This window comes from Vicia villosa, unplaced genomic scaffold (assembly GCF_029867415.1).
Source record: "Vicia villosa cultivar HV-30 ecotype Madison, WI unplaced genomic scaffold, Vvil1.0 ctg.002353F_1_1, whole genome shotgun sequence".
In the NCBI taxonomy this organism is placed as follows: Eukaryota; Viridiplantae; Streptophyta; class Magnoliopsida; order Fabales; family Fabaceae; genus Vicia; species Vicia villosa.
In genome coordinates this window covers 222,212-294,300 of record NW_026705904.1, presented here as the reverse complement: position 1 = coordinate 294,300, position 72,089 = coordinate 222,212, and the positions used below count along the sequence as shown (strand labels likewise).

The 72,089-nt window shown below is 35.8% G+C and overlaps 4 protein-coding genes and 1 non-coding gene across 7 annotated transcripts; 2 read left to right on the top strand and 3 right to left on the bottom strand.

The window, feature by feature from the left end:
- Positions 1-41,699: 41,699 nt before the first annotated feature.
- LOC131638620 (uncharacterized) lies at positions 41,700-50,958 on the bottom strand (the record flags this gene model as incomplete). The annotated part of the gene is made up of 8 exons (XM_058909191.1): positions 50,739-50,958; positions 50,442-50,646; positions 50,100-50,190; positions 49,459-49,848; positions 49,259-49,363; positions 48,765-48,947; positions 48,007-48,682; positions 41,700-41,740 (listed from the first exon to the last, which is right to left on the bottom strand). Coding segments are annotated over exons 1-8 (1,911 nt in total), but the record flags the coding sequence as incomplete, so codon positions are not given.
- A 3,536-nt stretch (positions 50,959-54,494) lies between these two features.
- Positions 54,495-55,692, bottom strand: LOC131638623 (uncharacterized). Its single transcript, XM_058909192.1, has 3 exons — positions 55,663-55,692; positions 55,270-55,353; positions 54,495-55,187 (listed from the first exon to the last, which is right to left on the bottom strand). Exons 1-3 carry the CDS (start codon positions 55,690-55,692, stop codon positions 54,495-54,497), a joined length of 807 nt encoding a protein of 268 aa, XP_058765175.1.
- Positions 55,693-56,308: 616 nt separating this feature from the next.
- Positions 56,309-62,562, bottom strand: LOC131638628 (3-hydroxyisobutyryl-CoA hydrolase 1-like). The gene is made up of 14 exons (XM_058909196.1): positions 62,502-62,562; positions 62,149-62,229; positions 60,452-60,520; positions 60,168-60,231; positions 59,491-59,570; positions 59,307-59,390; positions 58,607-58,691; positions 58,314-58,399; positions 57,601-57,722; positions 57,447-57,507; positions 57,230-57,328; positions 57,016-57,117; positions 56,897-56,938; positions 56,309-56,801 (listed from the first exon to the last, which is right to left on the bottom strand). Exons 1-14 carry the CDS (start codon positions 62,532-62,534, stop codon positions 56,661-56,663), a joined length of 1,149 nt encoding a protein of 382 aa, XP_058765179.1. The 5' UTR covers positions 62,535-62,562; the 3' UTR covers positions 56,309-56,660.
- A 132-nt stretch (positions 62,563-62,694) lies between these two features.
- Positions 62,695-67,249, top strand: LOC131638629 (uncharacterized protein At5g43822-like). 3 transcript variants are annotated; one of them, XM_058909200.1, is made up of 8 exons: positions 62,695-62,835; positions 63,085-63,211; positions 63,592-63,771; positions 63,897-64,015; positions 64,911-65,090; positions 65,378-65,434; positions 66,124-66,188; positions 66,367-67,249. In XM_058909200.1, exons 3-8 carry the CDS (start codon positions 63,640-63,642, stop codon positions 66,408-66,410), a joined length of 597 nt encoding a protein of 198 aa, XP_058765183.1. In that variant the 5' UTR covers positions 62,695-62,835; positions 63,085-63,211; positions 63,592-63,639; the 3' UTR covers positions 66,411-67,249. The 3 variants fall into 3 exon arrangements, with proteins under 3 accessions (XP_058765183.1, XP_058765180.1, XP_058765181.1); XM_058909197.1 differs by having other exon boundaries at positions 66,121-66,188; positions 66,367-67,236; XM_058909198.1 differs by lacking the exon at positions 63,085-63,211 and having other exon boundaries at positions 62,704-62,835; positions 66,121-66,188; positions 66,367-67,237.
- A 4,476-nt stretch (positions 67,250-71,725) lies between these two features.
- LOC131638630 (small nucleolar RNA Z122) lies at positions 71,726-71,807 on the top strand. Its single transcript, XR_009294720.1, has one exon. It is a non-coding gene; the product is annotated as a small nucleolar RNA Z122 (small nucleolar RNA).
- The last annotated feature ends 282 nt before the right edge of the window (positions 71,808-72,089 follow it).

The window sequence follows — 72,089 nt, the reverse complement described above, 5'->3', positions numbered from 1 at the left end:
TGAATTCATTCTTACGCAAACGCCAAATGCTGTTTATTACTTCACACATGCTATTTATTTATTTACAGATAAATAATACTGACACAATTGGTACAGAGTTAAATCTTTTTGCAGGCGCAGAATCAGGAAACTCAGACTGTACTGGTAACAGTAAATATTAGTTATTTATTATGTCTGTGTTTTTTAACAAGTCATGTAAATAAACTTTCATTTTTCACATAAAACATAAAACAAAAACAACAAAAAAGAAAATTAACTTTGACTGTTGATTTTTCACTCTAACTGCTGCTTCAATACCTGAACAGTCAGTTGACAGCCAAACTGCTGGCAGCACGATTCTCAGTGTTTTGTACCATCAATCAAATCAATCTTTCACAATTCAAATTCCAAGATTTTTGTTCTAGAAGTCTTCTGAATATCACGCGATTAGCAGAAACTCAACTTTGCACAAAAATCAGGTACGCTTAACTGTCTCCTACACAAACAGTCCCTGACTAGGGTTTTCTTGTTTTTACAGGAGAAACAAGTTTTTGAGAGCTCAAATGGATTTCATACACATCCATATATCTCAAAGTACCATCATACAAATTTTCAAACTTCAATTCACTCAGACGCACCGTCAGCAGCTCAAACAGTCAATAGACGACCCGTTTGACCAAAAAAGTCAACAGACAGTCAAAAATGAATTTTTTTTTCAAAGTCCATATTTTGTCAAAGGATTCATCATTTGATCATTGGATGATCATAATTCATCAAGGAAAGATCAAAAATCAACAAAACCCTAAGATTCAAAATTAGGGTTTTTGCCTGAAAAGTCAACTCAACTTTGACTGGTCATAACTCTCTCATCCTTCATCCAAAAAATTCAAACCAAAGCTAATTTTGAAGGAAATTCAATTATCTTTCAAATTCAATTGATCCCATGGTCATTGCATTCACCATTTGAAAAATATGACCAAAGACATTACAGGTCATTTTCAAAGTCAACAAAAAGACACTTTTTTCAAAAGGACACACAAGGAGCATCAAAAATCATTTTGACATGAGACCAAAGGCATTGGTTAGAGGACTCTTGAGGTTTCCAAAAAGTGCAAGATCTCCTTCATATGACAAAAATTGAAGGATTTACACCTTGTTAAAGTTGGCTAAATTTTGGGAAAATGCATGAAACCAACATTGTTCAAAATTGCATTTTTTCCAAAAGGGGCCAAGTTTTTATGGTTCAAACATCTTTGCCATGTTACTATGGGCCTCCCACGACCAAGACTAAGCCCACACCATTTTTATTCATTTTTGCTTGATTTTATCTTACTTTAAGATTAAAATTAAAAGGAAAATGCATGGATAATGGTTAGCTTACAAATCAAGCATGACTCACCCCAAAGAATCTTCATCTTTCTGCAGAGAATTGAAGGGCAAGGCAGGTGCATTGAAGGCAAGGTGACTTGGTCAAGAATTCAAGCTTTTTTAATATTAAAAAACCAAAGTTTCAACAAAGGCAACTAAAGACACTTCTTAGCTTCAATTGTAAGCACTCAATGCTTATAAATAAGCTATCATAGTTCAGTAACAAAGAGGAGGCGAGTTCAGAAGCATACATAAGCTCATAACACTTGTAATCACTTGAAAAAGATTCAAAGAAAACTCAAATTCGAATTTGTAATTTCAGTCCATTTCAATACAAACTAAGCATTCATACACCTTCCTTGAACATCACTGAAACTATCTCAATCAATTACAAGCCTTGAAGCTCACTGAATCGAGCTACACAGGTCAAAATTTGTTCAAACTAAAATCAATTCGTATCTGGTTATTTACACATGTTTAACAAGATGTAGACATACTATTGAGTTTGGTTTGAGGTGTAGATCATTTCTGGAAACTTAATTGAAGTTTGGACACATACAAACGAAATCACCATTTTAGGGTTCATAGCTTCAAAATTAGGGCTTTCCAAATTAGGCAAAATTAGAGGTTCTAATTAGCACCATTGAATTCGCATGGACCAAACGAATTGAACTGATAGGTCGCGCCAAATTTATTTGTACGTTTGACCCTATTCGCTATTTTGCAGGTTTAGTAAGTAACCAATTACAGCGCTTTTGGTAAAAAAGCGCTATTAAAAGTCTTGTCTGAAGGTTGAAGACGAAGACGTGTCACCCCCTATTGGTTCTGACGCGCGCGTTTTTTTGGATATAACCCTTGGTTTCAGTGTTTTGCAGGCGCGTCATAAGTGATGTTCCCTCACCATTTGGACCACCTGATCTCATTTAATGGATCATCCAACGCTCCAGATCACGCGTGCACATCATACTCCCTCATAAATTTCCACACAGGATCAGTATCCTTTTATTTTCTATTTTATTTTAATTTCTTTGTTAAATTAATTAAAAATAGTTTTAAAAATCCAAAAAATACACAAAAAATATTTTTAGACTTCTAAAATAATATATTATTTTCTGAAATAAAAATATTTTATTTTTCTTCAAAATTTCAATATTTTGTATAATTAATTAGTATATATTTATATATTTGCTTTTTAATTATTCTAACCAATCAAAAAATCATAAAAAAAATTGTTCTTTGTGTTAAATATTGTTTATATATTATAAACTAATTTTGTACATATTTTGAATAATTTTCTTTTTAAGTTTTAATTATTTGTATAATTATTTGTATAATTATGTATTAATTAACTTAAATCAATTTCAAATCAATTTCAAAAATTCCAAAAAAATTAGTTTTGTTTTAAAATTAATTGACAAATATTTTGTACATATTTTAAACTTAATTTCTAGGTTTAAATCCATTTTCATCTTTTTTCTTCATTTTAATTTAATTAATCATGCATTAATTAATTAAAATCAAATCATAAAAAAATCCAAAAAAAACATGTCCTTTATTTTCTTGCAATTTAAATTCCTAGATAAATGTATAGGATGTCAAATTCATGTAAATAGGCTTAGTTTACATTTCCTGCACAATCGATGTAATAGCGTAGATTTACTTTCCGTACTTTACATTTCCGCATTTTAATTTCCCGCATATATATAAACTGCGTGTATGTCAAATATAAAATTGAACCGTTAGATCACTAACTTCAAAGATAAAATATCTGAATACAATCACAATCACACTTGCACCTCTTCAGGTAATCCTTTTTCATTCTTTCAAAATCAAAGTCAAATTCTACTGTTTTGAGTACAAAATCGAACCTTGCTTTTATATCCAGTGAAAGGATAGATTTTTAAAGGAAATAGGATAAAGACCTTACAACTCAGGGTAGACCTCCTAGTTTGCTTGCTCAAATCAAAACAAACAAAATTCTCATACACTGTTGATTTTTCAAAACTTTCCAAAAAGGCAATACTTTGTATACGTCCAAACACGGATTATTACAAAGTTAACGTTCTTTTCAAAATATCTTTCGAAAGATAAACAAGCATTTTGTATACATCCACACACGGATCATTACAAAAATTCAATTTACAAAAGTATTTGGGAACCACATATGAGCAATTTCAAAGCAATTGAAAAGTGATCGAAAAACAATTGAGCTATGCAAACTTAAGAGCCCATGGATAACCATGGATACAAAGGGTGCTAACACCTTCCCTTTGTATAACCTACCCCCTTACCCAGAATTTCTCAAAGGTCTTTTTTCCGTGTCTTTTATAAACCTTTCCTTAATTGGATAAAATAAAAGGTCGGTGGCGACTCTGTGAATTTTCAAAAATGCGAAAGCATTAAGCGATAAAAAAGAGTCAGTTCACGTATCTCTACAAAACAGAGGTATGGCCCGGATTAAAAAAAACGGAGGTCCACAGTTCTGCTAAACCCTCTCTCTCTTCAAATGAAGAAGATGATCATTCTGGGGACGAACCGGATAATGACAAATACCAACAGCTGGAAGACCGTATGAAAGCTATGGAGATACAAAAAGTACCTGGTTTAGATTTCAATGATCTGGGGCTCATCTCGGATGTTGTTATCCCTCCAAAATTCAAAGTTCCTGTCTTTGCAAAACATGATGGAGTTTCTTGCCCGAAACTACATCTGAGATCCTATGTGAGGAAGATACAACCTCATACAACAGATAACAAATTGTGGATTCACTTCTTCCAAGAAAGTCTGTCGGGTACACAACTCGAGTGGTACTACCAGCTGGAAAATACCAAGGTTCATACTTGGGAAGAATTAGCTGCTGCTTTTTACAAACAGTACCAATACAATGCTGGTCTTGCGCCAACCCGTACTCAACTAAGGGGCATGTCTATGGGACCAAAAGAAAGTTTCAAAGGATATGCACAAAAGTGGAGAGATATGGATGGAAGGGTTCAACCACCTTTATCTGATCGCGAACTAGTCGACATGTTCATGGGCACTTTAATTGGCCCTTTCTATAGCCATTTGTTGGGAAGCTCATCATCAGGTTTCACTGACCTGATACTGACCGGAGAACGTGTCGAAAGTGGCATTCAAAATGGAAAAATTTAAATAGGTTCCTCCTCTGGTACTACAAAAAGGCCCATCAGCGGGAGAAATGAGGTCAATGCAACACAAATTCAGAAAAGTCGCAAAAGTGAGCAGGATCAATCTGTAGGGGCAGTTCTGATCTCCGCATCTGCACCTCAAAAAGATCAACAGCCAAAATATACGCATCGACCAGATGCACCAAGAAGAAATTTCACCAGAATCAACATGCCAATCTCTCAGGCATTGCAGCACTTGCTAAAAGCAGATCTGATCACGTTAAAAGGTCCTCCAAAGAATGTCAACACTTCCTCTCCGAATTATCGCCCTGATGCAACATGTGCCTATCACTCAAATTGTCCAGGACATGACGCAGATCACTGCTGGGCCTTGAAAAATAAAATACAAGATATGATAGATTCTGGGGAAATTGAGTTCGATCCTCCAGAAACTCCAAATGTCATCACTGCACCTATGCCAAAGCATGACAAAACTGTTAACGCTATCCTGGACACTGTTTACATCTATGATGTGAACGAATTATCAACTCCACTCTGCAAAGTCAAAGGAAAGCTAATCCAAGCTGGTTACTTTCCAGGGTGTGACCCCGACTGCTTTTATTGCTCATACCTGCCCAATGGTTGTGAAAATCTGAGGATGGGAATACAAAAGTGGATGGATCGCCGTATCATTATGTTTGAGAGGCTCCCTTCTGTGGACGTGCTGTGCGAAGTCTTTGCAAACGGGGTGAGAATAGAGGATGCCTTAGTGATCTCCAGCTTACCATTCAAAATCTCTGCCAAGGCTCCATTCAAAATTTCTGCTACACACAAAGTGGCATCAGTAGTCATTGCTAGTCCAACTCCATTTCCATACTCCTCAGACAAAGCTGTCCCATGGGGATACGACACTAATGTTTATGTTCATGGAGTTAAGCAGGGTACCTCGACTGAAGAGGCCGCAAAGTTAACTACTCCAACTGTGGGTAATATTGTGGGTACCAGCAAGATCACGAGAAGTGGAAGAATCTTTTCACCAGAAATTTCTCCAAATGTTGCTGCTGGTCCAGTCCGAGTCCCAGTTCCTAATCAAGATGACAGCGCTCGAGGCAAAGAGCCACAAGTTGAACAAGTTCAAACCCCGGTGGAGATCACTGCTGAGGATCCATCAAAGCAAGAAATGGAGGAAATATTGAAAATCATCTGCAAGAGTGATTACAATATTGTTGAGCAACTAGGGCACACCGCTTCAAAAATCTCAATGCTATCTCTGCTAAAATATTCAGAAGCTCATGCCAAAGCTCTGATGAAGTTCCTTAAAGCTGCGCATGTGCCTCAAGAGATCTCAGTCGACCAATTTGAGAATTGTGTTGCCAATCTAACCGTGAACAATGGTCTCGGTTTCTCTGATGTGGATCTAACCCCTGCTGGAAAAAATCACAACAAAGCCCTACATATCTCCATTGAATGTAATGGAACCACTTTATCTCATGTGCTAGTAGAAAAGCTTTACTTTGAAGGAATTGTGTTACAACCAAGTGATGTTGTGGTAAGAGCCTTTGACGGGTCAACAAGAACGGTATACGGAAAAGTGAATCTCCCAATCAGAGTGGGTTCTCAAATCTCCGATTCTATCTTTTATGTAATGGAAATTCACCCAGCCTACTCCTGTTTACTTGGACGCCCTTGGATACATGGGGCAAACGCTGTAACTTCTACCCTGCATCAGAAGTTAAAATATCCAGTAAAAGGAAAGATTGTCACAGTCTATGGCGAAGAGGAATATGTGGTTAGTCACCTAAGCAATTCCAAATATGTTGAGTTGGAGGACGAATTCATCGAAACTCCATGCCAATCATTTGAGGTGGTCTCCCCAGATGTCTCTACCACCAAGCATATTCCTGCTACTCCAACTACAACTATGGCTTCTCTCAAAGATGCCAAAGCCATGATTGAACAGGGTGATTGCACAGTATGGGGACAGCTTCCCGATATACCCTACAAGTCTGACAAGCTAGGCCTGGGCTATGATAGTGAAGATCAAAAGAATGATCAAGGTCCTCGTTCTGGAGGATTAATGTCACACTTCGTCAGCCAAGAAGTAAACGCTATTGAAGATGAAGGAGTGTTCTTGAACCATATCATTCAGCCATATCCAGATGAGATTCCACCCATTTCCATGGGAATATGGGATGCTGTGGGAGATCCAAGTGACGGGTATAATTATCAGTATACCGCACCTCAGAATTCTTATATTGCTATGGAAGACATTACCCCGACTGGATGGGGTGATCAAATTGAAAATGACGAAAGTTTCACAAGTCCCGTCACTGAGCAATATCAAAATCCACCCAAAGAAGTATGGGACACGCTAGGAGAACCCAGCGGCAAATATGACTATATGGTGAAATATTCCGCTCCTCCGAGCTCACAAATTGCTATGAAGGACATTGTCCCAACTGGATGGGATGAACATTACGATGACAATTTCACTTTTGAAGAAGCCAGGGAAATACCAAATAACGAGGGTTGCTTTCTGTCAGCATACACTCCTCATCAGGATGCACAATTCTCTATTCAAAACATCATCCCGACTGCATGGGACGGCCTTATTGAGCATCTTGCTCAGCCAGCAGAGATATCTCAGCCTGGGCTCTCATATCCAGCAGAGTATATCACTTATTCCGAAGGATCACCGACTCATTTTCCCACTAATGAAATCAATGCTGTGGAAGATGAAGAAGACAACTGCAACTGGAACAGCTGGATACTCCCTGCTCACAACAGTGGATTGAACAACTGGAAAGCTGAGGATGTGATCTCCTTTGACCAGGAGTAAATTCCATTTCCTGTTTTCTTTGTGTATATTGTGCAAAGATAAAAATGGTTCCTGAACAATCGAACCATGAGCCTGAAAGCCGTGTGCCTTGCCCAAAGCACACTGGCCCTTCTATAAGGGCTTATCATATCATGATCATGTGCATTCAATAAAATCATGGGACGCTTGCATATTTAAAATTTTGTGATCCTTTTTCTTTCTTTCTTCGCTTTCAAATAGCTATGTTTTTTCTTCACACACACTCACATAACTAACATGCAGATTCACATACACTCTGGATCCAGTCAACAACGATTCTGCTATTGCCCGTCATGACTTCGAAAGTCCGATCTACCAAACTGAGGACGAAAGTGAGGAAGATTGTGAAGTACCAAGAGAAATTGCAAGGCTGCTAGAACAAGAAGACAAGGCCATACAGCCTCACGAGGAGCCAATTGAGGTCATCAACTTGGGCAGCAACGAAGAAAAGAAAGAAGTCAAAATAAGGGCTGATTTAGAACACAGCATCAAGCAAAGACTGATTCAAATGCTGCGAGACTACATCGAGATATTCGCCTGGTCCTATGAAGATATGCCAGGCCTTGACACGGACATTGTAGTTCATCGCCTGCCAATCAAAGAAGGTAGCATTCCAGTCAAACAGAAACTACGAAGGAGTAGGCCTGATATGTCAAAAAAGATCAAAGACGAGGTTGAAAAACAGTTCAATGCCGGATTCCTAAAAGTTGTAAGTTATCCTCCTTGGATAGCTAACATCGTGCCTATACCTAAAAAAGACGGGAAAGTCAGAATGTGCGTGGACTACAGAGATCTGAACCGGGCAAGCCCCAAAGATGATTTCCCTTTACCACACATCGATGTACTGGTTGACAATACCACACAATGCAAGGTATTCTCCTTTATGGACGGATTCTCAGGGTACAATCAAATCAAGATGGCACCCGAAGACATGGAAAAAACAACCTTCACAACACCCTGGGGAACCTTTTGTTACAAAGTAATGCCCTTTGGTCTGAAAAACGCAGGAGCAACCTATCAACGTGCAATGGTAGTGCTATTTCATGATATGATTCATCAAGAAATAGAGGTGTATGTCGATGACATGATTGCAAAATCCAACACCGAGGAAGAACATTTGGGTCATTTACACAAGTTGTTTGACAGACTCAAGAAATACAAGTTGCGACTGAACCCAAATAAGTGTACCTTTGGAGTAAGATCCGGCAAACTCTTAGGTTTCATCGTCAGCAGCAAAGGTATTGAGGTTGATCCCGCCAAGGTTAAAGCCATTCAAGAAATGCCTATACCTCGTACCGAGAAACAAGTCAGAGGATTCTTGGGACGTCTAAATTACATCGCCCGATTTATTGCCCACATGACTACTACTTGTGTGCCGATCTTCAAACTGTTAAAGAAAGATCAAGTGGAAAGGTGGAATGAGAAATGCCAGTTAGCCTTTGACAAAATCAAAGAATATCTCCAAAAACCTCCAATCTTGTTGCCACCTGTGGAAGGCAGACCTCTGATAATGTACCTAACTGTGTTAGAAGACTCAATGGGGTGTGTACTAGGACAACATGACGAATCCGGCCGAAAGGAGCACGCAATCTACTATCTTAGCAAAAAGTTTACCGATTGTGAAACAAGATACTCACTACTCGAAAAAACTTGTTGTGCCTTAGCTTGGGCGGCTCGCCGACTAAGACAGTACATGCTAAATCACACCACTTTCCTAATCTCCAAGATGGATCCCATCAAATACGTGTTCGAAAAACCTGCTCTCTCTGGAAGAATAGCGAGATGGCAAATGATCTTAACAGAATATGACATTCAATACACTTCACAAAAAGCAATTAAAGGAAGTGTGGTAGCTGATCATCTGGCTCATCAAGCAGTGGATGATTATCAAGCATTGAACTTTGACTTCCCAGACGAAGACATTATGCTAGTCAATGACTACAAACAACCAGGACCAGAAGAAGGACCCGAGCCAGGATCCAGGTGGACTATGGTTTTTGACGGAGCTTCTAATGCACTTGGCAATGGCATCAGAGCTGTGATCATTTCCCCCGCAGGAGGTAATACACCATTCACTTCCAGGTTATGCTTCAATTGCACTAACAATATAGCCGAATACGAAGCATGTATTCTGGGTCTTAAAGATGCAATCGATCTAAGAATCAAATTCCTGGAAGTCTACGGAGACTCGGCCTTGGTAATCTACCAAGTCAAAGGGGAATGGGACACGAAGCACCCGAATCTAATTCCTTACAAAGAATATGTGCTGAGTTTGATTCCTTACTTCGAAGAAATCACTTTCGAACACATCCCACGCGAGGAAAATCAACTAGCTGATGCTTTAGCTACCATGTCATCCATGTTCAAAGTCAGGTGGGACAACGAGGCGCCTATGATCACCATTTACAGGCAAGATGAACCATCCTATTGCAATGAGATCAATACCGAGGGAACCGAGGAAAAACCATGGTTCCATGAAGTAAAAAGATATCTCGAAGCTCAGGAGTACCCTGAAGGGGCATCCATTAACGACAGAAAGTTTCTAAGGAGATTTGCTGCCAAATTCTTTCTAAGCAATGGAACCTTATACAAACGCAACCATGACTCGACTTTACTTCGCTGTGTAAACAAGAAGGAAGCAGAACAGATCATGAAAGAAATACACAATGGTGCCTTCGGTACTCATTCCAGTGGACATACAATGGCTAAAAAGATCCTGAGAGCAGGTTATTACTGGTCTACCATGGAAACAGACTGCCATCATCACTCCCGAACATGTCACAAATTCCAGATATACGCTGACAAAGTACATGTACCTCCAGTTACATTAAGCGTCCTGACGGCTCCTTGGCCTTTTGCAATGTGGGGTATTGATATGATTGGAGAAATCAAACCTACTGCTATGGACATCGCTTTATCCTGGTCGCTATTGACTACTTCACAAAGTGGGTAGAAGCAGCTTCATTTGCTTCTGTTACCAAGAATGTGGTGGCCCGGTTCATCAAATACAATCTCATTTGTCGGTACGGCATCCCTGAACGGATTATCACGGACAATGGCACAAATCTAAACAACAGAATGATTACTGAACTTTGCACACAGTTCAAGATCAAACATCATAATTCTTCTCCATATCGACCAAAGATGAACGGCGCGGTGGAAGCTGCCAACAAGAACTTCAAGAAAATCATACAAAAAATGACAGTAACCTACAAAGACTGGCATGAGATGTTACCTTTTGCTCTTCATGGTTATCGCACATCTGCGCGTACTTCAACAAGGGCAACTCCATTCTCCTTAGTCTATGGTATGGAGGCAGTTCTTCCCATTGAAATTCAGATTCCTTCCCTAAGGATTATGAAAGAAGCCAATCTAGACAAAGACGATTGGATTCAAACACGGTTGGATCAGATAAACTTGATTGATGAGAAAAGGCTCGCCGCTATTTGTCATGGTCAGCAATACCAAAAGCGTATGATCAAAGCCTTCAACAAAAAAGTCAAAAGTCAAGCATACCAAACTGGTGGCTTGGTTGTCAAACGCATCATCTTAACACAAGGTGATCCCAGAGGCAAATGGACTCCCACCTACGAGGGACCATTCATAATCAAGAAAATATTCTCCGGCGGCGCCATGTTGCTTACCACCATGGATGGCGAGGATTTCCCACACCCTGTGAATGCTGACATAGTCAAAAAATACTTCGCTTAAAAAGAAAAAAAAACATCTCGCTAAGTTGAAAACCTGAAAGGGCAACTTAGGCAAAAAAATGAGCGTCTCGGTGGATTGAAAACCCGAAAGGGCGGTCCAGGCAAAAATTAGAGACTAAACAAATACTATCCCGGTAGGCTGAAAACCTGAAAGGGCAGCCTAGGCAAAAGTTAGGGAATGAAGCATACAACTATGTTCCGTTCAGCTGCCTACTCACTGATCGGTAAAATAGCAAGTGTACTATTTTGCCTCTGTAGTAATAATAGGGAAATTCCCCGAATGTCGATCTCAAGGACTGCACGTTAATATCGAGTTTAAATAATGGTTCAATTAAACAAAAAACTATATTTGGAGTTTTGTTTGCAAATTGTGACTAAAAATAATTAAATTAAGCAGAAAAGTAAATTGGCTTTTTGACAAATATGAGTATTATGCTAGGGTAAAGTGTGTGATTGTTCATGTAATAACCTTGGATTTTAGATCTCCTCAACAAGTTCATACTATTCAATTACCAGCCCTTTAGGATATTTTCCCCTAATTCCTTAGCGGGAAAACCTTTGAACATTCAACCTAAATCCTAATTCCTTAGAGATTTATTATGAAATCAAGCAATTGTTTTATCAAGAGTTAACCGGTAACTATAGGGTATCCCTATTCCTAGGTGATATCTACTATAATTTGATCGTACAAAAACCTTAACAACCGCGGTCCAGCAAATTGTTAACCGTAAATCAATCCTTGTTTGTCCGACAAAGAAAGCATAAAAACATTGTATAATCAAATTGAATAATAAAACATGCAATTGAGGAAATCAAGAATTCAAAGTCATTACATGATCAAATCAGGGACACCCCCTAGCATTGGGGATTAGCTACTCATATCGTTCAAAGTAAACAAAATATAAAATAAAGACGTTACAAGAATTGAGATGATAGTTGATCTTCAATCGCTTCCGTTCATGAAAACCTTCTTCTCTCCCAAACCCTTGTTTTCTCCAATCTTCAATCGTGTTTCTTCTCTCGGCCCAAAAAGTCCCTTCTTTCTTGCCCTAAAGTTGTTTTTATAATCAATCTTTCATTCCGGTTGAAACCAAATGCCAAGAATACCCTTAATGAACCCATTTGAGTAAGGAAGCTTATAAACACATATTCAGCCCGCGCTCATCAACACGGGCCGTGTTCCTGCACACGGGCGCCCGTGTTGATCCTCTGACTTTGGTTCAAACTCGCATTTCCAGCCACATTTCAACACGGGTGGCCGTGTTGATTAACACGGTCCGTGTGTCATACGGTGAACTGACTTTTTATAATTGAAAAATGTCGCGGTTAAGCATGAGTCGCCACCGACTTTTATTTTATCCAAACAGATTCGGAAAGGCAAAAAGAAACAGAAAAAAACCTTTTTAAGAAATCTAAGTTCGGGGGGTAATTTATGCAAAGGGAAGGTGTAAGGCACCCTTTGCATCCATGGTTTTCCATGGGCTCTTAATTGCTTTGCTTGCTCGTTTGTTTTTTAGAAAATGTAGATGAAAGAGATAGGGACTTTAGCTTGTGAATAAGCGTTGCCCTTTTGAAAAATTATGAGAAAGAATATAATAAAAGTTTGAGCATTGCAAGGCAATTAGGGGCAATTACCTTAAACTCAGATGGTAGGTCTCTTTTAGCTTTTCAGAATGAAAGGGTCTATCCTTGCCATAAGAGGGCAGGAAGCCTTTCGTTTGGAGGTTGAAGGGTCATCGAAGCGTCCTTTGCCATAAGACTGTCCCATGCCATAGAGGGGCAGGTAGTCTAAGGCAAGGATCAGAATAAGCCATTTTCGTAGGCAGCCAGAAGATACCTCAGCCTTTTTCCGTAGGCAACTTTCGAGGGTCGAGGTCATTTGTGTATCGAAGGCAACATCATTAGGGTCGTGACCTTTTTATCGAGGAAACATGGCTGAGGTATCCTCGAATTCGAGGGACGTGGCTTATTCTGCAAAAACACAAAGGCAACAGGCAACAAGGCAACAGGCAACAGGCAACAGAGAGGGTTACCCAAAAAGCGTGCGTGTGTGCATCAATCACGTGATTCAATTCGGATATTTATCTTTTAATTAATTATTCTAAGTCAGTTTAAGGTTGCCACTCCCTATTTTACTAACCACGCAGTACATAATAATATAAAGCAATAAAGGGGGCGGGAAATTGTAACCAGTGGATCCCTTATCAGGGTTTGATACAAGTAATAATAATAAAAAAAAATAGGGTTCAGGGTTACCAATAACGTAGCTTTGGCAATCGACAACCCTGAAACAGATGATAAATAAAAGTTGGGTGAGTGTATGGCTAATTCGGAGGTTGGCAGAGTTAACCAGAAAATAAAGAATAAATGAATAAATAACAATTAATAATTAAATAAGCGAGGCTACTTAGCTTTGGTTTGGATTTGATCTGATATGGTTAATAGTCTGGGACACCTTCAGTTTAACCCTGAAAAGAGGCAAGGCAAAAGAAAAAGTTCTCAGTGTATGTCTGATCAAACGACAAACCTTGACGCGGGCACAAATTAGTTATGGTTAATAGAATAAACAAAGTCAATTTAATTAATTATTGGTTTTTCAACCTAATTAATTAAATCGGACCAAGAAAATAAAATCAGGCACAAAAACATTTTTTATGGATTTTTTTGGAATTTAAGATAAAATTATTATGATTTTTAAAGATTTAAATGTAAATTAAAAGAAGTAAATAAAATGATTAAATAAATATTAAATAACTAAATAAATTAAATAGTAAAATAAACATATAAGAGTTTTTTGTAACATTTTTATATACTTTTTATATAGTTTTTATATATAAAAATAAATTTAATTAAAAACAAAGTATGTATATTAAAAAAGCTATATAATTAAAAATAAAATAAAACTTTATGAACCACTTAGCTTAGGATCAGGTGCTCCATGCTTCTGAAGGTTTATAGTGGACCTCCAATTCAGTGATCGTTAGATCTGGAGTGGGAGAGATCCAAAGGCCAGAATGTGAGCGTGCATCACGAGCTTTATAGTCTATGGTGCATGGGATCTGCAGTACATTACTCAAACAGAAAAAAATAATGTTGGCACGAGAGGACTCGAACCCCCAACCTTATATTACCAACTCAGCCAAACAAATCAAGTGTTTAAGAAACGCGCTGGGAATATAATAAGTACAGTTGCTGGATTGTTTTGGAAAACGCGCGCGGGATTTGAATCATCCAACCACACGAAGACACAATATCGTCTTCTTTAAAGAACCTGCAACTAAAAGTCTTTTACAGCGCTCTTAATTGGGTAGCTGTAAAAAACCATATCTATAACACCTGTGAATCAGTGAAAGCACTCATATGCACATGAAAATCAAAACCAAAACCATATTCATGACCGTCATCCTCGCGCGAACCTACCTACACCATTATCGCACCTTCATTTGCACCGAATTAAGGAACCCTAATTTGAAGCTTATAAACCCTAACATGGGGGATCCACATATATGCACACAATAATCAAATTAAATATCCAGAATCGTTCAGAACATCATAAGAGACATAAATATGCAATTAAATCGGGCAAACGATGCATGAATTTTTGTACTCGAAGCAAAATAGAAAGCGCAAACCGTGAGGGAATTGAGGGCAATTCTGGGTGCTCCACACCTTGAAGATGATTGGGAAAGCTTCAGAGATTGATGAGGAACACGACTGAAATCTCACCACGCCTTGAATTGGCTTGAATTGTCGAAATCAAAATTGAAATATTCTTGAGTTTTTTGAGTTCTCCGTGAGGACCCTAGCAGCTGCAATCCTTCTTTTTTTGGTCTGAACGTGATGAGGGTATATATTGGGATGTTGTAGGTCGAAATTTGGGCTTGGGTATTTGCTTGTTTACCCCCTTGAAAATTTGAAGAAAATATACTATACACCTTCCTATTTTTGGGAGATTTTCTTCAAGAACAAGTTTGTCACGTTTTGGACTTTTATGAGATGTTATTTGGGCCTTCCAATACTTGAAACCAAAGCCATATGAATTGATTCAATTATTTTGCATTTTATTTAATTTATTCCTTTTTATTTGAAATAAAATTCAAACAAATGTCAAATAAAATAATTAAAATGTTGGAGTTGTTTTAAAGGTCCTATTTTAGGTCATGGGCTTGTTTAAAGTCCAGCACATAGGCCCATTAGCAAGAAAATCAAACTTCTTCACATTTTTCCCTCCAAAATAGCCTAACTTTGACAAGGCCCATCTCCCTCAATTTTTGAGGTGTGGAAGTGTTCTAAGACATTTTGGAAACCTTAGAGAGTCCTCTAACCAATGTCTTTGGTCCTATATCAAAATCTCTTTCCATTCTTATTTTATGACCTTTTGAAAAACATGTCTTTTTGTTGACTTTTGAAAAGGACCTATAATGTATGAAGCCATATCTCCTAAACCATTGACCTATGGGCTTTGATTCTTGGACCATTAGATAGAGGAATTAATTCCCTTCAAAATGAGCTTTAGTGGGAATTTTTCTGATCAAGTATGAATATTTGGTGATTTTTCAAAGTTTGGTTGACTTTTTCAGTTCATGCCCAAAATAGTAACTTTTGACTTTTGACTTCTCTGATCTTTTCTTGCATCATCATGATCAACCCTTGATCAAATGATGATTTTAGGGTTATGAGGATGTTGTTGACCAAATATCTGGAACTTTGACTGTATTTTGACTTAAAATGACTGTTTTGCCCTTGATAGTCGACTGTTGACCTAATCAGGATTTGAGGTACTAAATTTGCTCTGTTTGACTTGAAACTTTATATGGGGATACTTTGGGATGTTAGTGCCCCTATGGAACCACCTTGAGCCATTGATTCAATGGTTTTCTTCTGAATTATTCAAACCCTAGTTTAGAACTTCTGTGTGGGAGACTGTGTTTTGGAGCTTTGTCTTTTGATTTGGTTTTGTGTATGAAAAATAGCATGGGCAAATTTTGGGGTATGACAGCTGCCCCTGTTCAATTATCTTAAACCTGAAGATGTAGAGTGGTCTGCGCGCCAGTCGGTATCTGAAGGTGGAAGATGATTGAACATAAGAATACCAAGAAATTTGCCCCATTTGAAGTAGGGACTTTTATCGGAGATGGGCTTGCGGATGCCATCTGGTAGTTGAAGTCTGAGAAGATGTTGTTTGCGCGTTGATCGTGTCATTACCGTTCGTAGTAAATGAATTAGATCTTTTGGAGAGATAATCGTGTCTACATCGTTCGTGATGATAGGATTAGACTCTCTTGTCGTGTCAGCACCGTTCGTAGTAACTGAATTAGACCGTGGACGTCAGTGATCGTGTCTACACCGTTCGTGATGATAGAATTAGACCTCTGATAGCTTGATCGTGTCAGTACCGTTCGTGGTAACCGAATTAGATCTTCGAGCATTGACCGTGTCAGTACCGTTCGTAGTAGCTGAATTAGATCTTGGAAATGATCGTGTCATTACCGTTCGTGGTAGATGAATTAGACCTTTGATAGCTTGATCGTGTCAGTACCGTTCGTGGTAACCGAATTAGATCTTCGAGCATTGACCGTGTCAGTACCGTTCGTAGTAGCTGAATTAGATCTTGGAAATGATCGTGTCATTACCGTTCGTGGTAGATGAATTAGACCTTTGATAGCTTGATCGTGTAAGTACCGTTCATGGTAACCGAATTAGATCTTCGAGCATTGACCGTGTCAGTACCGTTCGTAGTAGCTGAATTAGATCTTGAAAATGATCGTGTCATTACCGTTCGTGGTAGATGAATTTGAAAATGATCGTGTCATTACCGTTCGTGGTAGATGAATTAGATCTTGGAAAGTTGGATTTTTCGTTCGTTTGTCTGTACCTGTATTCTGTAAAAGGTAAGGTTAAATTTATGCAATGTCATGATGAATGTATTATGTAATGAGTCTCTCAAAATAAATGAGAGACTTTGTATGTTATGGATGAATTCATTGCGAGGTAATGCATGCAATGTATGAATATGTTTATGATATATGATATGTGAATATGATTTATGTTGTCTTGATTGAGCAAATAAATCTCTGTGTCCATGTGATTGTATTGTCCGATCTTGTCTTGAAGATGCCCAGCTGGTGATTTATGATTTCTGCTTGGAGATGATTAGTGACTTGATGTTCTTTGATTGGTGATAAAGACATTAATAAACTATGTTGGAGGAGAGCAAAGTGGTTGAGAAACGTCAATGTTGAAGATGTAAACTCTATTGGGGAGCCATGTCTTTGTCGGGACGAGAGCATTTGAAGGTATCTTCTTAGTGATTATTCTGTGGGGATATGATCTTGCGAAATCAGCTTTGTGGGAAGACGCGGATGTCTTGAATGTTGCCCCCAGTATTATAGTACCTACCATTCCTGGATTTGATTAGGACACGTCACTGAGTATTGGTCAAGATGTCGAACTGGACTTGCATAGATTTGCCCCCATTAGCAGGAATTTTAGAAGGATTCGCCTCGCGGGGACTTTGTGAGATGTACACTATGGGCGATATGCCCCTAGTACTTATTATGATGCCCCAGAATGATCAGGAATTAGTTTGAAATCTACTTGTGATGTGTGCCTTTGACTTTTTGGCATTTGAGATATTCTCAGAATCTTGACTTGGTTTCCCCTGATTGCTTGGCTTCTTTGAGAGATTCTTGGAATCCTGACTTGACTTCCCTAGATTGATTGGGTGAAGCGTGCCATGCCCCTTGTATACGCAGGAGACATTGCTTCTCGGAGTAACCTTGTATGTCGGGATAACTTTCAGCCATTAGTTGTACCCTGTGCAAGTTCTTTCTGATGCTAACATTTGAAATTATGTAGCAGAATATGTTTAATAATGAATTCATGAGATGCAGTGCCTACGTTTGTCTTGAGTTTTTTTGAAAAAACATTAAATAAGAGATGTGAAAGCGTGATATTTGTAAGAACATGATATTTGTAACAACGTGATATTTGTAAAAACGGAACATCAACTCAGCATTTTTGGTAAACCTTAAGGAGTCAGGATACCTTTGTTGTGACAGTATGCTTTTGAACTAACCATGCTTCAGTTAGGACTTTCGAGGGTTGTAACATGGCTTGGTTCATGGTTTAAGAAACAAAGGATAATGGCTCAAAATTTGATTGTACCCACCCCTCTTCGTGATGTTCTTCAGTCCTAAGCTCAGTTAATTCAACTTATGCATTCAGGTTCCAAGAGACTTTTGGATTTGCACCTTTGATAGTGATGATGGTTCACAAGCAAGGAAAGCTTTTGAGATGGCAGTCACTTCTTCCTTTTGGTAGTCACAACATTGTTTTATTTAGGATTTTATTGACTTCTCTTTTTTCATCTTTTTGATATCCCTAACTTTTGCCTGAACTGTCTATTTTGAGCTTACAGTCAGCGGGATGCCTTGATTTTTGCCTAAGTACTCCTTTGATTTTTGACTTAGCAGGCTTTTCTTTGTATATATGTTTTTTTCATTTTTTCTTTTTGAAAGATATTGACTGCCTCTCTTAAGGATTGATGAACTCTTCATTGGCTTTTGATTGACATCTCCAAAACTTCTTTGATGTGTGCGGATGAATGCTTGTGATTGAAACCTTTGCAGAAAGGTGTGCTGAACGATTCTCTCGAAATAGAATGCACAGCCAAATTAACTGAGAATTACCCTGCCCCAGGTTATGATCAAGGGTTTTAAATTGTGCAAGAAAGAAAACTTCTACTCCTTAGGCTTAAAGGGGTTAACGAGGGATTAACATCTTTATATCTCCACTGTTTAGGAATTGAAACAATGCCTGTACATCGTCAGCATAGTCTGCTCAAAAGCATACTGTATGAGGCTGCGGTATCGCTTTCGTCATCCTCCCTCAAAAAGGCATACAAATTTAGCAGGAGTCGAGTATCACAAAACACATGCAAAGTAAAAACATAATTTAAAATGAGTGATAGCGAAATAATTTATTCAAGACAAACATATGCAATGCACTGATGATGATTATTAAAACAGATAATGTCTATCATAATTTGAATGTTTAAACAAACAGAATAGAAATTGTAAAGTAAATCTAATGATCTAAACAGTTCATCCTTCTGGGTATCAATCAATCTTTTTGTGATTAGGCATAGGAGTAGTGATCACCACAGGAGTCTTGGGACGATAGAATTCAATTTCACCAGCATCGATCATGTCTTGAATCTTGTTCTTCAATGGCCAACAATCATTCGTATCATGCCCAGGGCTATTGGAGTGATATGCGCACCTCGCATTGGGCTTGTAGCTAGGGGCGGAAGTGTTGGGCTTTACAGGAGGATCCCTTAAAGTAATCAAGTTCTTTCTCAGCAAATATTGTAATGCCTGAGCCAGTGACATGTTGATCTTTGTAAACTGACGTTTCGATGTATCTGACCTGCGTCTTTGTTGCGGAGCTAATGTAGAGGTCAGAATTGTCCCCACAGGTTGGTTGGGTTCATTGTGATCTTTCTGGTCGTACACAACGTGAGGTTCCTCAGGAGAGTGGCAGTCAATGATCTTGTCATCAATTAAGTCTTGGATCTTATTCTTCAATGTCCAACAGTTATTAGTGTCATGTCCAGGACTATCAGAGTGATACGCACACCTTGCATTAGGATTATAACGAGAAGAGGAAGTACCAGGATTCCTCGGAGGGTCCTTCAAAGTGATTAGCCCTTTTTTCAGCAATTGTTGCAACGCTTCGGCCAGAGTCATATTGATCTTTGCGAATTGGCGCTTAGGTGTATCTGACTTGTGTTTTTGTTGTGGAACTGGTGTAAAGGTCAGAATTGTCCCCACAGATTGGTTGGGTTCATTGCGACTTTTCCGATTGTACCCAGTATTGGCCATATGAGGTTTCTCCGGTGAATTGACGTCAATGATCTTGCAATCAATGAGGTCTTGGATCATGTGCTTCAATGGTCCACAATCCTCTGTATCGTGACCAGGACTGTCTGAATGATAAGCACATCTTGCATGGTACTTGTACCCAGGAGTGGGATTAGTAGGAAGTGAATATGGAGGCAATAGAGTTATCAAGTTCTGATTGAGCAGTTGTTGTAGAGCTTGAGACAGCGGCATATGTAACGGAGTAAATGACCGCTTAGGCTTGGATCTCTGATTATCTTGACCGCCTTGGTGCTTATGTTGATTCTTCTCCTTCTCGATTAGAAGTGCCTTCAATTCTTCTTGCCCCTTGGCCAAGTTAAGGATCATTTCTTGGAATTGGTTGTTCTGAGTTTGGAGATTCTTCATAGATTGTTCAAGATTCATCTTTGTTACTGAAATAAACAGCACAAAGATGAGGCATTTGATTTTATGAAACCTGTGATGCGATGTTTATGAATGATATGATTATGCATATGCAATGTTTCGAGGACCTTAGAATTCAAATTTGTTTAAAACAAAACAAAAAGAAACTTTATTAATAATAATTAAGAGAAAGTAATTGTAAATTGTTTTATTGTTGTCTTTTACAATAAGGAAAGTATAAAACTAGAAAATAAAATAAAACTTAGAAAAGATAAATTCTTCAAGTCTCCCATGGACGCTTCCTTTTTGAACCAATGAAGTTGTTGATGCCTTGCTCTGCTTGAAGTAATCTTGTGAGTTCTAACACTTTCTTTTCTTTGTCACGAAACTGAGCTTCGAAAGTGTCTCTTTCTTCCTTTAGTTGAACCCAGGATCTCTTTAATTCTTCGATGTCAGTTGGCATGTCTGGATGAGTAATAACTTGAGGAACTCTTTCCTCGCAATCAGGCTCCACTATCACAGGTAAGACATACGGATAAGGCATGATGAGACGTTGAGCACGAGTGCGTACCCATCTAAGGTAAGGCCCCAAAGGAATGGAGTTTCTTTGTCCCAAGCTTTTGTTATCAATTCTATTTACCATATCCCAAGCTCGTATGAACTTCCGGCGGTGATTCTGAGTGTCATCTTCATAATCAAACACAATCCCTTGTATAAGCATATGGTGAGGACCATCTCTTCGAGCGTAACCACATTGTCGTAAAGCCAAGCAAGGATTATAAGTGATACCCCCTCGTATGCCAAGTAAAGGCACATTAGGATATTGTCCACAACGGTCGATCACGGTGAAACTTTCCTTGGATAAAGACAGCCAACGGGTATCAGAATGTGAAAGTGACATTATTCTCTTGTGCCATTTCAGCCTTTGGTCGTTCCTCATTACTGATCGAGGCAAGTGCGAAATAAACCACTTAGATAACAAAGGTATGCAACACATAAGAGTCCCTCGCTTCTTCATAGTACGAGTGTGAAGAGAGTGTAGGATATCTCCAAGCAAGGTAGGAACTGGATTGCGTGTCAGAAATATCTTTATGGCGTGCACATCAATGAACTGATCAGGATTAGGGAACAACACCAAACCATAGATGAGTAATGCTAATATGTCTTCGAAGGCTTGATAACTCATGGACTTCAGAAACATGCGAGCTTTCCCAAGTAAGAACTTAGCGAGGAATCCCTTGACTCCACTTCTGGTTTCCCAATGACCATCAATATCAGACTTCTTAAGATGTAAAGCGGGAGCGATAACTTCTAATTTTGGAATTTCTTCCAAACCAGTGAACGGAATCTGGTCTCGGATAGTGAGTCCTAGTATGTCAGCAAACTCCTCCATGGTAGGTACCAACTGATAATCTGGGAAAGTAAAGCAATGATGCTCGGGATCGAAGAATTGAAATAGTACACTCATCATTTCTTCGTCAAAACCTGAAGTAATCAAGCTAGGCAAGAGACCATGTCTTTCAGAGAATCGGGAACCTCTAGGAATCTCTAATACCAACTCTTTTAGTTCGGAAGGTATCTTCACAAAGTTAACTCGAATGGTGTTTCTAGTCTCCATAACCTACAAAATAGAACAAAGATGAATTCCTTGGTCCTCGAATGGTTAGTCATGATGTTATGATGCTCATGATGTTTATGATGTCATGAATGCCAAGTAGATAACAAACACAAACAAGTCACACAATTTTGCCTTAAGGTTAGGCTTGCACGTGGTCTGGGGGTGCGTACCCTCCCCACTGAAGTTTAGTCGGTTCAAACCTGTCCTATATACAGATCGGGTTCTAAGGAGCTCATATCATTGACCTTTCTCGAAGGCGCTTATCTCAATTCGGCGATCGAATCACCAACCAAGAAGGTCCTGAAAGTCTAGTTCATATGAGTGTAGCTTCGAGTATCAACCAACTTCGGTCGGAACCAAAGCCAGCCATCTCGCTACTTTCTAATAGGCCAAAGTCAAGTTCGACTAAGGTTCTAAGGGCAAATTAGTGCTTAATGACACCACGCGGCAGCCAAGCATTTCCTCAGGTCGGATCCCAAGGAACACCAGGACAAACCAATGTGTCACACTAACGATGGCCATCAGATCAACCACATCAGTATACGCTGTGCAGTCTCCTTGATCTCATGCCATATACCTAAGGTACTCAGATCCGGGTTAGGATCTTTCACACAACAGAATACCCAAAACAGCCCTGTAAAAATAAAGCAAACAAAACAAACAATAGAAAACATTTAAATGAATCCTAAGCTTTTAAGGTAACCCCTCTTAATCGAAATTTTCCCCAGCAGAGTCGCCAGTTCTGTCATACGGTGAACTGACTTTTTATAATTGAAAAATGTCGCGGTTAAGCATGAGTCGCCACCGACTTTTATTTTATCCAAACAGATTCGGAAAGGCAAAAAGAAACAGAAAAAAAACCTTTTTAAGAAATCTAAGTTCGGGGGGTAATTTATGCAAAGGGAAGGTGTAAGGCACCCTTTGCATCCATGGTTTTCCATGGGCTCTTAATTGCTTTGCTTGCTCGTTTGTTTTTTAGAAAATGTAGATGAAAGAGATAGGGACTTTAGCTTGTGAATAAGCGTTGCCCTTTTGAAAAATTATGAGAAAGAATATAATAAAAGTTTGAGCATTGCAAGGCAATTAGGGGCAATTACCTTAAACTCAGATGGTAGGTCTCTTTTAGCTTTTCAGAATGAAAGGGTCTATCCTTGCCATAAGAAGGCAGGAAGCCTTTCGTTTGGAGGTTGAAGGGTCATCGAAGCGTCCTTTGCCATAAGACTGTCCCATGCCATAGAGGGGCAGGTAGTCTAAGGCAAGGATCAGAATAAGCCATTTTCGTAGGCAGCCAGAAGATACCTCAGCCTTTTTCCGTAGGCAACTTTCGAGGGTCGAGGTCATTTGTGTATCGAAGGCAGCATCATTAGGGTCGTGACCTTTTTATCGAGGCAACATGGCTGAGGTATCCTCGAATTCGAGGGACGTGGCTTATTCTGCAAAAACACAAAGGCAACATGCAACAAGGCAACAGGCAACAGGCAACAGAGAGGGTTACCCAAAAAGCGTGCGTGTGTGCATCAATCACGTGATTCAATTCGGATATTTATCTTTTAATTAATTATTCTAAGTCAGTTTAAGGTTGCCACTCCCTATTTTACTAACCACGCAGTACATAATAATATAAAGCAATAAAGGGGGCGGGAAATTGTAACCAGTGGATCCCTTATCAGGGTTTGATACAAGTAATAATAATTAAAAAAAATAGGGTTCAGGGTTACCAATAACGTAGCTTTGGCAATCGACAACCCTGAAACAGATGATAAATAAAAGTTGGGTGAGTGTATGGCTAATTCGGAGGTTGGCAGAGTTAACCAGAAAATAAAGAATAAATGAATAAATAACAATTAATAATTAAATAAGCGAGGCTACTTAGCTTTGGTTTGGATTTGATCTGATATGGTTAATAGTCTGGGACACCTTCAGTTTAACCCTGAAAAGAGGCAAGGCAAAAGAAAAAGTTCTCAGTGTATGTCTGATCAAACGACAAACCTTGACGCGGGCACAAATTAGTTATGGTTAATAGAATAAACAAAGTCAATTTAATTAATTATTGGTTTTTCAACCTAATTAATTAAATCGGACCAAGAAAATAAAATCAGGCACAAAAACATTTTTTATGGATTTTTTTGGAATTTAAGATAAAATTATTATGATTTTTAAAGATTTAAATGTAAATTAAAAGAAGTAAATAAAATGATTAAATAAATATTAAATAACTAAATAAATTAAATAGTAAAATAAACATATAAGAGTTTTTTGTAACATTTTTATATACTTTTTATATAGTTTTTATATATAAAAATAAATTTAATTAAAAACAAAGTATGTATATTAAAAAAGCTATATAATTAAAAATAAAATAAAACTTTATGAACCACTTAGCTTAGGATCAGGTGCTCCATGCTTCTGAAGGTTTATAGTGGACCTCCAATTCAGTGATCGTTAGATCTGGAGTGGGAGAGATCCAAAGGCCAGAATGTGAGCGTGCATCACGAGCTTTATAGTCTATGGTGCATGGGATCTGCAGTACATTACTCAAACAGAAAAAAATAATGTTGGCACGAGAGGACTCGAACCCCCAACCTTTGAGTCCCACGCTTATATTACCAACTCAGCCAAACAAATCAAGTGTTTAAGAAACGCGCTGGGAATATAATAAGTACAGTTGCTGGATTGTTTTGGAAAACGCGCGCGGGATTTGAATCATCCAACCACACGAAGACACAATATCGTCTTCTTTAAAGAACCTGCAACTAAAAGTCTTTTACAGCGCTCTTAATTGGGTAGCTGTAAAAAACCATATCTATAACACCTGTGAATCAGTGAAAGCACTCATATGCACATGAAAATCAAAACCAAAACCATATTCATGACCGTCATCCTCGCGCGAACCTACCTACACCATTATCGCACCTTCATTTGCACCGAATTAAGGAACCCTAATTTGAAGCTTATAAACCCTAACATGGGGGATCCACATATATGCACACAATAATCAAATTAAATATCCAGAATCGTTCAGAACATCATAAGAGACATAAATATGCAATTAAATCGGGCAAACGATGCATGAATTTTTGTACTCGAAGCAAAATAGAAAGCGCAAACCGTGAGGGAATTGAGGGCAATTCTGGGTGCTCCACACCTTGAAGATGATTGGGAAAGCTTCAGAGATTGATGAGGAACACGACTGAAATCTCACCACGCCTTGAATTGGCTTGAATTGTCGAAATCAAAATTGAAATATTCTTGAGTTTTTTGAGTTCTCCGTGAGGACCCTAGCAGCTGCAATCCTTCTTTTTTTGGTCTGAACGTGATGAGGGTATATATTGGGATGTTGTAGGTCGAAATTTGGGCTTGGGTATTTGCTTGTTTACCCCTTGAAAATTTGAAGAAAATATACTATACACCTTCCTATTTTTGGGAGATTTTCTTCAAGAACAAGTTTGTCACGTTTTGGACTTTTATGAGATGTTATTTGGGCCTTCCAATACTTGAAACCAAAGCCATATGAATTGATTCAATTATTTTGCATTTTATTTAATTTATTCCTTTTTATTTGAAATAAAATTCAAACAAATGTCAAATAAAATAATTAAAATGTTGGAGTTGTTTTAAAGGTCCTATTTTAGGTCATGGGCTTGTTTAAAGTCCAGCACATAGGCCCATTAGCAAGAAAATCAAACTTCTTCACATTTTTCCCTCCAAAATAGCCTAACTTTGACAAGGCCCATCTCCCTCAATTTTTGAGGTGTGGAAGTGTTCTAAGACATTTTGGAAACCTTAGAGAGTCCTCTAACCAATGTCTTTGGTCCTATATCAAAATCTCTTTCCATTCTTATTTTATGACCTTTTGAAAAACATGTCTTTTTGTTGACTTTTGAAAAGGACCTATAATGTATGAAGCCATATCTCCTAAACCATTGACCTATGGGCTTTGATTCTTGGACCATTAGATAGAGGAATGAATTCCCTTCAAAATGAGCTTTAGTGGGAATTTTTCTGATCAAGTATGAATATTTGGTGATTTTTCAAAGTTTGGTTGACTTTTTCAGTTCATGCCCAAAATAGTAACTTTTGACTTTTGACTTCTCTGATCTTTTCTTGCATCATCATGATCAACCCTTGATCAAATGATGATTTTAGGGTTATGAGGATGTTGTTGACCAAATATCTGGAACTTTGACTGTATTTTGACTTAAAATGACTGTTTTGCCCTTGATAGTCGACTGTTGACCTAATCAGGATTTGAGGTACTAAATTTGCTCTGTTTGACTTGAAACTTTATATGGGGATACTTTGGGATGTTAGTGCCCCTATGGAACCACCTTGAGCCATTGATTCAATGGTTTTCTTCTGAATTATTCACACCCTAGTTTAGAACTTCTGTGTGGGAGACTGTGTTTTGGAGCTTTGTCTTTTGATTTGGTTTTGTGTATGAAAAATAGCATGGGCAAATTTTGGGGTATGACACCGTGTGACACCTTAACTTCATAATTTGGCTTTGTGTTCTTCATCAAAGTTGTAGCCCTTTTCGTTAGCGAAATTTTGCCACCGGAACCGCGTCAATCGGAGTTACGAAGCTCTAGTTATGATCAAAATACTACACACCTGTCACGATGAGAAACATGCTGAACATTTCCAGATCTCACACTTGCTAACACGAGTCGTGTCAGCCCCGTGACTTTCATCTCCTTTGCATTTTCTTGGCCACGCTTCATCCTAACATGGCCCGTTTCAGGTGACACAGGTGGTCGTGTCAGACCTCATGTAGCTTGACTTTTCACTTCCTTCGAAACTCCCCTTTTTGTACTTTTTGGCATTGATTTGTCTCGATTTATTCCTTTAAGCCTGCAAACAGTAAAATACACAACCAAAGCATAAAATGTAGAATAAAGAAATAAAACACTCAATAACATAACTTAAACATACTTAAAAACAACGGTAAATATATGTGTGAAAACCACTGATCAAACTCCCCCAAACTTAAACCGTTGCTTGACCTCAAGCGACAATTACAAAAGTTAATGACCCTCAAAGCACACGGTGTTCATACGTGAGATATCCATCTGTATTGATCAAGAAACAGTTGGTTCGGCATTCACATGACGCGACAAGTTTTGTTACCACATTAAACCTCAAGCTCCCGTTTCGGATACCTCTCCAACTATGCTTTGCACTTAAGTCTCTTTCCGATTTTCCTCCTCTTTCATTCGGACAATCATATTAAGGCACTGCATCTCTTATAGTACTCATCACCTGCATGAGACGAATCAAGGCTTCTTATTTTCTTTTCGTGGCACCAAACTAGCAGCATTTGCTACTTTTTATTACCAATGAAATTTTCAAACTTTGCAGTTATATATTGTCCTTTTGGACGACGTTTGGGGATCAATCTCCTTTGGGCTGAATAACCGGGTGAGGGTTACCCAACTTAGCGAGCCGATTGCCTTTTACCGCCTTTTCATCATTTGGTGCCATCTTTATATCTCTTTTTTTTCTCAACCAGTCACCATGCAAGTGAATCTGAATTATGCCAGACTGTATCAATAAACTACTCGAGAAGTACTTCTCAGGAGACAAGTACTATGGTGCAAATCTACACGTTAGACTCGTATTTCTTTTAGGGAACCAAGGGTGTTTAAACAAACCTCTTCTTGTCACATTATTCCGCACTTCCTGTCCTCAAACAAACCTTGCTTCAACTCTATATACTATTCCCGATCGCTCTTTAGGATCAAAACTTCTATAACAAAAATTAAAATTTCGGTCAAAATTTGGGCAGAATTCACTTTATGGTTTCACATCATACCAATAACATAAAAATAAAATGCAAAGAGAAGATCCTCCCCCAAACTTGAACTAAACATTGGCCTCAATGTTTCAGAACGAGCCTGAGAGAGGTGACTCACAGAGGGTAATGCACTCTAATAATCACTTCCAAGCTTTCACCAGAGACGTCCTCTTTTATTTCCTGAAAATAACAAAAACAAACAGAAAAATTAATTATTAAAACCGTGGGTTGCCTCCCACAAAGCGCTTCGTTTAACGTCGCATGGCTCGACGATCCATTCCCCTTGTTAGGGTGGCATATATGACACAAAGAACACATCATCTTTTTTCTTTCTTTTGTTTGGTAGCAATCCCATGAACTTAAAGTACCTATGATGTTGCTCCCAAATCCTTTTCAGCTTGATTTTATTGAACAAGGCATAAATGTCTTCCAATACTTTGTCAATTTCTTGTCTTTCATCTGCCTTGTTGTAAAAATAGTTTTTGGGGATACTCTTTTGTTGAAAATTTTCTTGTTGGATGTCCACATCTTCACAAATTGTTAAATTTGAGGTTTTATCCAAAACTCGATCATCTTCAAGTTTCCTTATTTCTTCTTCCCCATATTTCTTTTTTACCTCAAATTCTTCTATTCTTACTGCATCCTCTTCATCTGATGTTAAGCATTTTTCTTCTGGTTCCACATACTCTTCTTCCAACTGTAACTTTCTCCAAATAAACCTATCTGGATAAAAGTTAGCTTCCTTACATTCATTCATAAGGATTCTTACCTCCCTCTTATATGCTTTGAAAATTTTAGTCGCCTCTTCCAAGGTGACTCCTGAATCAGGCGACCAACATGCAGGAGATACAGGTGGCAATGTATCAAAACAATACATAGCTACAAAACTCAGACAATTTGTTAGTAGCAAAGTATAGAAGAATTCATGAAGCAAAAATAATCAACCTTTTTTTTTCTTTTCTTTTTTATAATAAAATCAAATTCAAATAAACAAAAACTTAAAACAAAATTTTAGCTAACGAGCAACAAAATTTCAATTGAACTAAAATTAAAACTCTATATTTTGGCAGTCCCCGGCAACGGCGCCAAAAACTTGATCGGTAAAATAGCAAGTGTACTATTTTGCCTCTGTAGTAATAATAGGGAAATTCCCCGAATGTCGATCTCAAGGACTGCACGTTAATATCGAGTTTAAATAATGGTTCAATTAAACAAAAAACTATATTTGGAGTTTTGTTTGCAAATTGTGACTAAAAATAATTAAATTAAGCAGAAAAGTAAATTGGCTTTTTGACAAATATGAGTATTATGCTAGGGTAAAGTGTGTGATTGTTCATGTAATAACCTTGGATTTTAGATCTCCTCAACAAGTTCATACTATTCAATTACCAGCCCTTTAGGATATTTTCCCCTAATTCCTTAGCGGGAAAACCTTTGAACATTCAACCTAAATCCTAATTCCTTAGAGATTTATTATGAAATCAAGCAATTGTTTTATCAAGAGTTAACCGGTAACTATAGGGTATCCCTATTCCTAGGTGATATCTACTATAATTTGATCGTACAAAAACCTTAACAACCGCGGTCCAGCAAATTGTTAACCGTAAATCAATCCTTGTTTGTCCGACAAAGAAAGCATAAAAACATTGTATAATCAAATTGAATAATAAAACATGCAATTGAGGAAATCAAGAATTCAAAGTCATTACATGATCAAATCAGGGACACCCCCTAGCATTGGGGATTAGCTACTCATATCGTTCAAAGTAAACAAAATATAAAATAAAGACGTTACAAGAATTGAGATGATAGTTGATCTTCAATCGCTTCCGTTCATGAAAACCTTCTTCTCTCCCAAACCCTTGTTTTCTCCAATCTTCAATCGTGTTTCTTCTCTCGGCCCAAAAAGTCCCTTCTTTCTTGCCCTAAAGTTGTTTTTATAATCAATCTTTCATTCCGGTTGAAACCAAATGCCAAGAATACCCTTAATGAACCCATTTGAGTAAGGAAGCTTATAAACACATATTCAGCCCGCGCTCATCAACACGGGCCGTGTTCCTGCACACGGGCGCCCGTGTTGATCCTCTGACTTTGGTTCAAACTCGCATTTCCAGCCACATTTCAACACGGGTGGCCGTGTTGATTAACACGGTCCGTGTGACACCTTAACTTCATAATTTGGCTTTGTGTTCTTCATCAAAGTTGTAGCCCTTTTCGTTAGCGAAATTTTGCCACCGGAACCGCGTCAATCGGAGTTACGAAGCTCTAGTTATGATCAAAATACTACACACCTGTCACGATGAGAAACATGCTGAACATTTCCAGATCTCACACTTGCTAACACGAGTCGTGTCAGCCCCGTGACTTTCATCTCCTTTGCATTTTCTTGGCCACGCTTCATCCTAACATGGCCCGTTTCAGGTGACACAGGTGGTCGTGTCAGACCTCATGTAGCTTGACTTTTCACTTCCTTCGAAACTCCCCTTTTTGTACTTTTTGGCATTGATTTGTCTCGATTTATTCCTTTAAGCCTGCAAACAGTAAAATACACAACCAAAGCATAAAATGTAGAATAAAGAAATAAAACACTCAATAACATAACTTAAACATACTTAAAAACAACGGTAAATATATGTGTGAAAACCACTGATCACTCACCATCAAGATTCAACACCTCAAAGACACCGATCAGTCCAATCACTTTCTTCCAACAAGTGAGGGATGAGATGCTCGAAGACAGATTGGCAATAGCAGAGTTGAAACTTGACTGGATTGTTTTCACATAGCTATTTATCTTTATAAATATTTTCCAAAACTTTATGGAAGTTTCCTACTTCTAGGATTGTTGTCTCCCTGTGCTAATCAGCCTATCATGGCTCTTTTTCAAAAATCAATGCAGCTTAGGCTCAAAAATCACTATTTTCACTTTTTCTGTTTTAAATACGTAAACGTCCCAATGATAATTCTGAATGAACATGTGCATTTGAATATGATTGATGTTTACCAGGAAAAACAGGAATAGCATTCAGGTAATGTCCCAATTATCTGGACATCATCCCATCAGAAGAAAATCCCCAAGAGAAATGCATTTCTCAGCAAATTCCTCAAAAAGATTTTCTCTTCAAAAGAAGTCTTATCCCCCAGCAGGGTTGTTCCAGATTACTATCTTCAGAAGGTGTGATCCCCGCACCCGGACTTGGTCAGATAGTGCATCGGAGGATTATGCATCTTCCTCATTCCCATTTGAAAGGGCATCAGAACTTCCAGCTACCTTTCATTCCCAAGTTATTAGTCAAAGATCCTTCAACAGAGTACCATGGTTCTCAAAGAATTTCCCCAGCCGAGGGTACTCAAACAAGACAAAAGATCATCAACAATCACAATATAGTCATATCCAGATGACTGACGGAAATTTATTTTCCCAAATAGAAGCTTGACATCATATTCATACATCACACATTCATATATTCATATATCACACATTCATATTCATACATCACACATTCATATTCACATTCATACATCATACATCATACATCATGCATCATGCGCATATTCATACGCATATTCATACACAACATAACATGCCTATTTCTCCTTTAGCTCACATTACATGCATCATAAACATTGCATATCGCTAACTTGATTTTTTCAGGTAGACAGATATCTTCAACAAAGATATTCTCAATCACATGCAGTGTTCACCTGAATTCCATGAACGGTTCTCTCAGATATAATCAAGCCGAAGATTCATTCTGATCACTTATCAACTCAAAAACAAGCATCGCAGATCTAAGTCGATACCTCAGACGGTTCCAGAACGATCTAACATCACAGATCTAAGTCGATACCTCAGACGGTTCCAGAACGATCTAACATTGAAGATCTAAGTCGATACCTCAGACGGTTCCAGAACGATCTAACATCGTAGATCTAAAGTTGATACCTCAGACGGTTCCAGAACGATCTAACATTGAAGATCTAAAGTCGATACCTCAGACGGTTCAAGAACGATCTAACATCGAAGATCTAAAGTTGATACCTCAGACGGTTCCAGAACGATCTAACATCGAAAATCTAAAGTCGATACCTCAGACGGTTCAAGAATGATCTAACATCGCAGATCTAAGTCGATACCTCAGACGGTTCCAGAATGATCTAACATCACAGATCTAAGTCGATACCTCAGACGGTTCCAGAACGATCTAACATTGCAGATCTAAAGTTGATACCTCAGACGGTTCCAGAACAATCTAACATTGAAGATCTAAAGTCGATACCTCAGACGGTTCAAGAACGATCTAACATCGAAGATCTAAAGTTGATACCTCAGACGGTTCCAGAACGATCTAACATTGCAGATCTAAAGTTGATACCTCAGACGGTTCCAGAACGATCTAACATTGAAGATCTAAAGTCGATACCTCAGAAGATTCAAGAATGATCTAACATCAAAGATCTAAAGATGATACCTCAAACGGTTCCACAATGATCAACTTTCAAAATCTAAAGCAGGAAAAACTTTGGACAAGTTCTGTAGCAATCATCCTCCTAGACTTAAAGCGGTAACCTTGGACGGTTCCGAAACAGTCAACACAAAGACTTTCAAATCCTTCATCAAGATATAATCAATGAATTCATTCTGATGAACAAACCATCAACCCATTTACTAGGTGGCATCTGAAAGCCCATCTCAGGTAATGTTTCAATCTGCCAACAACATTTCGCAGACGACATTCAAATGCAACTTCAACATCTCTTCTGATCAAGGTAAGTGCAAATTTTCAGGGCATCTAAATATTCAATCATCTTCTACCTTCAGATTTCAGACAATCTCTTCAGGTTTAAGAAGATTGAATAGGGGCAACTGTTATACCCCAAAATTTGCCCGCATCTTTTTTCAAGAAAACTCCAATCTGAAAATTAAGAGTCTCATATAATCATGGATTTTTATTTCAACAAATATCCTGACATATGAAATACTTAGTTTTTAGAATTTTTCTTATACAGTAATTTGGCTTGCAGTTGAATTTATTCTTACGCAAACGCCAAATACTGTTTATTACTTCACACATGCTATTTATTTATTTACAGATAAATAGTACTGACACAATTGGTACAGAGTTAAATCTTTTTGCAGGCGCAGAATCAGGAAACTCAGACTGTACTGGTAACAGTCAGTCGACAGTCAAACTGCTGGCAGTACAATTCTCAGTGTTTTGTACCATCAATCAAATCAATCTTTTGCAATTCAAAATTCCAAGATTTTTGTTCTAGAAGTCTTCTTAATATCACGCGATTAGCAGAGACTCAACACTGCACAAAAATCAGGTACGCTTAACTGTCTCCTACACAAACAGTCCCTGACTAGGGTTTTCTTGTTTTTACAGGAGAAACAAGTTTTTGAGACCTCAAATGGATTTCATGGACATCCATAGATCTCAAAGTACCATCATACAAATTTTCAAACTTCAATTCACTCAGACGCACCGTCAGCAGCTCAAACAGTCAACAGACGACCCGTTTGACCAAAAAAGTCAACAGACAGTCAAAAATGAAATTTTTTGTCAAAGTACATATTTTGTCAAAGGACGCATCATTTGATCATTGGATGATCATAATTCATCAAGGAAAGATAAAAAATCAACAAAACCCTAAGATTCAAAATTAGGGTTTTTGCCTGAAAAGTCAACTCAACTTTGACTGGTCATAACTCTCTCATACTTCATCCAAAAAATTCAAACCAAAGCTCATTTTGAAGGAAATTCAATTATATTTCAAATGCAATTGATCCCATGGTCATTGCATTCACCATTTGAAAAACATGACCAAAGACATTACAGGTCATTTTCAAAGTCAACAAAAAGACACTTTTTTCAAAAGGACACACAAGGAGCATCAAAAATCATTTTGACATGAGACCAAAGTAATTGGTTAGAGGACTCTTTGAGGTTTCCAAAAACTGCAAGATCTCCTTCATATGACAAAAATTGAGGGATTTACACCTTGTTGAAGTTGGCTAAATTTTGGGAAAATGCATAAAAACAACATTGCTCAAAAATGCATTTTTTCCAAATGGGGCCAAGTTTTCATAGTTCAAACATCATTACCATAATATTATGGGCCTCCCACGACCAAGACTAAGCCCATACCATTTTTATCCATTTTTGGCTTAATTTTATCTTATTTTAAGATTAAATTAAAAGGAAAAATGAATGGATAATGGATAGCTTACAATTTAAGCATGAGTCATCCAAAAATCTTCAATTTTCTGCAGAGGATTGAGGTACAAGGCAAGAGCATTGAAGGGAAGCAAGACTTGGTCAACAATTCAAAGGTTTTAATATAAAAAAATCAAGAATTCAACAAAGGCAACAAGATGCTTCTTAGCTTCAATTCTAAGCACAACATAGTCTATATAAAGGCTATAACACTTCACAATCAAAAGAGGACGAATTCAGAAGCATTCATAAGCATATATCACTCTTGTAACAACTTGTAATATTCAAAGAAACTTGAAATTCGAATTTTAAGTTTCAGTCGATTTCAATACAAACTAAACATTCAAACATCATCTCTGAGCTTCACTGAAACTATTCCAATCAATTGCAAGTCTTAAACCTCATTGAATCGAGCTACACAGGTCACGATTTGCTCAAACAAAAACCAACTCATATCTGATCATACACGCACATTTAACAAGATGTAGATATATATTTGTGTTTAGATTGGTGCTCTGGTCGTTTCTGGAGCTTTAATTAAGTTTTAATGACCGTTTGCACAAAACCACCATTTTAGGGTTTCTAAGCTCAAATTTAGGGTTCTTCATTAGAGCCAAAATTAAACCAAATTAAGGGCATGGTTACATTCAGTGGAACAAGACGAATTTAATGGTCCTATCGCGCCTGATTTCTATGCTTGTTTACACCTATTCGCTATTGTGCAGGGATGAGTTTAATCTATTACAGCGCTTCTAGCCAGAAAGCGCTGTTAAAAGTGGTGTCTGGAGGTTGAAGATGATGCGTGTCCTCACCCCATTGGCCAGCCAGCGCGCGCGTTCTTTTAAATTTTCCTCTAATCAAGTGTTTTCCAGGTATACTGATTGTCATGCGCCTCAAAATCTGAGCCTTCTGATCCACTTTCCATCCAATCCAACGCGCCAGATCATGCATGAACATCATACTCCCTCATAATCAACCACATCTGATTAGTATCCTTTTATTTTTTATTTCTATTTTAATTTCTTTGCAAAATTAATTAAAAATAGTTTAAAAAATCCAAAAAATACACAAAAAATATTTTTAAGCTTCTAAGATAATATATTATTTTTTGAAATAAAAAATATTTTATTTTTCTTCATAATTCCAATATTTTGCATAATTAATTAGTATATATTTATATATTTGCTTTTTAATTATTTTCAACCAATCAAAAAAATCATAAAAAAATTGTTCTTTATATTAAATATTGTTTATATATTATAAACTAATTTATCATATTTAGGATAATTTTCTCTTTAAGTTTTAATTATTTGTATAATTATTTGCATAATTATGTCTTAATTAACTTAATAATTTCAAAAACATCTTCAAAAATTCCAAAAAAAATTAGTTTTGTTTTAAAATTAATTAACAAGCACATTTGAACATATTTTTAAGCTTAATTTCTAGGTTTAAATTTATTTTCTTTTTCTCATTTTAATTTAATTAATTATGCATTAATTTTAAATTAAAATCAATCATCAAAAAAAACCAAAAACATGCATTTCTCTATTTATCTTATTGCAATTTAAATTCCTAGATAAATGTATAGGTTGTAAAAATCATGTAAATAGGCTAGTTTACATTTCCCGCACAATCGATGTAATAGCATAGATTTACTTTCCGCATTTTACATTTCTGCATTTAAATTCCAGCACATATAAAACTGCGTGTATGTCAAAGATAAAATTGAACCGTTAGATCACTAACTTCAAAGATAAAATATCTGAATCCAATCACAATCACACTTGCACCTTTTAAGGTAATCCCTTCTCATTCTTTTCAAAATCAAAGTCAAAATTCTACTGTTTCGAGTACAAAACCGAACCTTTTGTTTGTATCCGGTGAAAGGATAGATTTTTAAAGGAAATAGGATAAAGACCTTACAACTCAGGGTAGACCTCCTAGTTTGCTTGCTCAAATCAAAACAAACAAAATTCTCATACACTGTTGTTTTTCAAAACAAAACTTTCCAAAAAGACAATATTTTGTATACATCCAAACACGGATCATTACAAAGTTAACGTTATTTTCAAACCATCTTTCGAAAGATAAACAAACATTTTGTATACATCCGCACAAGGATCATTACAAATTCAATTTACAAAGGTATTTGAAACCACATATGAGCATTCTAAAGCAATTGAAAAGTGATCGAAAAACAAGTGAGCTAAGAAAACTTAAGAGCCCATGGATAACCATGGATACAAAGGGTGCTAACACCTTCCCTTTGTATAACCTACCCCCTTACCTAGAATTTCTTAAAGGTCTTTTTTCTGTTTCTTTTATAAACCTTTCCTTAATTGGATAAAATAAAAGGTCGGTGGCGACTCTGTGAATTTTCAAAAATGCGAAAGCATAAGCGATAAAAAAGAGTCAGTTCACGTATCTCTCCCGCTCAGAGGTATGGCCCGAAAAACGGAGGTCCGCATTACCACTTTCCAAATTTGTAATAATCCATGGGGTCTTGCCTTTTGCAGGCTACCATTCTATTAAAAAAGTTTGAGCCTTTACCCTTTTTATTGGCAATCTTATTTCTTTCATATCTCTCAAAATGTCATTTATTGTTGATAGTAATTTTTGAAACAAAGAGAAATTTGATTTCAACAAAATCCTTTTGAAAATTATAAAAGAAGTTTTACTTTGGTTCATAAGTGCAGTACAAGGAATGGATATGTTGATATATTCATATGCAAAAGAGAAAGAATGTGTTCCACTCAATGCACCTTTGGCCTGGCTCGAATATGGTGTAGAACTCAGTCGTTGTGTTCTCTCAGCTCCAATGTTCCCTAGTGTTGGGCAGCATTTATTCTGAAGCCATCAAAAGATTGTTATAGCAGTTTCTGCTCTGGTGTTCAGCTTGAGACATGCTTGATTATGTTATTCTCGTACTCCATCTCTTTAGTTAATTCTTGTGCTAAGTTTTGGCAGCATATGCATCATTAACATGCATCAAAAACAGTCATACATTCACATTTGCTATCATGAAGTTTACTGTCAAACAGATTGCTCTTTCATTTAGAGTGTCTTAAGCAGAAAAAGCTCGCTTTCTTTGAAAATCCCCACTGAATTTGTTTCTAGGTGGATAATATGTTTCAGTTATTCTGTTCAGATGTCTACGAACAGAAGACCAGTGAGTTTCTCCCTTACTTGGTCCAGTCTTTTTGGCAACTTTTTTCCATTTGGTCATGGATTGAATTTTGGTCGTGATAAAATCGTGTGCAATCATAGACAATAAATGTTCATCAAGACCAAATATCCAATCTAAAGGCAAGGATTAACTCCTCATTTCTCTTATTTAAAATGCCCTCTTACTTGATATATATATATATATATATACACACACACATATAGGGGACGTATCAAATGAGAACTTATAGGGGGACGTATAAAATATGAACTATAGCTATAATGAGAATTCAGAACTTTTAATAATAACCGTACGATTTGAAATCAATGCTCAGATTTTACTTAAACTTTAAGAGACAATAATTAATAGATAGATTCTGGTTTAAATACATATCACATTAAAGCAAATCTGAGCATTGATTTTAAATCATACGGTTATTATTAAAAGTTCTAATTCTCGTTATAGCCAAAGTTCTCATTTGATACGTCCCCATATATATATATATATATATATATATATATATATATATATATATATATATATATATATATATTTATCTACCCATCACAAAAAATTTGCTAGTATACCTTCAATCAATCATAAAAAATCGTTTAATTTTAACATATATAAATGATATCAATGACGCTTCTGTGAGAGCATTTTGGGGAACATATATGTACTTTTATGTCATGTATAGGCAAAATCCTTTAGAGATTTAAATCACTTGATCGTAAAATATATGTCATTATAATAGAGAATTTTATGTAAAAAATATACTAACTTGTTAGGATGGGACAATATTTTAAAAAATTAATCTCTTTCATTGCAAATTATAATAATTTTTCATTTGCTTTTGTTCCTTTTTGTGAACTTGGGATAAATATTGATGATGTGATGATGAAGATGATGAAGGAGTAGAGGGAAAAAGATGGAGCTAGAGAAAAAATACTATATGTTGACAGTTCATTGTTACATTCCATAGACTATCAATTTCCTACCATCTATATTTCTTAAAAGGTTAATTAGTGTCGTGGTCCCTTAACTTAACTTAAGATTACACCTTGGTCGTTTATTTAGTAAGTTGTACGTTTTAGTCCCTAAAAAACAATACCATTAGCCAACTTAGTCAATTTTGTTAACTTTTAACTTTAATTATCTTACGAGAGACAATTTTGTTGAGTACCCACCAAAGACTTTGTTATTTTTTTAATTTTAACAATTTGATCTTTTAAAAAATATTAGATGGCTGGAAATTGATAATCTACTGAATATAACTATAAATTCTCAACACATAATATTTTTTATATAAACTCATCTTCTTCCCTCTTCTCCTTCACCACCTTCATCATCACACTTATCTCAAACCCATAAAATTCGTCTCAAACACAGAAAAAAATTATTTTAAAATATTTTTAACCAACCATGTTCAAAATGTTGATTTGAGTTGTGAACACAAGGTTATAATGATACTGTAGTTTCCTAAGAGTGTCTACATGAAACAAAAATTTCTATTTCTTCCCAATCACTTAATCACCCAAATAACCAACCATTTTCTTCCCATTCTTCAATTTGAAAAACATGTCTTCCCCTTCTTCCATATCTTGCTCCTTTTGAACCCTATGAAACTCATCCACAATCTCGTCCGCAAGCCCCAAAACATAGTCATTTGCATTAATAATTTATTCACAAGCATCAGCGATGTTGGCGGGGAAAGATGTACCTAGACCACATATTTTTTTTAGGAACTAATTTGGTTTAACATTGAATGTGATTTTCTAGTGATTTCTTATAGGAGATGTCTGAACTCAAGGAAGTTATATGGAAAGAAAAAGTTGTTGTTGGAGGGAACATATAGGGTTGAAGTGGAAAGAACATAAAAGTGGTGATTGAAGTCCATTGAGAAAGGTTTTTAGAGTTAGCATTTTAAGAAATATAATGAATGGAATGAAATGGGTATTTAGATGGAAAATGGTGGTGAATGTGAATAGGTAAACAATGTTGTTCACTATCATTGATGCTTTTTTGATAGCATTTTGAGGAATAGATATGTAATTGTATGTGATGTGTTGGCAGTTTCTTCAATGAGATGTCTAAATTCAGGAAAGTTGTAGTAGAAGCGGAAGTCTTCATCGGAGAGAACAAATAGGGAGGGAGTGGAAAGCTTAAATAGAGTGTGATTGAAGTCCATTTAGAAGTGTTTTTAGGGTTAGGGTTTTAAGAAATATCAGAAATATGAAGTAATGAACTTTGTCTCTCACTATCACCGACGCTTCTCAGGAATTTTTAGGAACATATATGTACTTTTTTGTGATGTTTTGTAAAAATCCATTAGAGATTTAAGTCATTTGACAGTGAGATAATGGTCATTTTTAAAGAAAATGTTGTAAATAAAATACGAACTTGTTCTGATGGGAGAATGTTTTAAAATAATAATCTCTTTCATTGCAAATTATAAGAAATGTTCATTCACTTATGTTCTTTTTCTTTCTTTTTTTGGGTAACAATGGAAATAGATAGTCTACTGAAGGTAAGAATGAACTATTAACACATAATATTTTTTATATAACTTCAACCTTTTCCCTCTTCTCCTTTATCATCTTCATCATCACATTGATCAATATTCATCTAAAACCCATGAAAATCATCTCAAACACAAAAAAAAAAAAAAAACAAAAGTGAATGTAAACTTCTTATAATTTGCAATATAAATAGAATATTATTTACATAAATTTAGTCATTATCATTGTATTACACAAAGTAACACTATTAAAAAATTGAAGGATGCCAAATTTAATTGGAAGGATGACGGGAGATTTTAGACAATGTAACACCCGTATATTTTAATTTTTAATTTAAATGGAAATTTAATTAATAATTAGAATTATTGGTGATTTGTAGAATTAATTGGAAAAGGATGGTTTATGGTGTTGGGCCATGTGTGATGTTAAGGAATGATGGGGTGTTATGTTAGTAAAGGTCTTATTCCAATTAAAGTTTATTTTATAAAATAATAAGAATTGGGAATAAGGGAAAGGAACGTGAAAAGCAGAGCAGAGGAGATGAGAGATTAGGAAGCTGGTACGTGAAGAGGAACAAAGAGGAAAAGAACCAATCAAGAATCTTTGGCTAAGGTAAGGGGGGACTCTCCGGTTATCATCTATTATCGTGTTCTTAGATAATAATATTGATTAGGGATGTTGTTGAGTCAATTGGATTATATGTTAGGTTTGGGGAGGTTATAAATTGATGAAAATTGCATGGATTATTGATAAATTATGTGTTGTTTTGATGTGTGATGATGAATAATGATGCAATTGATGATTAACTGCCTGTATATGATGTTTAGAGTCAGTTTTGGACTCAGATTGGGTGAGATCGCAGGATCTGACGCAGACCCGAAAGTCTGTGAAATCGCCTGTTCGTGCCGCGTCCCTGTGTTGGCGCCGCGAAGGCGTACTTGTTTTATCGTGTCGCGCCGCGTGCATAAGTTAGCGCCGCGAACTTGTTTGTGTGGTTCAGGTCGCGCCGCGAACCTTGGTTGCGTCGCGTGCTGTAGCGTTAGTTGTTTTCTTGAAAAAGTTAAATGATGTGTAACTTTCGAACCGTAGGTCCGTTTTTAGTGTCGTTTCGAGCACGATGAATCTTAAGAGATAGCCTACGTGTTTAAATGATGAAATGAGGTGTGAATCCAATTATTTTTAAATATGATTTTATTTCTTGGTGAATGATGTATCGTACATATATGTGATGAGATATGTTAAATACATGCTATGTTGAAATATTAATCATGTGACGATTTGTTTAATTGGATGGTGTATTGTTGACATATATGATGAAATGTGACAATATAAGATGTTGTTTTGAAAAACATTATGATGTGATGATTTGTTGAGAATTATATGATGTTGATTGAGTTGTGTTGGAATGATGTGGATACATGTGTGTTCTTCTTGTTAATGATGATGATTAATGTGGACACATGTATGTTATTTGATGATGATGATGATGATTGGCTGTATTTGAATGATGCTAATGTATATAAACATACTTTGATGGTGATGATGATGTTGATGATGATGATGAAATGAGTATTTGACGATGTTACTCATTAGACTTGACGATGATATAAGTATGTTGTATATGTTGCATTCATTCATGTGAATTGATGATACTGTATCCATAAGGGTGTGTTGGATCAGTGAAGGGCATGATTCCCATTGTGTGGAATCTGTGCTGGCAGGGCCGTATCTGGATGATGTTGGATCGGTCATGGGTTATTCCCATTGGATGATGTTGGTACCACATGCATAATGTCAGTTCATACATATGCATACTTTTATAACATGATTAGAAGTATTCCAGTGTTATAAATATTGATGATGTGTTGATTGCGTATTTTGTTGAATCAATATTGAGTATAATTGACTGTTTGAAAGATGTGTTCTGTTGGTATTGTGTAAATGATGAATGTTCCTGATAATCTGAATATGATGAAATTGGGCGAATGATATAACTATGATGTGTTGTTATTTAAGATGCAATAACATTTGTTAACTGTGATGAGACTCACCCTTACTGTTGATATTTTCAGATTGAGGATAGCTGCTTTCGACTTGGTGAGGATTAGCTCATAAGTTAGTGTATTAGTGTAGCGTCAGGTGTCATGCTCTGATATTGTAACACTGGGGGAACGCTAGTTTAGAGTTTATGGTGATACTCTATCGTGTTGTTATTGTATTAATTCTGAGGGATATTACATAGATGATGTTATGCTTATCCGTGTGATGAATTTTCCGCTGTGTTAACATGAGATGTTTATGTATTATGATGAATTGTTCCTTAGTGAAAGCATGACAATGAATTTATGATAAGTTTGTTTTAATGGGAATTGTGGCACCCTTGTTTTCATGTTTTACTCTGAATTATTTTGTTAATTTCCACGGGGTTTAGAAGGGTGTTACAATAGTGGTATCAGAGCAGGTCGGTCCGTCCGGCCAATTGTCAAGTCAGTTGAGTCGCACGACAGTTGTATACTGTCGGCATATTATCCCTTGGTAAGCGACATGTGAGTGAATCACTGTCGGTACTTGGTTGTTTGTTGCAGGTGTTGGATTGAAACAAGTGGGGGAGAAGCTTCGCTTCTCGGTTATGTTTCAGTTGTAAGACGATTGATTCAGTAGGCTGTTGTTGGCAACAGTGCGAGCGTTGTTGGAGTTTGTTGTTTCCCGAATTGAAGGCGACTTGAAATCAAGACTTGACTGGTAATTAAGTTGGAACATATTGAAGGAAGATGATTAGAGGTAATTGACAGTTATTGTAAGAGGAGGAAATTGGAAGGTTGCGATGTGTCAGCTCTGCTGGTGTGCTGCGAAGATGTCAGTTGAGTAGCCATACGTCTCGGAAGAGATTCAGCTGCAAGTTGCAAAGAGGATTGCTGTCGTGATGTTCCAGAAATCGCACTTCGGTGATGGGATATGTTACCCGAGTTATAAGAATGTTTGGAAGTGAAGAGATATGATAAGGGGCTGTTTGGAATGTGATCTAGATGAAGAGAATGAGTTTTGGGGTGAGATTTTCGTAAGAAAACGCAGGAAAATGGCTGAATAACTGCAGAACTTCGAAAATTCATAACTAGAGTTCTGGACATCCGATTTGAGTTCCGTTTGAAGCGTCGGAAAGCTAACGAGATGAACTTTGTTATAAAAATGGTTGCAGCAGCTGTAACATAATTAATTGTGACAGGATGACGTTGGAAAGAGGCGAAGTTGCGGTTACTCTTGTTCTTATAATTAGACTTGTCTATTGGTACTGCACGGGGTGTTAGTGTCAGTGTTGAACGGATTGAAGGAATAATTAGAAGGTTTGTTGAGGAGTAATTTTAAGAATTGAGTATATCATTTGAAGAGTTTTGGGAATAGCGTATTGAGCGTCGCTGCATGATGTCGGTGTTGGATTTTCGGATAATGATTGGAAAATTCATATCTTGAGCTTCGAATGTCGGGTTAATGTGCCGTTTGAGCCTACGAAGAGGTGAAATTATGTTCTACCTTATGGGGGAGTTATAAATACAGTAGAGGTGATCTTATAAGGAGATATTGTGGAGTCGGTTAAGGAAGCGTGAAACTGGTGGAATAGGAATGCCTACTACCGTGATTGTTTGAAAAAAAATTGAGTGGAACATGTTGTTGATGAATAGGTTGATGAGATGTTCGGTAATAAAGATGGTTTGAGTGCCGATGAATTTTAGTGAAGAGTGCATTAGTAGTAAAGAGGGGATAAACTTTAGAACTCTTGGAATCGTATTTGTGATGGCAAAGTAACGACAAGTATAAAAGAAGAATTTTAGAGGATTTCTGACACCTATTGATGTGAAGAAGACTTTGTTGAGATTCCGAGTGGGATGATATATGGACGTGGAGGATGTCATGGAATTTGGATTAAAACCACGAGTTATGAATGTTGTCTTGGTCTTACAGGTTAATTGTGTGGTTCAAGATTCGAAGTGTTTTGTGATTATAAGAGTTGAAGTACCTCTTTGATCAGAAAGGACTTAATAAGAGGCGGCAGAGATGATTAGAGTATTTTTCTAGGATTATGATTTTGGTTTGAATTACCATCCTGGTAAGGAAAATGTTGTGCTACTGTGTTGCGTAGGAAGTCTTTAAAAATGTCGGTGCTAATGATGAATGAGTTGGATTTAATTGGACAATTTTGAGACTTGAGTTGGTATGTGAAGGCACTCCTAATAATGTTAGATTGGGTATGCTAGAAGTTGACTAGTGGTATTCTTGACGAGATTAGAGAACGGTGTAATGAGGTTGAGTTATTGGATTTGTGTAACTGATGTGTTGAGCTTCGGAAGAATATTCTAGAAGAAGGGCACCGTAGTGGATTATTGGACTATGACGATGTTAATGAGTTTGGGTGCAAACTCGGAAGGGACACTATTATGTAGTAACGACGGTTTATGCTTAAATATGATTTTTAACTATCTATTGACAAATTTAGGACTTGATCACCCTAAATCTCTTGTTGGTAGTAGACAGAAATCATATAGATGGGATGAACTTGTTTGTTACCTTAATGGTTTAAGATGTGATGAATACTAAGCCGTGAGAGTAATCACTCACTATGTTGTGTGAACTTATGAAGAAGTGAATATGGAAGAATGCAACATCGTGGATGATGACATAAGACGGGTAATCAGAGTCGCGCAGCGAAAGTGTGACGTGGAGTAGTGTTATGAGTACTACTCGCGGGAAGTAAGGAATTAATATGTCAGTATCTTACATAGAGAATATGTATTGATCTATATGTTGGATTCAGAATCCAATGGATGTAAGAATGTCGTGTCGAAGAATTGTAACTCTTTTGAATAATTGTCGAGATGTATATATTCGGCGAAATTAAAATGAAGAGTTGATGCTATATGATGTTGTAATAATTTTGTGTTGTTGTTAAGGGGTTATTGTAGATTCCAGATATAATGAGGAATTATACTCTATGAAGGGAGAAAATTTATTTAATTCTTAGAAAAGAGCGAAACTCAATTTGAGTTGTTTTGTAAGAATTGGCGTATTGAGGCTAATGAGTGTGATTATAATTACTTGTGTGTACTTATTCTGATGGTTAGGATGTTTAAATAGAGGAAGTAAATCAGGAATTGGTTTTCGTTGGATGCGAGTAAGGATTTCTAAGTGGTAGATTAGTACCATGAATGATGAGGAATGACTCTTGGACGAATGAGTAAAGAGAGTCGGAATCGGGTGAAACTCATAAATCTATTTAGTATAGATGATTGTGATGAGTAATCAGAGTATTGCAGAAAAAGCGGAATGTAAAGTGCTGGATAATTGATGGTGTGACTTAAGAGGATCCAAATAATTGGAATTCAATAGTATAGGAATATGAATACTGAGTTTCTTGAAGGAAGCAGTTGGTGAAAAGTGTAAGTATTACCTTATCGCTCAGATGGAAGAGTGTGTCTAAGGTTGGTATGCTTGGTAGATGGAATTCATTACTGCATTGTTGATCAAGTATGATCATACTATGGATTGTGTAATTGTATTACTCAGTGGATGAGCGTATTGTATAGGTTGTACCTATGTTCTATTGTTGCTAATCTTTTTGGAGATATAGCGAGTGGTATACTTTTGGATAGTCAAATGTGACATAAGAACTGGGATTTGAATGTATGGAACATGTTTCCTGTTGGTTATGTCAGATGGATTTTGAGGATTGACTGATGGTAATGTTAATTGGGAGCTGGAGAGTCAGGTGAAGGACTCTTATACGAGCTGGTTACTTGAGGTATGTTTTCGAGGATGAAAACTCTTTTAGTGGGGGAGAGTTGTAACACCCGTATATTTTAATTTTTAATTTAAATGGAAATTTAATTAATAATTAGAATTATTGATGATTTGTAGAATTAATTGGAAAAGGATGGTTTATGGTTTTGGGCCATGTGTGATGTTAAGGAATGAGGGGGTGTTATGTTAGTAAAGGTCTTATTCCAATTAAAGTTTATTTTATAAAATAATAAGAATTGGGAATAAGGGAAAGGAACGTGAAAAGCATAGCAGAGGAGATGAGAGATTGGGAAGCTGGTACGTGAAGAGGAACAAAGAGGAAAAGAACCAATCAACAATCTTTGGCTAAGGTAAGGGGGGACTCTCCGGTTATCATCTATTATCGTGTTCTTAGATAATAATATTGATTAGGGATGTTGTTGAGTCAATTGGATTATATGTTAGGTTTGGGGAGGTTATAAATTGATGAAAATTGCATGGATTATTGATAAATTATGTGTTGTTTTGATGTGTGATGATGAATAATGATGCAATTGATGATTAACTTCCTGTATATGATGTTTAGAGTCAGTTTTGGACTCAGATTGGGTGAGATCGCAGGATCTGACGCAGACCCGAAAGTCTGTGAAATCGCCAGTTCGCGCCGCGTCCCTGTGTTGGCGCCGCGAAGGCGTACTTGTTTTATCGTATTACGCCGCGTGCATAGGTTGGCGCCGCGAACTTGTTTGTGTGGTTCAGGTCGCGCCGCGAACCTTGGTTGCGCCGCGTGCTGTAGCATTAGTTGTTTTCTTGGAAAAGTTAAATGATGTGTAACTTTCGAACCGTAGGTCCGTTTTCAGTGTCGTTTCGAGCACGATGAATCAAATGAGATAGCCTACGTGTTTAAATGCTGAAATGAGGTGTGAATCCAATTATTTTTAAATATGATTTTATTTCTTGGTGAATGATGTATCGTACATATATGTGATGAGATATGTTAAATACATGCTATGTTGAAATATTAATCATGTGACGATTTGTTTAATTGGATGGTGTATTGTTGACATATATGATGAAATGTGACAATATAAGATGTTGTTTTGAAAAACATTATGATGTGATGATTTGTTGAGAATTATATGATGTTGATTGAGTTGTGTTGGAATGATGTGAATACATGTGTGTTCTTCTTGTTAATGATGATGATTAATGTGGACACGTGTATGTTATTTGATGATGATGATGATGATTGACTGTATTTGAATGATGCTAATGTATATAAACATACTTTGATGATGATGATGATGTTGATGATGATGATGATTAAATGAGTATTTGATGATGTTACTCATTAGACTTGACGATGATATAAGTATGTTGTATATGTTGCATTCATTCATGCGCATTGATGATACTGTATCCATAAGGGTGTGTTGGATCAGTGAAGGGCATGATTCCCATTGTGTGGAATCTGTGCTGGCAGGGCCGTATTTGGATGATGTTGGATCGGTCATGGGTTATTCCCATTGGATGATGTTGGTACCATATGCATAGTGTCAGTTCATACATATGCATACTTTTATAACATGATTAGAAGTATTCTAGTGTTATAAATATTGATGATGTGTTGATTGTGTATTTTGTTGAATCAATATTGAGTATAATTGTCTGTTTGAAAGATGTGTTCTGTTGGTATTGTGTAAATGATGAATGTTCCTGATAATCTGAATATGATGAAATTGGGCGAATGATATAACTATGATGTGTTGTTATTTAAGATGCAATAATATTTGTTAACTGTGATGAGACTCACCCTTACTGTTGATATTTTCAGATTGAGGATAGTTGCTTTCGACTTGGTGAGGATTAGCTCATAAGTCAGTGTATTAGTGTAGCGTCAGGTGTCATGCTCTGATATTGTAACACTGGGGGAATGCTAGTTTAGAGTTTATGGTGATACTCTATCGTGTTGTTATTGTATTAATTTTGAGGGATATTGCATAGATGATGTTATGCTTATCCGTGTGATGAATTTTCCGCTATGTTAACATGAGATGTTTATGTATTATGATGAATTGTTCCTTAGTGAAAGCATGACAATGAATTTATGATAAGTTTGTTTTAATGGGAATTGTGGCACCCTTGTTTTCATGTTTTACTCTGAATTATTTTGTTAATTTCCGCGGGGTTTAGAAGGGTGTTATAGACAAACTCTAAGGTGTTTGTTTGATAAACTTCTTTTGGATTAATAGACTATAATATTATGTGAATATCCAAATTGAGGTTAAATAACTTGATAGACTTTTAATTTAAATTGTTTGTGTTCGCAATGTAGAATATATGAATATGACATGATTGATTCTTTTTTCGCCTTTAGGGCTCCGTTTTACCAGCTAGGGCATATTTGGATAACTTATGAAAACTATTGACTTTATTTGATATTTTATTTCATAAATAGCTTACAGATACACACTTATATGATACAACACCCAACTTAGGAAAATTTTGTACTTAGATTTCATATAATCAAGACATATGACACAACACCTAACTAATTCAAGCACTAATAAGCTCTAAGTATTCTTAAGACCTTGAGTAGTAAGACCAAATCCAAATGGAAACAAAGGATCATAATGAGAATCACCAACATTCATAGGTAATTGATCAACACTCTTAAACCATGTCCTTGGAAGTTTACCACTAAATCCATAATCACCAAACAAAACATCTGTAACACCGTAACCTTCACTACCAGGAAGCCATGCCGCAACAAGTCCTTCGATTATGTCAATATATGGTAACATAACCACAGGTCTACCAGTTATTAACACAACCACACATCTCACTCCGCTGCATACATTGTTTATTGTTTCTGCCCCATTACCTGAGATGGTTAAGTTTAAACTGTCTCCATTTGTTTCTGCATATGGTGTTTCTCCGACTACCACAATTGCATATGAAAAATCATTTGATTTTACATATTCGAGAGATGGATTCTCCTGATAGACTATCTTAGTGTCTTTGTCAACTGTATTTTTTATCGCACTCAGAATTGTCGTACCACTAGTAATGTTGTTGCCGCTAAGCCCTTGCCATTGAATCGTCCATCCACCACATTGATAGCCTAGATTATCAGCATGAATTCCGGAAACAAGTATTTTTGAAGCCTTTTTAGGAAGAGGAAGCAACGGCTTATCAATGCTTTCACCGTTCTTTAATAGTACCAATGATTTCCTCACAGCTTCTCTAGCCAACTCTCTATGCTCCTGTCAAATTAGTTTGAAAATATATAGTTCTATAACTTTGTAGGGACTAAAAACATATTTAAATCAAAGTTAGTCGACTAACCTGGCTTCCGAGATGGTCGGCAAGACTGTAATCAGCCAATGGTTTTTCAAACAGACCCATTACAAACTTGACTCTCAAAATTCTCTTCACTGCATCATCGATTCTTTTCATAGATACAACATTTGTTTTCACTAGTAAAGATAAGCCATCTATGAATTCTCGGAAGTCAGCTGCAGTCATTACCTGCATCGTTACAACATTTAGTATTAAAAAGATCATATTTTATATGTATAAAATCATTGGTTTATACGCAAAGAGTGTGAGTGTTTGTAAGCTTTAGAATATCAAGTTTGATTCTTGACGACTCATGTGTTGGGTCAGTTCATACCGAACTTTTGCTCTGGCTTTAAAAGAGACCTCAGTAAATGGATGGTAAAATTGGTGTACCTGAGATTAGTCAGTCCTAGGGGCGGACACGAAGCTTTCAGAAAGAAAATTTTGATACCTAACTATAAAAATACTACTCAGCAAAATTGAAAAAAATCATAGTTTACCATGTCAATACCGGCATTTACTCCGATTTCAATTGAATGTGTGTAGTTAGCATGAGGAGGTGAAGTTATCTTGTCAATTCCGAAAAAATCTGATATGACAAAACCCTACAAAATATAAAAACAAATTTTTAAGCATACATATACTGATAAACACCAATATTCGATATATGAAATGAGAGATTTATGAAGTAAAGTGTTACTTTAAAACGGAGCGTGTTCTTGAGAAATCTTGTGATTAAATCGTAGTTAGTATGCATTTTTTGTCCATTCAAGCTTGAGTAAGAAACCATGATGGTTGAGACACCCTTAATAATTGAGTCATAGTAAGCTGGCATGTGAATGCTAAGCAATTCATGTCTTGTTATAACTGTGTTATTCTCATTGATTCCTTTTGTCGTTCCACCATCACCAACATAGTGTTTTGCACAAGCTGCTACTTTCTTGTTTCCAGCAACATATGGAACACCCTTGCGTGAATGTGGAGGGATATCACCTTGCAATCCTAGAATGATCTCGGTCATAGCTTGAACAATTTTATGATCTTCACTATAACTTTCATAACATCTACCCCATCTTGGATCTCTACAAACCTATACAAACATATACTTTATAAGCAAGACCGTCTTAAGTTTTCTAACACCCTGTGTTGGTTAATCATAACTTAAATGTGACTAAATAATTAGGGGCACTATTTTACACACCCTCAAAGACATCCCTTATAAGATAGAACAATATTGTCAAATAGTGGTAATAACCACACTACAACGTAGAAGAATTTGAACAAACGACTATCTTTTGTAATGTGCGATTGACATATATGTAATTTGATTATCTTAATTACCGCGATGCTAGGAGAGAAGAGATATGAAACTCCAGTCGCTCTTGCTTCAAGAGCAGTTGCATCACCAATCTTCTTCACTAGTTGAGGATCCCTGTAGATTCAAAGAAACTAAAATCATCAATACAAAGAAACATAACAAAACACGATTGTTCTGGGCGGCCTACAAGACCTAATAGGAAAAGGCCCAATATCGTTGAAGTGCTAATATTGCAAGTCAGCTCCTTTTCCATCACATCAAAAGCTCAAAATCATACTGCATCAAGCTCTAACTCCTCATTTACCGATAACTTTGGTTCCATTATGAAACAACAATAAATATATGTATAATGGTTATTTATTTACCTTGTAGCCCCTAGACCGATATTGTGAGGAAAAATAGTAGCATTATAAACATTGTTATGACCATGAACAGCATCAACTCCATATATTATTGGAATTCCAAGCCTAGTCGACAATGCACCTTTTTGAAACTTATTCACCATATCAACCCAATCATTTGCAGTTGCGTTCACCTTAGGAACACTTCCACCAGCACTCAGAAGACTCCCTGAAGTAATTTTTCACGTGGTTAAATATCATAAACCTTCGCGTCGCAATTGAGATTCACAATGAATAATCATATTATTAACAAAAACTTACCAATGTAATACTTGTTCACTATATCAGCAGAAGCAACCGTGCGCTCAATTTGAAGCATTTGACCGATTTTCTCTTCCAAAGTCATTCTACCAACAAGATCCTTAATTCTAGTATTCAATGGTTGCTTTGGATCTTTGTATTTCAAATATTCAGTATCCGCCATAGCTACCCAACACTGCAATAACATAAGCACCACCAAAAATATTCTACTTTTCTCCATTTCTTCCTCTCAAAACAACTGCACAATAGTATTACAACAACGTTACTTTTCAATATAATAAACACAAAATATTCTGAACCTTATCTCAATAAAGAACAACAACCTTAGTTTTGAATTTGTTTAAATTTTTCAAATCTGATGATCAAATCAATTGTGGACAATTTGTAAATATTATATTCAAATACTCATTACTAATGATTAGATTTTCTTTCTTTTCTTGTGGAAGAGTAGAAAAAGCTTACCTTTTATATAGATTTTAAAAATACACATTATTTATTTTATAATTAGTCAATTACTATATTCAATATCCAACTAATATCTCCAACTCAACGCCTAAAAATTAATCTAAATTATAAAATCTTAACGAACTATATGTATAATTTGTTAAGATTTAAAGATACATTTGAGTTGGAGAGAGTAATTCATTATTAAATATAGTAATTAATTTTTTGTCATAAATTTACTTGCTATTTTATAATTAAATAATTTAGAGTTTATAAAAATAGAAGGCAAACGAAAAATAGACTCCACCATTTGTAAAATCTATATAAAAGGTAACTTTATCTACTATTTAAAAAAATCTCATCATTACTAATGTGTATTTGAAAATGGAATATTTACAAATTGTTCATCATTGATTTGATCATCAAAATTGAATAATATAAACAAATTCAAAACTAACTTAATAATATATATGAGGATGTATCAAATGAGAACTTTTGCTATAATAAGAACTGAGAACTTTTAATAATAACTATTGGATTTGAATTAATGGCTCAGATTTACCTCATATTTTAAATACATATTGCATAAATATCTTGTTCACTTACATATTAATTAAATATTTTAACAAATGAGGTAAATATGATTCATTAATTCAAATCCAATGGTTATTATTAGAAGTTCTCAGTTCTCATTATAGCCAAAGTTCTCATTTGGTACGTCCCATATAGATGGACAATTTATCTACCCATCACAAAAAGTTTGCTAGTATACCTTCAATCAATCATAAAAAATCGTTTAATTTTAACATATATAAATGATATCAATGACGCTTCTGTGAGAGCATTTTGAGGAACATATATGTACTTTTATCTGATGTATAGGCAAAATCCTTTAGAGATTTAAATCACTTGATCGTAAAATATATGTCATTATAATAAAGAATTTTATGTAAAAAAATATACTAACTTCTTTGGATGGGATAATATTTTAAAATAATAATTTCTTTCATTGCAAATGAAAATAATTTTTCATTTGCTTATGTTCCTTTTTCTGAACTTGGGATAAATATTGATGATGTGATGATGAAGATGATGAAGGAGTAGAGGGAAAAAGATGGAGCTATATAAAAAAATACTATATGTTGACAGTTCATTGTTACATTCCATAGACTATCAATTTCCTACCATCTATATTTCTTAAAAGGCTTAATTAGTGTCGTGGTTCCTTAACTTAACTTAAGATTACACCTTGGTCGTTTATTTAGTAAGTTGTACGTTTTAGTCCCTAAAAAACAATACCATTAGCCAACTTAGTCAATTTTGTTAACTTTTAACTTTAATTATCTTACGAGAGACAATTTTGTTGAGTGTCCACCAAAGACTTTGTTATTTTTTTTAATTTTAACAATTTGATCTTTTAAAAAATATTAGATGGCTGGAAATTGATAATCTACTGAATATAACTATAAATTCTCAACACATAATATTTTTTATATAAACTCATCTTCTTCCCTCTTCTCCTTCACCACCTTCATCATCACACTTATCTCAAACCCATAAAATTCGTCTCAAACATAGAAAAAAATTATTTTAAAATATTTTTAACCAACCATGTTCAAAATGTTGATTTGAGTTGTGAACACAATGTTATAATGATACTGTAGTTTCCTAAGAGTGTCTACATGAAACAAAAATTTCTATTTCTTTCCAATCACTTAATCACCCAAATAACCAACCATTTTCTTCCCATTCTTCAATTTGAAAAACATGTCCTCCCCTTCTTCCATATCTTGCTCCTTTTGAGCCCTATGAAACTCATCCACAATCTCGTCCGCAAGCCCCAAAACATAGTCATTTGCATTAACAATTTATTCACAAGCATCAGCGATGTTGGCGGGGAAAGATGTACCTAGACCACATATGTTTTTTTAGGAACTAATTTGGTTTAACATTGAATGTGATTTTCTAGTGATTTCTTATAGGAGATGTCTAAACTCAAGGAACTTATAGGGAAAGCAAAAGTTGTTGTTGGAGGGAACATATAGGGTTGAAGTGGAAAGAACATAAAAGTGGTGATTGAAGTCCATTGAGAAAGGTTTTTAGAGTTAGCATTTTAAGAAATATGGTGAATGGAATGAAATGGGTATTTAGATGGAAAATGGTGGTGAATGTGAATTTGTAAACGATGTTGTTCACTATCATTGATGCTTTTCTGATAGCATTTTGAGGAACATATATGTAATTGTATGTGATGTGTTGGCAGTTTCTTCAATGAGAGATGTCTAAATTCAGGAAAGTTGTAGTAGAAGCGGAAGTCTTCATCGGAGAGAAAAAATAGGGCGGGAGTGGAAAGCTTAAATAGAGTGTGATTGAAGTCCATTTAGAAGTGTTTTTAGGGTTAGGGTTTTAAGAAATATCTGAAATATGAAGTAATGAACTTTGTCTCTCACTATCACCGACGCTTCTCAGAATTTTTTAGGAACATATATGTACTTTTTTGTGATGTTTTGTAAAAATCCTTAGAGATTTAAGTCATTTGACAGTGAGATAATGGTCATTTTTAAAGAAAATGTTGTAAAAAAAAATACGAACTTGTTCTGATAGGAGATTGTTTTAAAATAATAATCTCTTTCATTGCAAATTATAAGAAATTTTCATTCACTTATGTTCTTTTTCTTTCTTTTTTTGGGTAACAATGGAAATAGATAGTCTACTGAAGGTAAGAATGAACTATTAACACATAATATTTTTTATATAACTTCAACCTTTTCCCTCTTCTCCTTTATCATCTTCATCATCACATTTTTCAATATTCATCTAAAACCCATGAAAATCATCTCAAACACAAAAAAAAAAAAAAAAAAACAAAACTGAATGAAAATTTCTTATAATTTGCAATGTAAATAGAATATTATTTACATAAATTTAGTCATTATCATTGTATTACACAAAGTAATACTATTAAAAAATTGAAGGATGCCAAATTTAATTGGAAGGATGACGGGAGATTTTAGACAAACTCTAAGGTGCTTGTTTGATAAACTTCTTTTGGATTAATAGACTATAATATTATGTGAATATCCAAATTGAGGGTAAATAACTTGATAGACTTTTAGGGCTCTGTTTTACCAGCTAGGGCATATTTGGATAACTTATGAAAACTATTGACTTTATTTGATATTTTATTTCATAAATAGCTTACAGATACACACTTATATGATACAACACCCAACTTAGGAAAATTTTGTACTTAGATTTCATATAATCAAGACATATGACACAACACCTAACTAATTCAAGCACTAATAAGCTCTAAGTATTCTTAAGACCTTGAGTAGTAAGACCAAATCCAAATGGAAACAAAGGATCATAATGAGAATCACCAACATTCATAGGTAATTGATCAACACTCTTAAACCATGTCCTTGGAAATTTACCACTAAATCCATAATCACCAAACAAAACATCTGTAACACCGTAACCCTCACTACCAGGAAGCCATGCCGCAACAAGTCCTTCGATTATGTCAATATATGGTAACATAACCACAGGTCTACTAGTTATTAACACAACCACACATCTCACTCCGCTGCATACATTGTTTATTGTTTCTGCCCCATTACCTGAGATGGTTAAGTTTAAACTGTCGCCATTTGTTTCCGCATATGGTATTTCTCCGACTACCACAATTGCATATGAAAAATCATTTGATTTTACATATTCGAGAGATGGATTCTCCTGATAGACTATCTTAGTGTCTTTGTCAACTGTATTTTTTATCGCACTCAGAATTGTCGTACCACTAGTAATGTTGTTGCCGCTAAGCCCTTGCCATTGAATCGTCCATCCACCACATTTATAGCCTAGATTATCAGCATGAATTCCGGAAACAAGTATTTTTGAAGCCTTTTTAGGAAGAGGAAGCAACGGCTTATCAACGCTTTCACCGTTCTTTAATAGTACCAATGATTTCCTCACAGCTTCTCTAGCCAACTCTCTATGCTCCTGTCAAATTAGGTTGAAAATATATAGTTCTATAATTTTGTAGAGACTAAAAACATATTTAAATTAAAGTTAGTCGACTAACCTGGCTTCCGAGATAGTCGGCAAGACTGTAATCAGCCAATGGTTTTTCTACACGAATTAAACATAAAACAAGCAAATCATTCTTCTGCATAACGAAACATAACCGTCGTTGATATTTTCAGGAACAACATTAAGACAAAGATTGTTAATCATTTTAGCAACTACATTGCTATCACACAATGTGTTAATTATTATTCTCTAATCAACAAGTTTATCAACATCCTGAGTTGTATCAATTAGAAAATCCAAGACTATTTTGTAATCTATTACATAAGTCTGAAACAGATAATGACATTGCTCGAACGCAACTACAATATGGCGGAGGATAGCCATGGCAAATCTCCGACGCAAAATGGTGAAGCGTGGTTGGGTGGAGCCTGGGAAGCTGCCCTACCTGGCCGGGAGCTGGCTCCTCCACTGCCATCAAAGCACTTATTTTTGCACACATCCATGCCAATGATGTGTTCGATGAAATGACTCAACAAATTGTAAATCTAATGAGTCAAAAGTTTGAAAACTCAAATCCTCCATTGACATTCACAAAAACTTTCATGACCTCAACAAGAAAACAACGATGTTTGTGTTGGGTAGTAGCTAAAGACTGTTATAAGGGAAGAGTTGGAAAACTAGTACATGAGTATTTCATCTCAACTAGGATATTAGATTCAGAAATCTTAAACCGTTTAATGGTAAAATGGGTTTTGTTTTACAAATTTCATTTTTTTTAAATGGATTTTGTTGAAATTATATAAGAATTTCTTTTATATTTTCTTTAGTTTTTCACACTGATTATTGCTCCACTTACATGATTAAAATGAGAATGAGTCAGGTCAAAAAGGTTATTATGGTTTTGTTGTATGATGATTCACGAACCCAGAATTTGGATTTGCTTTTAATCTAGTAATGAAAAAAAGTTCATTTTGGAAAAGAAAAAATAATAATAATGACAAATTTTTGCACCGCTATATCAATCACAAAAATTTAATGTTAAACATCACTTGCCACCTGAATAAAAATTGAGTCGTTATTATCATTTGAATTAAAAGGACTAACTTGATTCTATTTGATTAGTTAAAGGACTCAAATGGTCATTTTTAAAATAAAGGGACCAAAATGAACCTTGAGTACAAGATAAAGCGAAAAAAACTTTTTACTCCAACAATAATATTTACATACATTATTATCCTTTATTTACTATTTTCTTTAAATTATATGACTTTTCTTTTTGAAAATCTCTTTTCTAGTGTTCACTTTTAAACTTATTATCTTTTGTTTTGTTGATCGAACATCTTCTAAATAAATATATAATCAACTTGCACTGTGGCAATTCACAAAGCTATACTCAACCTTCAAGAATCCATTTAATGATGTGATTCCTTGGCTTCTACACTTCTAAAGCTTTGAAATAGCATGTGCAGGCAAATTTGTGAACCTTTTGGGAAGCTCCAAATCTTTCCCCCCTTTAGCATCAAGCTTAGAGAAGTAACTGTCGACATCGCTGTCGCTCACAAGCTCCAATTTGGAAGGTTCCCACTGATAAAGACATAATCAATCAACTTGAGAACCAAAAAAATACAATTTCAATAATACTAACTAACTACTTTATGTCTATAGTTATGGCTTCCCACCTTTGGCTTCCTATCTTTGTCTATCAGTATAGCTCTACAACCCTGCAGTTGACCATAAATAACCATTCAGTATTATGGCACGAAATCAACAAATACATATTTATGAACCATCGAAAAACCTCGAAGAAATCTTTGCTGTGGTGTCCTTGTAGGATATGACAAACAATTCTATACTCTCGAACAAGGCATTCACCAACACCTGCAAGCCTCACTTCTCTAATCTGAACAAAAGTCAATAAAAATCTATGAACCAGACATTATAATAATCGACTCTTGTAGCCAACTATTTTATGCTTCCATAAAACATAGCATTAATACTTTCTGGTCACATACCAATCTAAGAAAGACTTTGAGGCTAGTTGGAGATGATTTCTTCAAGGTTTCAAGAGTTGTAGAAATCCAGCTGTCTGCCTTTCTCGTAGCTTCGGTCTCCTAAATCGGCATGAGAAAGTTATGGTTGTTAAATGTCAAAAGTACATACCCGATAATGCTAAAGAATATATTCAATAAGATATTTTTTAATAGCGTAATGACTCAAAACATAACTTACAAGAGAAAATAAAATCTCTTCCATTGTTTTCCTAGAGAAACATTTATTGATTAGATCCATCCTGCAATGAATGGCCAAGAAAAAGGTAACTGACTAAGACTATAGTGATATGTTTCAATTATTTAAAAACAATAGACAACACATACACACCAACCTGTGATAAACACTAGCCTCTTTTAGGAAAACCTGCTCTGAGTACTTATCAATAATTGCAGATACTACAGCTGGATCACTAGTTTCGACCTTGCATAATGACTCTTCCAATAACGATAGTTTCTGTGCATTCATTGCAAAAGACAACCAAACAGACACAGATTAGAAACCCCAAATCAAGGAGTTTAAACATCATATAAATATCTTAGTCCTTAAAAAAGAATGTTTATGCATCCTAAAGTCGTGACATAATAAAGTTCCACAGGAATATCCACTAGGCCATCGTTGTTTAAAACATGTACCTAGCTTGGATAAGGTTTCAGATTGGATAGAGCTTGTTTCTATTTTAAAGAGTAAGGGGGGGTAAGGTCATGGTTTAAAAATGCATTCGGTTACACCTCTTAAGCATTCAAAACAGTCCAATTGCAAGAAACAAGTTTCTCAAGCCACTAATCTCTTTTTTATTGCTAACAATTACTGTTAGGAACTAATTAAACAAAGACACCTCTAACTTCTGAATAGTTATCCATCGATATTTCATGATGATATTTTAAACCCCGGACCTGAAAACCATTATCTTTCAAAATTGCAATAATTTTCCAATGGAGGGTGCCTGTACATATTTTTAGTTGAATGGAGTTTAAGTGTTTATTTACCATAAGGCAAATTGGCAGAAAGAGCACAAAACTGTTGTAGTACTAGTAGGTAGCATACCGATGAAGGGACAAAATGTGTTGCAAGACCACAAGCAAGCATTTCTGCACCGTCCAACCTAGCACCTGTAAGACCAACATATTCACCTGCAATTTGTATCCAAAAGAAAGGAGACAAGAATGTTATTGTACTTTTTTATAGGACCTTTGCAAATGCTGAAAAGATGTTAGAATCATGATAAAAATATTAGTGACAAAAACAATGAAAAGATTGAAAATTTAAGTAATTTTAATATCAACTAAACCATTTATGAAAAATTAAATTCATAGAGATCTAAGATACAACTTTCATACCAAAAAATCCATCTAATCTAGACAAGAAATATGGGGCGCCTACATCAGGAAATAATCCCAAAGCTGTTTCTGGCATTGCAAAGACCTGCAAATGATCCGCTATTACATGTAGGTCATGAAGCACAAACATAAAAATTAAGTCAACGAATATATGGATGTTAAAGAGATAGGGACAGGTAAGCCATTTCAAACCAACCTTTCTTTCGTATCACTGTTTCCTTTTTCGGATAGAAAAAAAATTTCGAACAACAATGAACAAGAAAAATCCAAAGAAATAGCATTGTAAGAACTGGAATATATGAAATTTCTTAGAATATTTTGATATTATGCTAGGGTATCATAGTTTATCTCCTAGGATTGGTTTTCGATCCTAGTATATTTTAAATTATGTCTTAGGATTAGTTTCTATATTATTTAGTTATTATGATGATTTGCTTCCTGATTTTCCTATTTATTAAGGAGTAACACAGTCTTTTGTATCAAATTAGTATCAAACATACAATTATTCTCCTTTGATCTAAAACCCATAACTTCAGCAAATACAAATAAGACACCTGCATAAAACCCCAATGGTACAGTGCTGCCTATGGTTATAGAGAAGTTCCATATATTATGAAAAAATATATCATGATTTCGTTAGAATATCCAATGTATCTAGACATCAAAGCAATTACATGTTAACGGTCTCAACAAAACATACGGTTTTCTCTGTAACGACACGAAATCTGCCATGCATAGAAGCGCCAGCGCCACCTCCCATGACAATTCCATTAAGAATTGAAACCTGCAGATGTTTGAAAACAGATGTGAGGAAATTTGACGTGTTAGAGCCATGAGCGCAAACACAAAACAGATTAAGTATTTGAACAATTATGAAGATTTACCTGAGGCTTACTATATGTTGCCATCAAATAATTCAATTTATATTCAGTACTAAAAAACTTTGCACCAAACCTCCAATCACCTATTCCACACGGAAAGAAATAATTAGTTTTTCATTTGTGTTACTGCATGTGAAAACACATGCATTCAAATTTATATTCTCTCCTCACATAGGGTGATAAATGATTTGGCGTCCAGATAGATACTATTACTAATATGAACACAATGGAGGCATCAAGCCATCAACAGAGTGTCATGGTCAGCCACAACAAAAGGTAGTTGAGTCGCAGCTGCGATGAAGGTTGCCTAAGGATTTTGTAAAAGCATGGTCTTCCATATCAAGAGCTCAAATACCAACTTGAAATAAAAAGACTTGGAGCAAAAACTGAAAATTAACTATACTAGTTTCAAACATGGCCCTTTTCATTATAGACCTAATTACTTCTACCCTGGCCTAAAACATAATCTCCTATGCATGGTTACTAATCATTCTAATAACCGAATAATTACAATGAGAGATGGTTACAAATTTACAATAGCTCATAAATGAAAAATTAAGTCTAGTATAATATAATATGAAATGACATTTAAGTCTAGTACGAAATACAACGCTCACAAAAATGCAATGAACATTATAGTTATATTATCTGATAAATTAAGTAATAAAAAAATAATGTACCTCCTCTTGCCTCCTGAACAACGGCTGCGACATCACCACCAGCACAAAATGCCCTGCCATTTCCCTGATATAGGTAGCCAAAAGTTAGAAAATTGACGTTCTATTTGGTTTGAGTCTTTAATTTATTCATATTTTCTTTCAAATATGTTGATTACTTTGACGAGAAAATGTCAAAAACTAATTTAGCAGTTTATTCATTCTTATTCAAATTGTTGGCACTTTTTCTCTCTCTTACAAGTAGGTAATAACGAATGCAAAAAAAGTGCTCAGTGTATGAAAATGACCTTGACGATAATCAATTTAACATCAGAATTTTCCTCGTCGTCGTGAAATATTTCCAGTAGCTTAGATACCTATAACAGGAAAACAGAAGAATATCAAGAGAAGTAAGAGAATGGGAAATGGAATTGGAACTTCACATATGGTAAAATAAAAAAATTTAAAGAGTTCAGACAGGTATGTGGAAGAAGTTAGGGTCATTTTGGTTTGTGAAAAATTGTCTGTCATTTCCAGTACAAATATTTGAAAATCAGAAAACAAAATGACATTTTTGTAACTATTATTGAAACAATTAATGGAAAAAAAAAAAAACACTAAAACAAACCAAATGATGTAAACGAAAGAAATGTACTTTATGGGTAGCATTTGATGGAGAAATTGAAACAAAACGAAACCAAGATATGAAAAATGATAAATTTCACTTTCATCCTTTTGAATTGAACCAAAGAGAACATAGAAGAAGAGGTCGTTCTCTTGCATTCTGTCAAACAAAACTACCATAAAATATGAAACATATAGATGATATAGTCCTACTTAGAGAGTCAAAGGAGAATTTAAAGGAGAGGTTCGACACTTGGAGATGAGACTTAGAAACGCATGGCTTTCGCCTAAGCAAAAGTAAAACGGAGTATATGGTATGTAAGTTCAATAAAAGAAGAAGTATTTCTAACCTAGAGGTGAAAGTTGGAGACCATATCATCCCGTAAGTCATGCAGTTTAAATATCTTGAGTCCGTAATACAAATGATGGAGAAGTAGAAAGGGATGTCATTGAATTCAAGATGGATAGCTGAAATAGAGTAGGGCGTCAGGGGTTTTAAGTGACACAAAAGTACCGCTCAAGCTTAAGGGAAAATTTTATCAGAAAGCGGTAAGACCTGCGTTGTTGTAGCGCTCAAACAATTAGAGGTAGATGAAAACCTAGAAAAACTATAAAAGAAACTATTAAGAAAGATCTCGGGATTAACAAATTGGACATAAACATGGTCTTAGAACATTATGGCGGGATTTGATCCATGTAATCAACTTCACTTAGTGGGATAAGACTCAGTTGTTTTGTTGTATACATTTGAGATCAAAAAAATTATTTGTTTCTGATGGCTAGACAACACATATTAGAGAACAATAACTAAAGGCTAACAAGAAAGACAATTCCAAAAAGAAGCCCCAACATATCTTCAGGTGATTTTGAGTAAGCATTTACCATAAAAGTAGAGAGAGGATATCCATCACATTACAATGAAATTCAGAATCAATTCCAACTTCCAAACCACCTTGGAAGCTACACACGGGAGCTTCAACTTAGCATGATTTTGATGCCAGAATCAATTTCTTAGAAAGCCAAACATCTTCACATGCTGTCAAACTAGGATTGATGATGGAGAACTCAAGTTTGAGCCCTCCAACCGTGGAACCAAACACGGAAGCAAAATGTTAAAATATGTGTTTAGTTCTGCGGAGACAAAATTAATTTTGAATGAATTGGTTCTGACTAAGAATGAGTAGAAAGTTAAGTAATTTAAGTTTGAATGCATTCATGTAAAGAGAATTGAAATAAATTCTTGAATAAAAAGTTTAAAATTTTAGCTTTAAATTAGAATCAATTCAACTAGAAAGCAACTAGAAAAAGCATCCAAACATGTCAAAATCAATTCCAATTGCTTTGAAATAAATGATAAAGAATAAGAATTTTGAAATAGTACCATATAATAAGAGAGAGCATTCAATTGCTTTGGTCTGTTCAATGTCAAAACTCTCGCAGATGATTTAAGTTCCACCAGAACCTGAAACAGAAAACGATTCCCATTGAAAAATACTTGAATGAGTGAATAATTCTACGAAGCACGGACACCCTAAACATTGACCTGCACGGCGACACCAGTAATAATTTGAAAGAAAAAAAAATAAAAGTAATCACGTGTCCCACATGGACTCGGATACTGATACGCATTTTTTTCCGAGGTGTCTACATCGGTGAGTATTGATTGAGATTTTAAGAAGAAAAAGGAAAAAGAGAATCGAAGTATAAGAACTCGAAATTGAGAGTAGAGAAAACCTGATCTTCGTTGAGTTTGGTGGAGGTTGCCATGGTAGGTTGTTTTCTTGGAGGATGGATTTTACAGAACCAAACAATGTCAGTGCAATTTCTGTAAAATTTTCTTTGAAATTCGTAAACCGGACCTGGTTCAATTCGAAACCGGTTCAGATGGGAACCGGCCGAGTAGGTTCAACTAGAAACCGGACCCGGTTCTGGTCCAACAGATTTCGGTTTATTCCACCTGTGACCTAATCTCTGCATGCCCGAACTGCTGCAACCCAATTCATCAAATTCAGCCACGCCGCCGCCGTGATACGACGGTGACTCCGACCACCGTACTCATTTCTCTCTGGTATTTGCTTACTCTTTACGCTTGCGCATTCTTTGTCTCTAACTGCTCACCATGTAAAGCTGTAACACTTCGTTTGAATTGAAACATGATTTTTTGGGTTCTATTTTGCCTCTTCATTGAGTTTATTCATTCTGATTCAAGTTAAACCGTTTTGTTAGGTTTTGTAAAATTCCACTTGATTATGAGTTGTGTCACTTTCAACTCACACAAACACTTTTTTTTTTTTTTTGCTTTATACCACCGGTTTAGTCCGGTTCAGGGGCGAGTTCTGGCATCAAGTGGTTCCATCCCCTTCCGATCGCAGTTGCGGGGAATCGAACCGTGATTCGATTCTACCAAATCCAGCGTCAATCACCACTGGACTAACTAACGATTGGTAAACAAGATACTGATTATCACTTTTTCCAATTTTGCATTCTGTAACACGACACCTCTGACCTGACATTTGTGATTACGTTTAATTTCTTTGTTGTGTCTAAATTATTACTGATGTCGCAGTGTCTGTGTCTGTCGAGTATTATGTTTGGGGTGGACCATGGCGGAAAGTCAAAATTCTACCATTTTAAGCCGCTGTGGCGCCACCATCCTTCACAAATTGGCTATGGCTGTTGTCAAAATATTCACCACGGTGCTGCCATGGCCGATATTTTGACAACACTGATTTGAGCTAGTGATCAGTTTGACGGGTCGTTTAAGGAATGGTGATAAAACCATGTCGGTAGCCATAACTAATAATGACTTTTTCCTTTATATAAGATCTGAGGCTTGTTCCTGGTATCTGACTGGTTGTTTAAGTCCTTAAAAATGGAAGTGATGGTGAAAAAGTTTCAGTCAAGATTCCAAAAAGTTAGGGAAGAAATGAATCAGTGGAATGATCTTCAATCTCGCTTAGTTTCCCAGTTTACGAATGCTTCCCATATTTTGAATAGGTTGCAGGTAATATGACTTTTTCATGTATATAACTTTTTCAATCCCTTTTGCTTCTTTGACCTTTGATATGGACTGTGATATAGTTATTAAATTACTTGAGATCTTAAAGTAACTGATGTGGTTGCTAGCAGGTGCTTCAAAAATCTAGCAATTATGGTATTCTAAATTGTGTTGCTGGTGTTAAAGATGGTCTTTTGGAAAAGCAGATTGGTTCTTTGAATACCATTTTGGTTTCCATGAAAAGGACTTTGTAAGTTTCTATTTTGTGTAATGGTTGACGAATTATAATTATATTCATAATTTATAGGTATTTATGTTTCCAGCTAAATCACCACTATCTCACAAACTGATCATAATCTGTTTTATTTAATTACCAAATTATTGGTCGATTCCCCAAACTACTTTTTAGAAACTACTCTTCTTGTTAAGTATTTCTTTAGCAACTACTTGTCTCTTATGCATTATGTAAACTGAGTAGTGATCCTCTCCATTTGCTAATATAATAGAAAGTTCCCCTACTATAGTTTTGTGTGTGTAAAGGGCATATAATTACTGAATTTATGTCGCATGTTTTAGAAATGTATGTTATTTACACACAAAACTATAGCAATGGAAAAGATCTTAACCCGTGTTAACTGCCGAAAATGTTGTCACTATTATTTGTAAGGAAATTGGAAGTACTCGTTATATTCCGCAAATGTACAACTACATGCAAAATAGCTTTTATATTGTCTTTACCTTTTATCAAACATTACTTTGAGAGTAGCGATTATAGTTATCTTCTTTAGTGGCCTTTACTAGTAGATATTAAAATGGATTTATCATTTATCAAGAAGTGATCTCTGCTACCTTGATTTTCCCTAAGAACCTGAGAAATACCAGTCCCTATCCTTTTTCAGCACTTAATATAATCAAGCAATTTGATTGCACCACTTGCGCTTGGATCATCCTTCACTTAGTGTTCTAAAAGTTATGTTTCCTCATTTATTCTATCTTGTTGTAGGGGATTGTGAGCTATATTAATAGCTGACTTGTTATCACAATAATGTCTCGTAGGGCCTTCCACCTGATGATATTCAGTGGAGATGATTAGTATGTGTTAGTTTTATTGACTTATTTGGGTAAATTTTGATTTAAACTTTCAGGGATAAGTTTCATCGTATTGTCTTATCTCTTGAGAAGACTAGTCGTGATGGTAGACAACTAGTCAAAGGTAGTTCTTCTCGCCCAACCATGAAACAATTGCAGCAGCGTGTTGGTGTCAAACCTAGACTTATTGATTGCTTGGACGGCCTTTTGTTTCTACATGAAATATACTACTCAGAGTAAGAAACAACATTGACTACATTTTCTTGATGCCTACTCATTTATGCTATTAGACTATCTAGAAATGCATTAGTGTCTGAACTTTTGTACATGAAATGATATGATGCACCTTTAGGCTTTGTTTCATTTTGTAATATATTTGTAACACTCTGCTTTAATAGCTTTTAACATGAATGTCTTTATAGTTTTTAATGACTTTTCTTCAAATCAAGCCATTCTAATTGAACTATTGAAGTACTTATTTGCCTCTTCTTTTTATGAACAGTTAATGCTCTTTTTGAAACAGGTATTTGTTAAAAACATCAGTTGTATCAGCAGTATCATCAATAGCCTTAATGCCCAGGTATGAAGATGCCAATGCTATATAATATGGTCCAACCATTCAAAAGTCCTAATTGTACTTTGTAATTGTAAACTTCCTTTTTATATGATTATTTTCTTAGGGTTGATTTAGGCACAAGTTGTTCTCAATTCTAAATTTCTAATTAGTCTGTTCTTAATTCTAATATTGCATTACATCCTGTTATATATTTGATATTGGGCTACCCATAGATGTCTTATATTGCATGCTGAAATTGTAAGTATGGCTAAATTGTAACTATGTCAAATTGTAAGTATCCCCTTATTGGTTACATTTATGCCCAAAATACTCCTTATAATTTCGTTGACAGTCTTCCTACCTTGCATTGAGGTAGGTCAAATTTGTTCTTTATTCTAATTCTGATGTACCTTGCGGTCGATCAACCTTCAAATGTTTAGTCTTATGAACTTTGTACTCCTCTTGATTTCCAATTGTGGTGGCTGTAAAGATTTCATATCGGCTAGGTATATGACCAAAGTAGTTCCATTTTTATTTAGGAAGTTGTGCCCGCATCAGCTAGGTGCTAATGCACTCCTTATAGACTTGGGAAATCTGCTCCCTTTAAGCAAGCTATTGTCAACAATATTCAAGTTATTATTAATGTAGGTGTCAATATCTTATTCTATGCTATACGGGCTTTGACTCTGTTTGCTTTGCATGAACTACAGCAGTGCTGGTGATCTTGGTGCCCTACAGCAACTCTTGGTTGATCAACCCAATATCGTTACTGAGGAAGGTATGCAATAAGAAAACTTTCGAGATATTTTCACTTGGTGAATATAATTGGAACTGCGGTATAATTGTTTTCGAACAAAGTTCTTGCGAGGATCAGAACTTTTAATGCACTCTAATGAAAAGCTGCAGTGTAATAGTTCTCTACTAAGCTTGTTTTTGGTTGTGAATTTTGGTTGCAGTTCAATTTTTGATGGATACAATTTTTGCTGAAGATTTGTGTTGATAATGTGGTAAGCTTTTGTACATCAAGGGAGCCTTTTGATCCGACAGGCATAGTTAATGCATATTAGATTAAGCTAATTTGTTATTTTTTAATGCTAATAATTTATGAATCGTATAATTATACCGAGAAAAGAGATAATTCACTGATCGTATAATTATTCTGAGAAAAGAGATAATTCACTGACCGTGTAAATTAATTTTACACTGACAGAGTAATATATTTCTATTAGATGGGAGTGTGATCCTTCACACTCACACTGTAGCCATTCACTTCTTCATCCAACTTCAACTTTGTTAAAGTATTCTATCTTAGCAATGGAAGATGAGGTGATCCTATTAAATTCTTGGCATGAGGGTCCTGATTGCTCTTAGGTTGTTCAAAAAATTCAAGAATTGAATCGAATCGAATCGTCGAACTAAATCGAATTGAAGTTAAAATAATTGAATTGTTATGTTTGATTAGTGAACCAAAACCATAATACACAAATAGTTTTAAAACTGAATCGAAACTGAAATCGGACTAGACTGAAACTAAACTCGAACCGATTCAAAATTGAAAATAAAAAATACTTAAAATAAGTTAAATTTTTGTAAAAAAAAAATAGCTTAACGATTCAGTTCTCTAGAAATAGATCGATTTGAGAAAATTATCTTCTAATGGTTAGGTATAGTTCGGAATTTTGAAATGGTATACCAAATCAATGATTTTGGTTCGGTTCTATTCTTAATAAATTGAAACGGTTCGGTTCAATTTGAATGAATTTTTACTATGGTTCGGTTTAATTTTCTCATGAACTGTACCATGATCAATCCTAATTGCCCTTGAGTAAAATGGTATATCAAGTTTTCCTCACACATTTTATCATTCACATAAAGTGATGCATAAGATTGGTGCATAACATTAGCTTAAAGTTCGTTTCTATTGATTCATCAATATGGATTCATTAATAACATTAGCTTAAAGTTCGTTTCTATTGATTTATCAATATGGATTCATTAATAGTCAGTTATGCATAACGATAATGCCTTCACAGTGAAATGATGTTTTCGGATGTGTATATCTGAATTTTAGAGATGTATTTCTAAATAACTTTTTGGAGCACAATAGAGGTGTTTCATCAGAGATATTCAAGAGAGGCATTAAATGAACTATGGAAAAGGGTCAAACTTTGAGTAAACATCGAAGACATCCAATAGTAGCTTTGGATGGAAGGAAACCAGCAAGATTCAAGAGTGGCATTGAATGCAAGATAAGACCTACAAACCCAGAAATAGGGCAGAGACGTTCAAGAGTAGCATTGAACAAAAGGAATCCAAACTCTAGAAAACATCGGGGACAATCCAATAGTAGCTTTGGACAAAACAGAAATCAAAAGATTCAATAGTGTCTTTGAATGCAAAAAGGAAACATGAACCCTAAAATATATCAGAGATGTCCAAGAGTAGCATTGAACGAAATGGAAATCAATTTGGGAAATCTGAGTAGCCATCCAGAATAAACATTGGATGGAATGGAAAGCAAACCCTAGGAACATTCGAAAGAGGCATTTGACGAAAGGAAAGTTAACCAAGCTCGAAGATATTGAAGTCATCCAATAGTAGCTTTGGACGAAAGGAAACCAAAGAGATTCAATAATGGCTTTGAATGCAAAAATGAAACTTGTTTGAAAAATCTGAGTAGCCATCCAGAATGAACATTGGATGGAAAGAAAAAACAAACTCGAGAACGTCCAAGAGTAGCATTGGACGAAAAGAATATTATTCCCGCTCGAAGATATTGAAATCATGCAATAGTATATTTGAATGAGGTGAAGAACACTTTACTAGGGATTATGACATCCAATAGTAGCTTTGGATTGGAAAATTATCGAGGGCTTATGCCCTGTTATTGAGGGCCTATGCCCTGTTGCTGAGGGCTCATGCCCTGTTATTGCCTATTATATGACACCTTGAAGAGGGCTTATGCCTTAATAATACCACATGCATGAAGTCGAGTCAGTCCCATAACATGAAAGTGCTTAATTTGCATGATGATTGAGCTGTACGGTTGAGGCATGAATTATATGGTGATTTGAATGATAAATTGTGTGTGCTTGTGTATTTTACTGTGTATTTAAACTGTTGATGATGGTATAAATTAGTGAAACCTGAATTGTGATAACATGCATGGGATATTTGTTGCATAGTTACTATTATATAACTTATTATATTGTTATGATATCACCCCTTCAGTTTGAATGTTGCCTCTACGCGGGTAACGTGCAGATAATCAGGAGTAGCCCGAGGTAGCAAGGTCCTGAAGAGATTGCTCTTCTTATTTTATGAGTCAGCTTCTATGCTCTAATATGTAACACCAGAGGGATGAACGCTTTTCGCTTTATTATGTTGACATTTTTAATTTTTTGATTTGTTGGAGGAATAAGAACTCCTTTTTGATTGAATAAAGGTTGCTATTTACTTTGTTGAGAATTTTTTGAAGAGAATAAAATGTTTATTCCGCTGTATTAATGAAGTTAAAGTCGAGAACACATGTTGATTTGGTGTTGGTTCATCCACATGATTTGTTATGTATCTATGTATGCATGTTTGAACATATTTTTATCGTTGGTGAAGTGTAGCATCCTAATTGTTGTATTTTATTTTGAAAAATAATTTACTCTAATTTTATTAAATTACCATTGGAGAATTAGGGTGTTATAACTCTCTTCTAACCCTATAACAATAAAGATCAGAGGCGATCCTGGTCTGAAAGTTTCTAAGGTATTTTTGAAAATGAAAATAATCATCTGGTACAACAAACAATTACTACATATTTAAAATAATTTACATAAAAATAATTAAATAAATAAATAGTTATCTTTATTTTTTGGAAAACAAGTTGAAGATTTTTTTGTAAGAGTGAAAGAATAAACAAAACCAAAAAAAAAAACCATTGTTAGTTGTTGTTGCGTTGATTTGTTTGATGAAAGATATGAAACTTATCACAATTTCAATAAAATTTCAAATGAACTATTGCTTACTTTTCGAAAAATATTTTGGAAATTTCTTTATCCACCCCATGTCTTCTTGATCACCTTTGGTGAAAAACTCAAAATACCCCTTATTTCGGAAATGCATTTCCGAAATGGAAAAAAATGTTGTTTTTGGAGATGCATCTCCGAAAACGCCTTTTTTTTTCAAAATTTGTCTTATTTCGGAAATGCATTTCCGAAAACAACATTTCGGAAGTGCATTTCCGAAATACTGTGTGTTTTGCAGATTAAGCAAAACAGCCCCCTCCCCATTCATTTTTACCCAAAATCATCATCAAACTTCCTCTCTACAGATTTTTTGCAAAACCAAGTTTGAAGTCTACATCAAAGCTACTCAAAAGCTACTCAATCTCAACCTAAAGCTACTCAATCTCTTAAACTGGTAAGTTTTTCAATCTTTAGATCTATGATTCAAATCTCTTTTAGGGTGTTTATAAATTGCAAAAATGATATAGGAGTAGGTTGGTAGTGGTATTTAGGTTGTTTTGAATCATTATAAGTTGTTTTAATGTTGGATTTTGGGGTCTGCCATGGAAGTTGCAGAAGTTGGCTTCGCACGGGTGTTTCGGAAGTTCATTTCCGAAAACACTTCCATTCCCAGTTTCAGAAATGAACTTTCGAAGTGGTCTAGAATTTCTTTTTTTTTTTGTTTTTTCAATTGTTTCGCATTCTTATTGATTTCAATTGTTTTCAGGAACATGGCAGGAAACCCAGCACGCATCAGACAAGGGAGAGAGACCTAGACAGCGTTGGCTAGACGCGAGCGGGCGGCGCAGCTGGCGTCGACGCAGGGGACGGGGTCGTGTGCGAGTACCCGTGCAGATGGACGAGGGTACTTCCTCATCTGGATCCAGGAGTCGTCTAGCTTGGGTCTCTTCTTCCCGCCAGCAGGAGGTACGAGAGGAGGAGGAGGAGGAGGCAATTAGATACCAGGAGGCGGAGGAGGTACCAGATGTTGACCCTCCACACGGGGAGGAGGAGGGCTACCCGGGAGGGCCAGTGACACGACTTTGAGTGCCAGACGACAAATGGGCCTCATATCCGGTTCTCCACACTGAGCACTTATTTCGAGAACCACCTGGTGGCGGCGGCCAAGAGGCGGATAACGCCTTATTTGTGGAGTATCACCGTGCCTGCGCTCTCTGGTGTTGGTTAATGTTTGTGGTAGGCGCTACACTCTTTGTGGACAAGAGTGCAAGATATGTCGACGTGACCTACCTCCGCTACTTCATGGACTTGACTACCGTTCACCAGTGGAACTAGGGGTCAGCTATTATGGTATACCTATATCAGAAGCTGAATGAGGCCTCCAACTGGAGGACTAGGCAGTTGACCGGATCCTGCACACTACTGACGGTACGTTTCATTTTAATTGTTTCACATTTATCAGGGCGGTCCAGAGGCAGTCGCCGTGGTGGAGAGGATCGTCGGTGATGCGGGCCTGCGGCGGCATACAGGAGGCAGAGGAGGTCCCAGGGAGAGAGGGTTAGGCATACCCATTAGGGGTTCGGGTTTATTTTTTTTTGTATTCGGATTGTATATTTCGCACACTATGACTCGGTCTGTATATATTATTTGGATTTTATTTATTATATTAGTATTTTACGTTGATATGTCGTTTGTTTTGTTCGGCGTTTTCATTTTGTATATATTACTCGTTTTGTATATATTTCATACGAGACTATTAGAAAAAGCATAAAAAAAAAGACTTTTGCATAATTCGGAAATGCACTTCCGAAACCCCCCAAAATGTGAAAAAAAAGTGTTTTCGAAAGTGCATGGGTGTTTTCGGAGATGCACTTCCGAAGTCTGGGAAAATTTAGAAAAAAAAAATACTTCGGAGATGCATTTCCGAAGCAGAAGTAAAATGGGGTTTTCGCTAGGGGTGACCCCATAGAGAGGTGGATAAAGAAATTTTTAATATTTTTACTTAAAGGTGAAAATGAATTTTTTTTTTTTTAGAGTTTTATAAGGTACGAGGGCGTGAAGTTCTAACGTAGGGTACAAGAGAAATTACCCTCCTCGGTTATTTTGAAATCTGTTATTGGGCCGAAAATCTTCACCCACTATTGTAACCCAACCACAGCCCTCCCCCTTTATTTAAGCCACCATTTGCCTCACTCTCTCATACACTGCTCCTCTCTTCGGCTGTAAACCCTAGCCGCCCCATTTTCAAAACCTTCATTTATCATCGATACTGTTAGCAATCAGAATCATATCGATAATATTATTGTCATTTTTTTAATTTTTGAAATGTTCATTTGTTGTTTAGAATATGTGAAGTTTTGGGAGATGATGATATTAACGCTGACAGAGGCATTAGCTCTGCTGAATTATGATAATTTGCACGTCAGTCTGATCCTAAACCTTCATCTACACTTTTTTATATCTAATCCATCACTATTTTTTGGTAAATATTTTAAACTATATGTATTGCTTTTTTTTTTTCTCTGGTTTTAATTCTGTGATTGATTATTTTTGACGGATATACTGGTTCTTTACTCTTTAGACAATTTTTTTAATAAAACAATCTCAATATATACCTTTTTTTTAATATGAATTTATAATAATATTTATATATATAAATTATTATTATAGTTGTTTAAACATTTATTTAGACGTTAAGTTATTATTTTTAAAGATTATTT

Excerpts from the sequence above, each read along its gene's own strand:
- LOC131638623 (XM_058909192.1), bottom strand. The coding sequence starts at position 55,692 with ATGGCAGTGGAGGAGCCAGCTCCCGGCCAG. Across the intron at positions 55,354-55,662 it reads AGGAGCCAGCTCCCGGCCAG|AAGAATGATTTGCTTGTTTT; the intron begins GTAGGGCAGCTT and ends TTCGTTATGCAG. Across the intron at positions 55,188-55,269 it reads CCGACTATCTCGGAAGCCAG|GAGCATAGAGAGTTGGCTAG; the intron begins GTTAGTCGACTA and ends CTAATTTGACAG.
- LOC131638628 (XM_058909196.1), bottom strand. The coding sequence starts at position 62,534 with ATGGCAACCTCCACCAAACTCAACGAAGATCAG. Across the intron at positions 58,692-59,306 it reads GTGTCGTTACAGAGAAAACC|GTCTTTGCAATGCCAGAAAC; the intron begins GTATGTTTTGTT and ends GATCATTTGCAG. Across the intron at positions 57,329-57,446 it reads AAGAGATTTTATTTTCTCTT|GAGACCGAAGCTACGAGAAA; the intron begins GTAAGTTATGTT and ends ATGCCGATTTAG.
- LOC131638629 (XM_058909198.1), top strand. The coding sequence starts at position 63,640 with ATGGAAGTGATGGTGAAAAAGTTTCAGTCAAGATTCCAAAAAGTTAGG. Across the intron at positions 65,435-66,120 it reads TCAATAGCCTTAATGCCCAG|CAGTGCTGGTGATCTTGGTG; the intron begins GTATGAAGATGC and ends CATGAACTACAG. Across the intron at positions 66,189-66,366 it reads CAATATCGTTACTGAGGAAG|TTCAATTTTTGATGGATACA; the intron begins GTATGCAATAAG and ends TTTTGGTTGCAG.